Source organism: Pagrus major, chromosome 7, assembly GCF_040436345.1.
Source record: "Pagrus major chromosome 7, Pma_NU_1.0".
Classification (NCBI taxonomy): domain Eukaryota; kingdom Metazoa; phylum Chordata; class Actinopteri; order Spariformes; family Sparidae; genus Pagrus; species Pagrus major.
Genome location: NC_133221.1, coordinates 25,213,924 through 25,274,871, shown reverse-complemented (window position 1 = coordinate 25,274,871; position 60,948 = coordinate 25,213,924). Strand labels below are relative to the sequence as shown.

The 60,948-nt window shown below is 40.9% G+C and overlaps 1 protein-coding gene across 2 annotated transcripts; it reads left to right on the top strand.

Annotated features, from left to right (window-relative positions):
* Positions 1-5,829: 5,829 nt before the first annotated feature.
* mib2 (MIB E3 ubiquitin protein ligase 2) lies at positions 5,830-44,689 on the top strand. 2 transcript variants are annotated; one of them, XM_073470117.1, is made up of 20 exons: positions 5,839-5,942; positions 8,579-8,743; positions 12,857-13,255; positions 14,745-14,916; positions 22,494-22,600; positions 24,046-24,240; positions 24,470-24,612; positions 24,956-25,063; positions 25,192-25,296; positions 26,068-26,230; positions 26,849-26,982; positions 29,017-29,165; positions 29,746-29,902; positions 30,915-31,069; positions 37,040-37,166; positions 37,283-37,543; positions 40,177-40,355; positions 40,500-40,693; positions 40,799-40,864; positions 41,852-44,689. In XM_073470117.1, the coding sequence occupies exons 2-20, from the start codon at positions 8,740-8,742 to the stop codon at positions 42,091-42,093; spliced, it is 3,060 nt and encodes a 1,019-aa protein (XP_073326218.1). In that variant the 5' UTR covers positions 5,839-5,942; positions 8,579-8,739; the 3' UTR covers positions 42,094-44,689. The 2 variants fall into 2 exon arrangements, with proteins under 2 accessions (XP_073326217.1, XP_073326218.1); XM_073470116.1 differs by lacking the exon at positions 8,579-8,743 and having other exon boundaries at positions 5,830-5,942.
* Positions 44,690-60,948: the final 16,259 nt, after the last annotated feature.

Sequence of the window (60,948 nt, the reverse complement as noted above, 5' to 3'; positions counted from 1 at the left end):
AATATCGCTAACGTTATATTATGTTGGGCGATGGGAAGCAGCTTGAGCCGGTTATTAACGTTTGTTGGTAAAATTAGGAACTGACATCATCTATAACAAAAAATACTGGTGGTAATATGTTTGCCGATTGAACCGTTACGTTTCATGTAACAGTTTGTCAAAAGTCCCTCTTCTTTATATCGTGTAAGTGCCATTCGCAGTAAGCAATACAATTAAATCGGCAAATTATGAACGAGGTTTGGTGGTGACGCTGCGTGCACATGAGTGAACAGACAGCTGCTGGGTTTGTGCTTGAGTAGCAAGTAAGCTAACTTCCGTTAGCTGACTAGTGGGGTGTCATGGTTGTGTTACAGTATTAGTTACCTGTCAGCCAAGTTGTCAGCCTGTACTTCACATTGTGTTTTGTTCTTCACAACTGTCACCTAACTCAAGCTGAAAAAGACAGGATTATGGGAGTTTAAAGGACACACTTGAACCCCTTCATCTGGCACTGTTAAAGATATAATTGCATGCAGTTGTTTCCTGAGTCTGGCGGTAATGTGCTGAGCTGACATGTGTTAGGGACATTTCAGTATTCTGTATTAAGTGCTGTAGCTGGTAAACGAGACCTAACCCTTTACACCTGTCATGTTTCTGCTCATTTGGTGCTGGTGAAGCAGAGCCCAGCTGCAGCTGCCACATTGGAGCTGCAAGTGATCAGCCAGGATTGCTCTCAGCCACACCTACTCCAGAGCTCAGTCATCTGCTGATTCTTTGTCTTGTTGCTCCTTATTTGCTCAACAAATCTTAATCACAATAATCAAGCTTGAAATACTTACTGGCTTACAACACAGAAATTATTACTGCTCCAGTGAAACTGAAGTGATCAGTTAGTTCGCAGTTGAGAAGAAATGGGGGAAATATTATGTGGAAATTCTCAAGGTAAGACTTTTTTGTGTCTCTTCTGGTACTTGTGTGCTTGGTCTCTACATGGACCTCTTCCCAATTCTTCCGAGCATGTTTCTTTTAAGCAGTTAAAGACTGAAAGACAGAAATCTACATAATTTCTCCTGACTCTGTGTCTCTGTCTCTGTGTTAGGAGATTCTAACTTTCATACAGTTATGCACACCATAACTAGAGGCTCAAGTTAATAAGTAGCTAGTGGATAATGGCAAATGTTTGAATGAGGAATGCTAACATTGTTTACATGCCACTCGTCAAACATACCATGTGCTTATTAAGGAAATAATCGGACTAAATATTTACAGAAAAAGACATTCCTGGCTAACAGACTGGCTTGATATTCAGATATGGGTCTTGACACTAGCTGTCACCAGAGTACAGTAACAGTTTTCACAGTAACAAGTATGGTTAGCCACAGGCCAAAACCAATGTTTTTTGACTGGGATTGCAGAAAGCAGAGTAACCACTTTCTTCAGATTGTTCTGTTTTCCAGGTGAACCCAGATTTAAAAAAAGTTGTGACGCTGTCTAACACATTTAAAAGAGAATGCGATAATTTTCCAATTAACACTCAATTAAAAACAGTTTTTTCAAGCAAGGACGGATTGAGGTTCACATGATTGTCCACATTGGCTCAGGAACACTAATTATTTCATTTTTGTAAGCATTATTATTATTATTATTATTATTATTATTATTATTATTCGTTTTTAAAGCATTTTTATAATACCACATCACCTACTATTTTGGAATCGGGTTTGTAATTCCTTTTGGGGTGGAAAAGCCTCTTGAAATAGTTTCAAGGTCACTCAAGCACTCTTATGAAACAAAATGAAATATTGTTTTCGAACGAGTGGAGATTAAAATCTTAGTTGGCAACCAGTACTGTTACTTTATTATACAATAAGTATATCTACTTGATGACACTGATTGAGCAGTATTATGTTGTTAAATGAAACCAGTAGAAACAGAGATATCTCCTTGTTATTCCAAGCATTCTTCATCTTTTTCAAAACCTGGTGCTTTACCCACAATGCAACGAGCAACTGAGTCACATCACTCGCGGCAGTTTATCAGAATACATGTAGCTTCCTCTGGAGCCACAAAAACGGCTTTGTACTACTATCTCACATAAGTAGTAAAGTTGGTGGAGTTGCCCTTTAAAGCCTGCCTTCTACCAGCACAGTCAGTCTTACACTGTGGATGAATGAGCTAGTGATTTCTGCCTGTTTGTTAGGCAACATGATGATACAGGCTCCTATATACCCTGAGACAAGAACAGATGGTTTTGATTTATACCTAGATATCTAGCCTATCCATTTATTTGGCAGACTATGATGGAACAGAATGAGCTGGACTGCTGCATGACCAAAGTACGTTAGCAGTAATTTTAGATAAATATGATATGCATTGATTTGACAGGTATCTGATTCTGCTGAAATCAGACATTCCCATCCTGGAGTTTTGTCTATAATCAGTTGCCCAATTAAAATGTCCAGAAAAGGCACCGCATATTGACCAAAATAAAGAAAAAGCCCCAAGCTTTGCCTGCTTTCCATTTGACACCAGTTGAATAAGTGAGACTGCGATTTGTTTACAGTTTTCCTACCAGGATCTTCCCAGCTTGACTGTGGATTCAGACTAACAGACGTCTGGCTACAAGCCAGTCCTGTTAATAGTTACTAAGATGACAGTCTGAGTTGCAAATGTAGCGTGCTGTCCTGAGAGAGTCAGCACCGTCGAGTCATCGAGTTTGATTTAGATTTGATTTTGATCTTTGTTAGAATATTTGGTGCTAATGGCAGCAGTTTGTGAGTGGATCCAGTAAGAATACGTACAGTTGAAGCAGCAGGTCCAGAATAGGAAGCGTGGATTAGTGTTGTTGATAAGTGAGGTAAAGGGTGACATATCATGATAGTCAGGTGTGAAATCACTACGCATAGATTATGTGGGCTTTATCCTGTGCAGTAAGGATGGGTAGCTCATGTAGTCCAGGTCAGAGTACACAGGACAGGAATGGAGCTGAGTGTTTGAGGAGTTGCTACAATGATTGGCTGATCAGGTACACCTCACAGTTCTATCCCAGCATGCAACAAGCCCATATTTCAGCAGTCCTCTCAGTCTGATGACTGCCATATTCATGTGTCTAAGTGTGTGTGTGTGTGTGTGTGTGTGTGTGTCACTGTCTATTGAAAGAGGGGCTGTGTGAATGAAAGCTTCCTTTTATATGGACCAATAAGTCTATTACATGAACAGCAGCAGCTTTGTTTACAAGATGGGAGAGCAGTGTAATGAACTGCATTATAAGCCTGTGCCTCAACCACTTCCTAAGCTCCCATTAATTCATTGGTTATTCATGTCATGGCAACACCAGCTGTACGTTCACGTGTGTGTGCCAGCATAAACAGAATGGCATTTTGGCTGGTTTTTGGAACCATATTGTCGATGTCTCCCACAGCTGTGGTCACATTGAAGAGCATTGTTCAAGATAGACACAGAGACAGACAGACAGAGACACACACACACACACACACACATCTTCCTCTTCCCTTCTTTCTGTGCGAGCCTGGAGGAGACTGTGGTGTTGCCAGCTCACCAGCAGCGGTTGCACAAACCAGTTTGCGACTAAAAATGAGGATCATGGCAGGTGCCCATTCATCAAATTCTCCTCCAACCCCACCCCTTTTTTCTCCCCCTCCCAAAACACCCTACCAAAAAAAAAATAACAACACCCAGACCCTCCCCCCGAATCGTACCTCCCCTCCCCCCTCCCCTCTGTCCTGTGCCTGTCTGCTCATTGGCAGCAGAGCGAATAGTGTCCCCGCGGGCTATGAAAGAGAGGGCCGTGCATCCTTATGTGGAGCTTGGTGCGCATGTGTTCGTGCATATTGATCAGTAAACACAGTGTGTCAGCCTCACACGCGTGTTGCTGGTGCTCACATCCCCGCTGATGGAATATAGCATCAGAGGAGTCCTATGCGGAGCAAAGCCCATTGGCCTGTTTTCATGCAGGAGCAGGGGAACGTCAACCTGAATGCAGCGCTCGTCGCACAGCCGCTCTCCCTGGCCATCCTCCTCCCTCTCCTCCTCTCCTCTCCTCTCCTCCTCCACGGTGGTAATCCTTGCTGACACAACGCACAAAGGACTAAATACTTGCTGCATCCTCCAGCAGCAGGACTCTCTCTTCTGCCTCCTCCAGCTCTGATCCTCGTCAGCCTGGCTGTTCGCCTGTACAGCAGGATGCTGTTTCTGTAAGACTGCCTGCGACTGTATATCACATTTCTGGAATACCGGCCTGGCTGCCCTCCTCCTCCGCCCCCTGTATCCCCTCCTCCTCTACCTCTTCCTCGGCCGGTTCATTCAGGGAGCGCATCAGCACAGGGCTTCAGCCCTGAGGAGGCGTATTTTTTTTTTTTTTACCTCGTAGGAAGCTGGTAGGACCACTGGTAGCAGATTTTTTTATTTTCACCATCTAATGTGTTTATGTAGCAGGAGGTAGGAGCTGCTTCCTTTTTGTCGGTCTCTCTATTCACCCTGCTGCACATCAGTGTACCAACAGGTAAAGCAGCCAAACAGGATATGCTTTATTTATCAGCTGATGCTGTTTCAGTCCTGTCTGTTTGGGTAATGCTCGCGCGCCTTTCTTGTGAGAAATCCAGGTGATGATGCTGTTCATGTTTTAAGGTAGAGCAGTATTCTTCTTGTCAGTTTGAATAAGAAGACGAAATAAGAATAGCCCTACAGTATCTTCTTCTTCAAAACAAACATGGCTGCTTTTGTTTTCATCTGGCTGTCATAGTGGACAAATGTGCTGGAATACACTGTTGTTCACACATGTGCAAAGACAACACGCGTGCAGCCGGATTGCATCCATGGCCATGCTACTACAATTTGTGCCACATGTCATTGCAGTAGTAAAGCTAGTAGACGTGCTCAGCAGGCTGGCAGACATCTGGTTTGCCTGGTTGCTCTCATCACTGGTGATGATCAAAAAATTGTTGACCTGCAGAGGCTCTATTTTAATAATCTTGCATGTGTGTCAAAGTTGTGCAAGTAGTGTTGGGATTTATTGTGAGGATTCTTGACTGCAGATAGTCAAATCATAGCATGTTTAGTGCCTAGGTTAGATGTATATGAGTTAATTAGAAGTAGCTATTATAACACAGGGTACTTGTCACTCATAGATAGTGGCTACGGGGCTGTGAGGATCAGTAACAGAGGGATTTTAATCATATAGTTTAAGTGTAGGATTCATTCAAGGAGGGTGACTGTGTTTCTGAGAAAACTGTAGTGTTTTTCATGTCAAGCACTGATGAAATGATCCTATCCTGGCTGCCGAGATAAGATTGATTGATTTGTTTGTTTTAGATGAAGTTGGGACAAATTGGGGTTGAGGGCGTAGTGTGCATGTGGCAACATGTGACCCAATATTGAATTTGAAACATATGTATGACTTGAGGCATAGGCCTGGACTGATGGAGCCCATCAGCTTGATCTTTGACACTTGGGTGATTCTAGCCTGTTTTACCAGACAAAAGCCTTAGCAAACACCAGAAATGGTCAAAGCTTCCCCGCAGTACTGATCATGTGACGTTACAATGCCCCATTACACAAAGTAATGTATTTGACTGAACACAGTCCTCTGCTCTTGTGCAAGTTATATCTTTACACTACTCAGCTAGTATCCCTTTTTTCAGATAGGGCATTTAGCTTGTCCAGTCCTTGAGCAACATCTGTCAGAAAAAAAATCAAGCAAGCAGAGGAGAAAAGAACCACATGTTCCAAAACAAAGAGCAAAGTTCACACCAAACCAAATACTAAGAAAAGGCCAGGAGGGGTTTTACTCCCCTGTTAGTAGGATTACTGCATCATAGCACTCAGAATTCAGATGGTCCTGCTGGTTGACCTGGGATAATAGCAGAGCAGAGCTGGTGGTGTCACGGCAGACTGGAATCATACAGCTGCCGACATGTTCAAAAGTGGGCTGAAGATCATGGGGAGTGAGTATGATAATCCACTATAATTTGATGTGATAATCTCAGTACAGTGTCATCAGACGTACAGTAAGTGTTCTCAGGGAATATGGTTTGCTGTGGTAGAGTTTTTGTAAAAGGCTCCAGGGATGAAGTTTGCTGAGAGGAACAATCCTGCTGGTATCAAGTTGCTTTTTAGATCTGTTGTTGCAGCCATTTTTACACCCAGTGAAGCTTGATATGTAGTATGAATCCATTATTCAGTTTAGGGCTGTTATTTTTTTCATTATCAGTTAATCTGCTAATTATTTCCACGATTAAGCCATTGATCGAAACTGAGAAATGCTGATTGCACTTTCCAGAGCCCAAAGTAACATCTTTCAAATTTCTTCTTTTGTCAGAGCAACAGTCACCCAAAGGCTCTCAATTCACTGTCATAAATGACAAAGAAAAGCAGCAAATATTTTTATTTAAAAAGCTGGTGCAAGCGAATAAATGACATCTTTGCTTGAAGAATGACTGAATTGATAAACTGATCATCAAAATGGTTGGTGATAAGATTTCTTTTGATTGACTAATCGATCTATTGACTTATTGCCACAGCTCTAATTTAGACCAATTTTATCTCAGTCCCTCCAACATTTGGTCAAAATAGATTGACAGACAACGCTTCAACTCAAAAAACAATTGAACATTTCATTTTAGACATTTATTATACATTTATTAACTATTTTCTTACTATATTCCCTTGTTCTGGTGAGCCTAAAACTTTGGTTCAGGCAGAGGCCTGACATGGAAAATCTAGAGTCTTATTTTAGGCCTGTCGCCCACTCTAGAGAAATCTTTGTAAATGTGTTGTTTACTCAGGGTCCTTATTGATTTTCCCCCAAGTCCTCTGGCCACCAGATGTGTCCGACTTGAACCAGTTTCAGCAGGTTTTCACTCATTTCTGATATTAAAGCTGAGGAGGCTGAAGTCATAGGTCGCTGTGTGTAGATTTCACTTTGCTAAGCATTCGGGTCCAGTGGCAGTGATATGAAAAACCCAGCACAGGCAAACAGCCTCTTCTTATTAGACATAAGAACGAGGATATAAGCCGGTCAGAGCACGTGTCACAGGATATACAGGTCTTTGCTGCCTCTCACAGTAGCACATATCTGATGGCACTGGGTCTGCCAATAATAATACTCCTGACTCATTTTTCATTTTGAAGCTGTTCAGGGGTTATCATCAGTGTGCTGATCTAGTTCTGCCTGTATGTTGGGTAAGTAATTTAAAATGTGCTATTTCTGCTCAGTGAAACATCCATGTCTGTAGATAGTTTTACAGATGGTTCTGAAATATTTTGTTTGATCACGTCAACCAGATGTCACTCTCAGAGGAGACAAACAACATGCTGCCACAGATCCGCTGTCTCACTTCCTCCTGCCTCCTTTGAGGTTCTGATCACGTGGGATCCCAATCCAATTGTAACACTTCATTTGACAGCGCCTACCAGCGTTATGCTACATTTTACATCGTGTGGCCCTTGGTCACATTTGAGAGGAAATGTGCTGATGTGGCTTACATCGTAAAGGCAGTTTGCTGTAGATGAGGTGGTGCAGTACCTCAGTTGCACATGAGCCTTAAGATCTCACACTGTGTCTGCTGATTGCACACTATACACTCACTTTAGCTGTGTTTTTAATATATAGTGCATTCATAATAGAGCCCGACAGATACTTGATTTTTAGGGCAGATACCGATGCTGATATAAAGGAGTAAAATATTGCGATATCATTGTATCGGCCATGTACACACTTTTTGCAATGATTCCTAACATATTATTATCAAACACTTGTGACAAAGATATGTCATAGGATATTACACAGTTTATTGTCTAAAATGACAACAGTGCACTGAAACGGTAAAGATTAATGGGAATGTAGTAATTATAAATCACCCCAGGAGACTTCTTTCTGCATTGTTATCCCTAAAAAACGTTTTCATATCGGTGCACAACGGGCAACATGCATGCCGATACTGATATATCTATGATAGGCCAATATATCGGTCGGGCTCTAATTTATAGTTTTTAATGATTTCTTTTTTGTTTGCAAAAATGTAAAATGATATCACAGTTACATTGTCACTGTATATTGATGTTTTAAATGCCATGTGAGGTAGTTAAAAAAAGCTTTCAAGTTGAACCTTCAGTAGCATGATAAACCTACTTCATGGTCATTACATAATATTGCTGAGCAATTTTTGACTGTGTGCATTTGTGTATGGTGGTGTGTTTATTTGTGTTGTGGCCAAACGGCTGTCTGGTTGTTTATGTGAAGGAGGTTGACGTTGCCCTCCCAGATTGGCCCTCAGCAGTGTTGTATGACTGAAGCCAGCCCATCTGTTATTGCAGGCACCGAGCTGTAATCCTGCCTGTGTTAGGCCTCAGTCTATCTATAAACTATGGTTTTTCTAATCATTATGATTTCAACTTCCTGTATAGCTACAATATCTAAACCAGCTGACTGTGTCCAGGTCAAATAAGTCATTTTGCACACTTCTATTTGACATTTGGACACTGATGTAGTAAAAAGTGTGACTTAATGCCTTCTTTAAGACAACTGTTGATTATTATTTGGTATTATTATTGGTAATGGTTGTTGTTGTCTTCATTGCAGCATCTTGGTTATCGCAGAGATTTTAGGTTCAGCTTTTCCTGCGCTCCTGTCAGTGAACTAGTAAACAATCCGAACAAATTTCGCCATCAAGTCCATCGGCTCAGTCGTGGAGTTTGGCCTGCTGGTCCCTGCAGATAACATTACACACAAGAACACAAGATATGTGTAAGTAAACATTGAAGTGTAAATACGAAAACTGCAGTTGAAGTACACACTGTTCAGACCATACATGTGTTTTTTCAGTGTAGAACACACTGAATGTTTTTCACATCTGAAATCTTTCTAAATACTTCCTAAAGCTGTGCTTCTAAAACTTTATTAAAATCGCATTGACAGGTTTCGATCGGTATAACTTGCGTGTTCTTTCCATGATGGTTGCTGAGTTGTGATTTTTAAAGCTAGTGAGGCTGCTTTACTTCACACATTAGCGGTCCCAAATTTCAAGAAGAGGTAATAGCTTTGTCGGTACGTAGTAATCCCTCACTTCTGTTTTGGGATTCACTCTTTATTTTCTGGCAGTGGCCATCTGTCAACACCAAAAAATGTTGAGCATTGGGATTTAAGAAGATGAGAGTGTTTTTTACTAAATATTTGTGCCAAGTGCAGCTTGAAGTGTGTTTTCACACTTTTTCTGGAGTGTACATTTGTGAGTGGTGTTGCTCTTGTAGAGCCAGATGAAAAAGCCCACAGTAAGAAATGGTAGGAGCTGGTTATGTAGGTGGAGTCATCCCCTGAATCCCCCTATTGCCGCGTCTACTCGTCAGTACCAATCCTGGTCTATTTAATAATGATAAGATATCAGCGTGCTAAGCTTGAATTCTCTCTGGAACCGCACAATGTGGGGGCAGCAGGGTGTGAGGCGGTGGGTAGGAGAACAGTTTAAAATGTAGGTGGTAGGTTGAGTTTTTTTCTCTCTCTCTCTCTGTCTACAAAACAGTTCCTCGAACCAGAATACTAGATTGTAGGCCTGCTCTACTGCAATATTTGAAGTAATGCTCTTCCTCCTCCCCAGGTTTCAGTGTGAAGCAATTTAGGTCAGTTTGATGGATTAATCATTATTGTATTCTCAGTTATTGAAACATCTACTCTGCATTTTTTACATCCTTTCACACCCAGAATGCTGCAAGCTGCGTCAAAGCCGTCCACTGTCTGTGACAGCTCCTCTGTTTGCATGCTGAAATGTCAGATCATTGGCTGGGACATTATTTCAATACATAAAAGAGGCTAAGCTGTCACTTTGGACAGAAAATTGAGTGTAAGCAGCCTGCTTTCCCTCCTTTGATCCCTACATCCCATATGTTTTCGTGCTTAACCAGATGCCTTTTAATACCAAAATGACATTGTAATCTCGATAAGCGTGCAAGTGTAATCTCAGAGCCGCAGTACAGACATCTGTCTGCCCTATTATTGAAAGTTGTTTTTTTTTTAACCAAACCCTGTGACTGTACTATCAGGCTTTTAATGCTAAAAAACATACTGGGTGAAAATTCACAGATAAATGGAAGGTATTTGGTGAGTTTAAGACTATATTCACACAAATGTGGATAGACTTTAGAAGAGCGTTTGTTGTTTGCTGTCTACACTAGCATTTATAGATCATTGACTGAATATTTGCTGTCCTAAGAAAACACTCAAGTCTCTTCTTTGCCATTCCACTTTAGATTAATGTTGGGTGTAAACATGCAAATGATTGATTACCACCACCATCTGCTAAGGAATGTGGTCAGATGTATAGACTTGTTTGACAAACATGGCACTTGATTTCAGGGTTAGCGCTGTTCTGTGACTTTTGACTAAATCTACACATACAGCATAGGTTACAATCACATCATACATGTGTGTTACTGATTTGTCATTCTGCTTCTTTTAAGTATTTTTACTGTACAAGTAAAAAATAACGATTTGATTGAGGGTCATAAATGCTACCAACACTCATGGTAACTCCCGGGCTGTTGTCTTAATGTTGCTGGAAAGTGGACGTTGGTTTTTATGTTTGGAAAAGTTATCACAATCATGTGAGGCCTCCCTCGGTATTACTCCTCCTATGGGGTGTTAATACACAGCAGGACCTGTTGGTGTGAGTCTGTCTGTGCATTAGCCTTGTTTAACATTACTAAAATAAGTATTGAACTGCTGGAAAGATGGCCCTTGCATAAAACTGGGCTGTCAGAGAAAAAGGGCTGTGGTATTCATTTTTGCTTAAAAGGTAGAAAACCTACAACAATCAGAATGCACTGGACCACTAAAGAGGCTGATGGCTGATGTCCTGCAAGTTAGGCGGTGCTTGTGTTTCACTCGTCATCCATTTTTATACAGGAAACAGTATGGCGGCCAGCTGGTAACAAACAATATGGTATTACAACGAAAAAGAATACTAAAACATGTTTATGAAAACATTGCCCAGTGCCCAGTTTTACCCAGAGTTCTTTCAGCCTCTGTTTTCACTATACTGGAACAATACTGTGGCCACTTATGGTTCACAATCTTTCTCTGTTGCAAGTAAACCATCCACTTAAATGTTTCTAAAAGCATTTTAGATCAGAAATAGGCAGTGTAGTAAAAAAATATTGGTAAACTATTCATCAGCACTGCCTATTTTTTACATTTTGATTTGAGATTGGAGGTCTGACTCTGCTCTTTGTGTCCATGGATGCGTACAAGTACAATCTGCATCTGTGCAATGTGTACAACCCCCTAAAATCCGCCAGATGATGCGTTTTGAGTCAAGAGTTTAGGGCTCTGGGTGAACGCAAAAAAGAGAGAAGTTTACCAGCTCACAGTCAGCTCACACACACCTGAGCCACGACCGCTGACTGTGTTTTGTCGTGTTTTCAGCTTCCAGTGTGCTCCAACTTTATTGTGAATATAGGCAGAAATGTGTGGCATGGTGACGTAGTGTGATATCAAGAAGTCCCAGAATTAAATGCGGGACTACTGATGAGGCATTTCGGGCATTTCAGGAGCATTGTTTTCTGTGGGAGAGAGGAGCTGGTGCTGACTTTGGGATTTTTAACTTTCAAGATCTTTTACATGCACGAGAAACTACTCAATATCAAACACTGAAGGAAAGGGAACAAACAACAAAACATTATAGGTGTCCGTTAAACACTGTTTTAGGAAAGAAACATGAACACAGGCACACAACCACAGTGTGCATTCTGTGGGCTGTTATTCAAAGCTGTTGTACATATGGACAAGTGTTACACACTGTCCTTCAGTTTTACAAGACTGCAGTTTTCCTTTTCTGCAACCTCATAAAGATTCTTTTGTTGTCTGATTAGACAGAAATAGCACTGCAGTATCAACAAGGAGTGCTTTAAATGTATTTTGAATCTTGGATGTGATTGGATGTCTGCTGATGGTCATGCTACTCAGCAATAGTTCATATCTATATTGCTGACTCAAGCTGCCACATAAATGCTGCCTTCTTCCTTAGTTCTTGTTTCTAGCACCCAGTGGCATTCATTCAGAAACACTGGAGTCATCAGTCGAGGGTGTGAATGCGTGAGATCTTCTATGCCTGTCCTTGTGACGAGCGTTTAACTATTTCATGTCTTCTTGAGATAACTTCAGGATTTCAGCTGTGGGTTTTAGCATTAACAATGGACACCTGAGATGTGTTCATGTTACCTGCTACATGAGCACGTTTTACCCTTTGTTATTGGTAAATGGCTACCACTTGAGATGTTTGCTTCTTGATGAAGAATGGGAGTTTAAACTTTTTGTCCAGTAGTCCAAACTCTTGTAGTAAGACTGGATATGCAGTTTACATGTTTACAACCTTAAGATTACTAGCATTGGTGAGGTTTAAGTAGTTGAGGTTTAGGACATTAATGAAGCCAATAGACTGTCCTGCTAAGGATCTAAGTGTATGTGTGTTTGTGTGTGTCAGGTCAGGGCTTGATTAGCGCAGCAGGGCATAGCAGTTGTGCCCAGCTGCTCTCTCCAGAAGCATGCCATGATACACAGCAAGGCCTCCAGTGAATGATCCACCAGCAAAGAGCAAAACACTGCTCTGAAGTTAATGAGACATATGGTGTGTTGCTTTTAGAGTCCCTCAGCAGCCACTGACAGACATGTCATCAGACAACACGCTGGCTGTGTGATTTCCTTGTTTAAAAGCAGTGGGATGAATGCAAAAGTCTCTACAAGTTGGCAAGGATGAGCTGTTACTTATGTTTCGTATTGATTAGGTAACAGAAGATGCCAGTATTCTAACTTTGTTCCACTCTTAATTTTTCACTCTTCTCATTGAATTGTATGTTCTCTATCCTCCAGTCACCCCTGATCTGTTCCCGGAAACATCCCTGGTGCCGTCCCTGACTGCAATATCGTCGGCGCGAGCCACTTCCATCCCTCATAAGCCCCGGAGGCGCAGCAGCAGCGGAACTGACAGCGCTGCCAGGCCCCGGCCGTTGCGCTCAGCCCCCAGGCCAGGCCCCAGCAGAGGCAGCATGGAGGTGGGCATGCGCGTGGTGCGTGGCCTGGACTGGAAATGGGGTAACCAGGATGACGGCGAGGGCCACGTGGGCACCGTGGTGGAGATCGGGCGGCAGGGCAGCACCACCACACCAGACAAGACGGTGGTGGTGCAGTGGGACAGTGGGACACGAACCAACTACCGCACAGGCTACCAGGGTTCCTACGACCTGCTGCTTTATGATAATGCTCAGATTGGTAAGCACACATTCTAAACCATCTGGTCAACTAGAGCTAGTTCAATATGAGTGGCAATATTATTATGAGACCTAGGTTAAATATGATACCAAAACGATACTTTAAGAAAATATTTAAGTCCAAAACTAGCTAAATAATTATGCATATAAAAATGTGACCAAGAATTTAATAATTGAGTTGTTGGTAGCCCGTACGATCAAGTGTGTCTTTAACACCCAATACAGGTGTTTGTTGTTTCCTCAGAATTATTTTGTGTTTGATATGCTTTTAATTTAAAAAATGGATAAGTTTTAGGGATGCACAGATATTTGCCTTGTACTGAAAAATTCTTATCATTGACTCATTAGTTGTTTAGTGGGCTAAAATGGCTTTTGAAGCAGTCTTTTAAAAAAAAGTCTTAAATAAGATTATTTTTCATGTGAAAAAAGTTAGATTAAATTTGTTTTCAACATTTGTATGATTGAATTTGTGCTCTTAACAGAATGAAGGGCTGAATGACTTTAAAACAGTTCAGTTTTTTTTTAATAATGAAGATTTGATTGTTTTCCTGGCACAAAAGGGGGAATTAATAACAATAAAGATTAAAATAAACTGCAACAAAAAAAAGGTACCTGCATCAGCTATCAGCCATATTGTTATTTTAAACATCAGTATCTGTATTGGCCCAGGATTTCACAAAAGGAAAAAAGGCATACCTAATAAGTGTGATTCACATCAGTATTTCAATTAAATTAGTTTGCAGCTGCCCACATGCCCTTGATCAACCTTAAAATGTGGTCAGCAGTGAGAACATTTTCCCTGACCTGAACAGTCATCATCATTTTTGGTCTCAGAGTTTCACAGAAGTTCACTTTCTACACAAATTAAAGGCCTTAAACACACACTTGGCCGCTGCTGTGGCCACACATTTTTTTGAAAAGCCGTCTCCACGTGTTTATCTTTAATATTTGGGCCTGTTTGCCATTGTGGTGGCTCGCGCAGCTTTCACAAAGCTCATTTTGAATGAGCGTGATACAGTAAAGACTATCTCTCATCGTCAGCCATCCAGCTCTATTTTGGACTTGAATGACACACACATTAACGCAGGACTCATTAGCATTTTGCTCCATTTAAAGCGACATTTTTCTGCCTCAGAAGCTTGCCCTTCAATTAATGGAGCGAATGAAGAGGAGGAGAAGAGATGAGGAGCTAAGGGGGTGGGGATATTTTTGTCATGCTGTTTGTGCCTCAGTTCTTCTCCATCTCATGATATTAGCCTTTGTGATAAGTTACATTGGTAAGGACATGACATATGCCTTGTATGCTTCAGTGACTTGCATATAGGAGATACGTAGTAGAATAGTACTTGCATCCTGTGATACAAGACATGACAAGTCCCTCAGAATTTGTTTTTCTTTGCACCAACATACAATAGAAATAGCAACCTCAGGCATGTCAGGAATTTTTACCCCCACTCACTTTCCTTGAACTACCTGTCCTTCCCCTCCAGGTGTGCGCCATTCCAACATCATTTGCGACAGCTGCAAGAAGCATGGCATCATGGGAATGCGGTGGAAATGCAAAGTGTGCTTTGACTATGACCTGTGCACCCAGTGTTACATGAACAACAAGCACGACCTGAGCCACGCTTTCGAGCGATACGAGACGGCACACTCCCAGCCGTGAGTACAGCACTGCCACCTGCCCTGCAACAATTGATTGTCTGTTAAATTAATTATGGCGTCGTCCAGCACAATGTCTCTGTTTGACCAGCTTGCTCTGTTCAAATCCTGTTCCGCTCATAGGAAGTGAGACCTTATTAGTGTTGTTTCCTCCAATTAACTTTCATTAGTCTGGTGTCTGTCTTTACAAGCCTACAGGTCCAGGCAGGTCTTGGCTTTTTACAGCACTGTCATCATGTTTGACCCTTTTGTTCAAGTCTGTTTGCTTTGCTGAGTTTCTGCTGATATATTGCCTGGTTCAGTTACCTGGCCAGATATTATGAGGGTTTATTTTCAAAATAAAGGCTTTTCTTAAGTCATTGCCTTATTTTGAAGGGATTGCACAGAGCCAAAAGAAGAGCGGAGAGGTTGTCTTTGTTCTGTCTGCTTTTTGTTCTGCATTTTCCTTTTCAAAACTTTCAGCCAATAGCCATTGTTCTCTGTGGTTGAATTAGGTTTTATTGTATTTCATTCCAGCCAACAGAAAAATTACCAGCTATAGCTTGAGATTGTTGAAATATATCGTAAATAATGTTTGATAACACAAAAGCGGCTCTGGAAATTTGTGCCACATTTGTGCCGTGAAAGTTTCTGTATGTTGAGTCAGCTTAGGCAAACCACACTTGTCCTCGCTGTGGATAAATGTTTACTTAGCTGATTCCAAGTGTCCTATGTATCCATATTTACTGGAGTGACTTCTCCCTTCAGAATCCACTCTTCTGCATCAGTTCACAGTAAAGCTCCAAACCGCTTCAGGCACTGTCTGAATGTCAGCTGGATGGCCTGTTCTCATTTTAACGAGGTGATATGTATGACCCAGATTTCTTCTATAGTTTAGCCTGGTCCAGGTCCAACACTGTTCTGTTCATTTACCATTAACGAATGGATGAGATTCATGTCTTGTTACACTTAGCTTCGATTTGGTCACATCTTCAGGTTAAGGTTAGATAAGACAAGGTTCAAGAGTTCAGTTCTGATTGGTTTTAGTTTTGCAGCAGCGGAACAAAGTTATTATTACACACCTAGCTCCAAATGTTGACCTGGTCATATCTCTGCTGCTTTCATTTTCACTCCCTTTTATCCTTTTCTGTGATCACTTTCTAACTAGACATCTTAATTCAAGTCTGTTTTTGGATTTAGGTTGAGTCCTCTTGGTAATGGACCATTTTGACTCTGATGGTTGGGATTAGAATGGACCTGCATACCATTCACAGATTCAGACCACAGACCACAGATTTGGGCTTTCAGTGAAACCTGGCCTCTGCCAGTGAGTCAAAATAGTGCAGTAATCATTTAGTCTTCTGACAGTAACTGGAATCTCATTTCGTCTCCCACCTCAGTTTCTCTTCTGAGGTATTGATTTGTCATTGAGGCCTAATGTTGTTTGGCTCAGCAGTGCCCTTCATTAAGGTGTTTATGTGACCCTCGAAACAGGCCTCTGCCTCCCATCTGTGCACACTGAACAATGCATTTGTTCTCACTGACAGCTATTTTTTATATATATATATATATTTATTATACAACTTTCTAATCATTTATAAAATAGTATACAATTTGTGTTTTAGCATACCTAAAATGATGTTATAAACTCTATGAACTGAAATATTATGATGAGATGTGTTTGATCATTGTTGACATTGGTTAGAAATGGGCACTGTGAAATACAGCAACCTGCCTTTGTGGATAAATGTGTCAAATACTGCTATGAGACTATGAGCATCCACAACTTTAATCTGAGTTTATTTAAAGGTTGTTTGTGACACCAACATCTCAGTGAGACATGGCTGAACCCAGAAAACTAAAAATAAGTCAAAAGAAAGACTTTGGGTTGAGACACTTTTGTATTTAAACGTGTAATACTCAGTGTTACAGTAAGTTGCTGTTGTTCGGTAGTCTTATAGTGGAGGAATTTTATAGTTTTAAATGTATGACATTGGGGTCACATTTGAAGTAAAGGTAAAATGTGGATTAACTTGCAGTTACAGTTTTGGTAAGCACAAGATACTTTGTAATGAATCATTTAAAATGCCAATTAAAAACAACTAATCGCTATGAATGTTTCATATAAATAAAAACATCTATTTTATATAAAACTCATGAGATTAAGAATGAATAACAAGTGTAGGATACCTTGAGACTCACTGCTACATTTCTTAGAGTGGGGCGGCCAAGGGTGTCACTTGTGTGTTGAAAAGGGGGACATAAGGCCTCAGATGAAGAGTTATTTCTTCAAACATATGCGATTTTAGGCAATGTAATGTGGGGATCAGTAAGAGGTCAGAGTAGATGATTATGGCAGGAAAAAAACTGGGCATAGCCTAGGCTACTACAGAGATATGGGAAGATGTCCACAGCCACCCCAATGTACACGATGCCTATGGGGGCAGCTGTTGCTCAGGAGATGTAGCAGGTCGTCAACTAATCTCTGGATTGGTGGTTTGAGGTTTGATCCCCAGCTCCTCCATATGTTGAATTGTCCTTGCGTAAGAGACCGAACCCTCCTGGGCCAGCCCAGTGTGAATGGGCAAATGAGAGGCCAATGGTTGCGCACTTTGTCTCCTAAGGTAGAAAAACACTGCATAAGTGAAGTCCATTTACTATATAAATGGATGACTACAGCCTTTCAAAATGCTGGCATCCCTGTAATTAGTTTCACCACTCTGAATGATATTGAGAAAATGGAGCTCCATTCAAGACCATGGTCTGCAACACTTCTGAATGGATCAACGTCACTGATAACACACTGGGCCTGTCTCTATTATGCCTCTTAGGGAGATTATTTTAATGGAGTCTGAAACATGAATGGTATATTAATGTTCATAAGTAGCATGGAACACTTGAGACTCAGCTGAAGACTGTGTGAATGAAATCTTCATCACCAGTCCAACTTACATATAGAGTATATACGTATAGAAGCTTTTGCAGTTGGTTACGTGGTCATTATTGAGTACTATTGTGTACAAGTGTCCAAGGTCCATATTTGGTTAAACAGCAGTGTTATGAACTCATTTAGACAGACTTTGTTCCACTACGTTTTCCAATCATTCCTTTGATTTCCCAACACATGTCCTATTTGCAATTATACACAAGCCTGAGGTGAAATTGGAATGAAATTCCAGCTGTTAGCAAACATATTTTGCTCAAGTATTAAATATCAGAGAACAAATTTAGTTTTTGGAGTTTTACAATGTGGTTTTAAAGTAGATTGAAATTTAACCGACAGGTTCTACCTTTCTCGAAGCTGTAGACCGTGGATGAAATTGAATCTTAACTACAAATATTAAATACAGTTTGTAATTATTCTTTGTGTTTTTTTAAGCTATGTCCAAGTTTTTTTAAATTACTAATCAAAGATCTGTTTGTTTGCACGTTGGATCAAATATTAGTTTTTCATCAAAATGTTATGGTTAATCTACTCTATTTAAATTAGCTGTCACTTCATAGTGAATGTTGAGCTTGCCTGGTCGTGATGAAGAAACGAGAGAGTGTCTGCAGATTATATACTGTACATAATCAAAAGAGATTCTAAACAATCTATTTCACAGTTTGCTACTACTCATATGAACATTATATTTTCTGTTGAGTTGACAACATTCAGTCTCTGCCTGCTCTCTTAATCCATTTATCAAGGCCGTCTTCACATAATCTCAGTGAAAATGGATTGCGATTGTTTCTCAGCAGTGGGACAGAGTGTACATCAGGGAGAACATCACATGAAAGTCACTTCTTTTCTCATCAGATGAATGAAATAGAGAAGCACTCTAAACTATGTGCTGCCAAACACACAGTACTTCTTTATTTCCAGACAACACTGACCCATATTCCACTGACAGCATTTCAAAAGACTAATTTATTATCTGGCAGTCATGGGACACACTTGATATTTGCCTGGAAAAGGCAGTTTTAGCTTGGTTCCATTGTGAGTGGCAATGCTTGTTGTACTAGCAGTGATTTACGTAAAGAGACTTGGGTTTGAGCTCAGCATAGTTGAGCAGGGCTCCTTTCATGCAGACCAAACATGTGTGAGGGCTTAATGGCATCTCAAGCAGGGTAGATCTATTTGTAGTTTACAGACACACTTCAGGCAGAAACTTTATGAGTGTCCTGAGGGGACAATGGGAAGGTGTCAACACTATAAACTGCTGCAGCGTGCTGACACTCGAGCTGTACCATCATAAACATGGTGTGAGACCTGAGCCGGATGTACTGTACACGAGTGTTCCATTGTAATTACATCAGATTTAACTGGATTAGCATGGTAACATTGTCAGCTGTGCAGATTAGCATCTTTACATTTTCAACTTCCTGGAAGACATGTATTAAATAAAAGGTGTCAGATGTGGAGTGTATACAAGGTGCAATAATACATGTGGCTGTCAGTGCATTAAGTTGTGTACCAGTGTTGCATTATTTGACTGATGTGCGTTCCCTCAACACCTATTATGGCATTTTTTGTTACTGTGAATCTTTTAGGATGTGAGTTTGATTCAGTTATTGTTGCAATATAATCTTTCCAATCCAAATTCTGTAAGGCTTAACTGTACTATGTAACCATATTAGTGTTATTTAAATAAAAAAAAAATATATAATATATAATAATTAAAAAAATAATAATTATAGTGTATTTATTTTAGAACAAATCGAATTATAACATATTAGTTTTATGGAATTCTACGGTATAATTGTTGCCAAAAAAATAAATAAATTCAAGTGTTAAAGGACATAATTTTTTATGAAATTATGTCCTGCATTTGGTTAAGACCCGTATGTTGAATAGTGCATTGAGACATGTGTGTACGTGCTGACAGTGCTCAGGGCAGCATATGCGTGGACCATATGTTTACGAGGGGATGGGTGGTATGCAGCTGGTTAATCGGCTCTTCAACACATAAACAACACACATGCAGTCCTTGGGTCAACTCCATGCTTAATCCTTTCTTTGCACATCAAGCTACACTGCCCCACCTGACCTCCTCAATTCTCTACCCTGTAGTCATGTTTGAGGCACATCCAAAACAAACCCCACTGCTGGCCTGCAGAGTTTTCCAGTGCTTTCTCTTGGCCTAAAATTTTCACCTAATTTTGGTTCTAGTTTAGTAACTTTAATTACTCAGTAACTTTAATTACTGTAGTTTTTTGCACTTCATCTTAAATTCCACTCCCATCACAAACTGCTGTACTCACTAAGTTTGAAAATGATTTTGTTGCTGTGGTAGGTGAAATATGGACCAAAGCAATGTATTGATGTATGTTTTGAAAGATGTGTCTAATTAAGCATAGTGTGCTCTAGTCTGGATTTGTGTTTTTCGCAGTAGTAAAAGTACCACACGCACATTACAGTAAGAACTGTAAATGCAAGCAAGGCTGACCTTGTAAACCAGGACCATCTTACTTTGTGGTGAAAGCTGGGTGCCATCATGCCACCCACAGCTGGCATCATTTCACAATTTCATAGCCTCACTGTGTTCCTGACAGCTGCTATTTTATATGTAAATTGTTATCATCATCTTGGTGCTTTTGATTCCTGAAAACAAACGGCAATTCTGTGAATTCCACCTCCTTAATTTCAGACAGTAGAGCTAACCCTTGGCTGACTTTGACCCAGTCGCTGTGTCTGTAGGTGTAGGTCTCCTGTCCTCATCCTGTCTGGGAGCAGGATGACGTTTGGCCGAGCGGGATTAGAAATCTTGATCCCTTGAAAGAGCTGTTGTCTTTCTCAGAGTAACTGTATTTAGAAACAACACGTCAATAACACTGAGGTCATGCTTCTTTATCATGGAGTAGAGACATCTGTCAGTTTACATACTTCACCATTACTGAATAGTTGAGAATAGTCTTTTCTCTTAGTGAACTAACTCTCCTGTCATCAGCTGTAGTGCACTTGGTAGCGATTCAGACACTCCTTAAAGTCTTAAATGTGCTTTGTGTCATCAGGAAATCGACCCTGCTTGCTACATTCTCTCCACGGCCCTAATACTAGGAGTTCGGGAAGTCTGTACTCCACTATAAATACAGCATAGTTTGCACAGTTTGTACTGTATGTACTGCATGTTTTTCTTGTATCCATTATGGTATATTTCAACACAGACATTAGCACATGCAAGCACCTACATGCTGTATGCGTTGCCCTAAGGTGGCGTGCTTTCTGATAGCTCTGCTGTCCAGGGATTAGGCTCAAAGCTCTGTTGTCACACAGTTCTCAGAGCAGACCTGCCCAAGCTCAATCCCAAGCTGAGATTTAACGTCAGTTGGCTCCAAGTTGGCTGTTTCCTGCTTCAGATCCCAGGAACCTGAAAAATCTGGCAAATAATGGGGGATAACATTAGCCAAGGCTAACTTTAAGCAAAAGCCCAGCGCAAGAGACACGTGTGAGCAGCAAAGCCTCTACGAGACTCTCTAAGGATGACAACTCTCACAGGGCTCTTCTACTTTTGATCACACTGGATTTTTAATGACTTTGAGTCGATCCAGAAAGCTCTTGGTTTCATATGGAAGCTGGGGTTTGATCTCATCAAGAAAGTATGGGAATAGGCAGTTCCTTTGCACCAAGATCTGATCAAATCTTTACCATAAGGTAAGGATTGTCTCACCTGAGTATCCGAATTTGTAATTGCGGTTGTTGGTCACTGTGTTAAGTTGTAGAGTGTTCACACAGATGCTGGTGTAGGTTTTCTGTATGTGTTCTTTAAGTTTAACTGGTGACAATCCTGGAATCGTATCAGAAAGAAGACATTGTCTTAGATCTATTTACTGAAAAGTCACAGTGAGCAGAAATGTTTTAAGCCCTGATTTAAATCAAGAGTTTTTTAGTGGACCTCAGGTATTCAGGAAAGTGCTTCACCTTGCTTGGTTTTGATCCTTGAAACACTGAGTAAACCTGTCCCAGGTGACCCGAGGGGTCTCGATGCCTCATCATGTAAAAGTAAATTAAATAAGAGGAAAATAAGATAAGGTTATAGGTTTTCAGGTTTTTAAAGGGCAGAAAATGTCTTCAGCATGTTGCGATACACATGTACTACGAGGTACCTTTCAGTCAGTTGTCAGGAGATCACAGTGGACTTTATAAGTGTCCCGCATGTTGAGTCTCATCATATTTATTTTCTTTATGAAAGCTTTTAGTTACACATGATGAATCTGTTTGTTCTGTCCATCTGTCAATGGACTGTTTGTCCATCTGTTATTGGAAGTTTGCGTGACAGGCAGCATTTTGTATGGATTTGATTATTTAATTTATGTGGTTTGGGCAGCCCATTGTCCATTGGTTATCAAGGATGTTTTACCTTGATTTGTATTTTATAAACCGTGTAATGATTAACATTAACATGAATGACCAAGGACATCCATAATCATGACAAATATATTTTAGTAAATGTATTTGCCTTTTTCATGCATTGCTGGCTTTAATATAAGAAGTGATGTTTTGTTGGGGTTTTAATGCACACTTGAAAAAAGTTTTGTATGGAGGATTTCACAGCCACGTTGTCTCAGATGGTCTGTGGAGCCGTTTGCTCAGCTGTGTCTTCATGCTCTTATCACAGAGTGAGCTTGGCACCGAGGCAGAACCTCCCGCGGATCATCCTCAAAGGAATCTTCCAGGGGGTTAAAGTGGTTCGTGGACCTGACTGGGACTGGGGTAACCAAGACGGTGAGTGGTTGTGTGTTTGTGTGAGGTGTGTGAGGTGTGTGTGTGTGTGTGTGTGTGTGTGTGTGTGTGTGTGTGTGTGTGTGTGTGTGTGTGAGGGGGGGGGGGTCTGTTCCTGCTCACTAACTTGCCCCTGCCAACTCAGCAGGCCCCCTACCTTCTTGAGCCATGAAGCTGTACCTCTTCAAAGTGTTTCACCATCCACAACCCATAATAACATTCTAACCTCACGTCTCATTAACCCGCAAAATGTCGTCTTAGTATGTGTCTGCATGCACTTATATTGCCAGTGACTCATCTGAGTCTGTTCCACAGATGTGCCTGTCTGTGTGTGTCTCTGCAGCGTCCCTGTTCAGTAACATTCATGTTCTTTTGTTTTTCCAGCCCTGTGTGGTGGCACAAAATGAGAAGCAACTTCACCCAAAATGTAGTTGATGTTTACGGGTGTTGAGAAAGTAGATAATCATGTTGTAAATTGTGTTTTGGTGGCTTCCATGAGTGTTTTCAGTTTTATTTTATGTGGCAAAGGACGGGTCCACTCTGTTGCTGTTTTGAAAAATAAGCTCACTTTCACATGATGGTTGAAAATAGTTTAAGTAGTAATAGAAAGCAATCTTTCACATCAGCAGACCAAATGAAAGCCCTTGATTGTTCCCTTTAGGGAAAGCAGGAATGCTAATATGTCTCTATGTTTCCTGGTCTGGGGTCATGGTTGTCTCTGAGAATAGCAACGCTCCCTTATCTGGGCTAGAGCGAATGAGTCAAAATGTCCTTTTGGTGTCTTTGAAATCAACGCCCTGGGGTTTGGTTAAGTCACTCATCAGCCGTAAACGTTGTAAGTGCATATGGGATGCTCTGAGCATGCTCAGAAACCCCCAGCCCACCATGTAGTTTCACGGGCCACTGGTTTAGTTGGTGTGGTTCGGCAGTGAGGCAGCCTGATGACTTTAATGGCTCAACAAGGGCTTTCTTACATCATAAAGCCTGATGTAGAGGTCTGAAATCATCTTTTGATAAAACATATGGCTTAATAATGTGGGAGTGGACATGTTTTATTTAATGGTGGTTCCTCTTCTTTTTTAATTTGATGTTTTTTTGTATTTAAATCAAGAAGGGGATTGTGTTTCGTCAGGTGTTTGATTCATTAAGACTGAGCTGGTTCCAGAAAACAGAAGTGATTGACTTTGACACTTGTGACCCTGCAGAGAAAGTGTTTCTAACACACCTCTGTCTCTGTCATCTCATTTGTTTCATGTGTTCACATTGTGCTGATGATTGATTGATTGCATGTTTACTCCGTTCACACATTTTTCTCCTGATCAAACACACCTAAATCCACTTTCTTTAACTAACGACTTATCTTTGTTTAATGATTTATCTTTCACTGTCTTTGTCTCTCCCCCTTCTCCCACACACTGATGTATTATTGTTTTCTTGCATGTGTGTAGGCGGGGAGGGTAAGGTTGGGAAGGTAGTGGACATTCGTGGCTGGGACACAGAGTCTGGCCGCAGTGTGGCCAGTGTCACCTGGTCTAATGGCACCACCAATGTCTACCGAATGGGACACAAGGGCAAGGTAGACCTCAAATACGTGTCTGACGGCCAGGGAGGCTTCTATTACAAAGACCACCTACCAAAATTAGGTAAGAAAGACTGTTTCTAAAGCATGCATACATTGAAACGGGAATCAAAGTTATTTATTTCTCTGGAATATTTCATTATATCTTACTTGTTTGGTGGCATATTTGGTATTTTTAACATTTCAGTGATGTAAATATGATTGCCTGCAGAAAATGTAGACATGCTGTCTTAAAACCCAAACTATTGGTGGGGTTTCCGCTAATTTGTTGATGCTAACACCCTTCCATCCAGGAGAGCACGCAGAGCTGCAGCGCCAGGAGAGTGCTGACGGCCACTCCTTCCAGCAGGGCGACAAGGTTAAATGTCTCTTGGAGGTGGACATCCTGCGACAGATGCAGGAGGGCCATGGAGGTTGGAACCCCAAAATGGCTGAGGTATTAAAGAAAGACAGACAAATCACACAAACATATTAACAGTAGATAGCTTTACATAACTCCCTGTTGAGTTCTCCTATAAAGTAAAAGTACAAAGTGAACTTCCCTAGTTACAATGAACTCTTTGTACTTTGCACATTGTATGAACTCTTTATGTTGCACATGTGCCTCCTGAACATAGCATACAGAATATTTATGTAAGTGGCTCAGATGGTCATTGGCGTGCAACAGAGTGAAAGGAAACAGAGCATCCAACTCTCAAATCACAGCTGCTAAAGGGAACATTAAGGTCACAGCCATGCAGAGGGAGACCCAGGGTGAAACAGCCTATTTGTGTTCGCAGTACATTTGCCGGATCGGGACTGTTCATAGAATCACTGACCGAGGAGATGTCAGAGTCCAGTACAGCAACAACATCCGCTGGACTTTCCATCCTGGGGCCCTCACCAAGGTACTGAGTTACTGAGATAAGAGGATCTTAGTTCAGAGCTTTGATCAGTTGGATTATGAGTATGTTTTCAGCTGATTTTAATAGTGTAACACGTTTGTTAACAGTTTGTCCATCTTTCTTTCCACTAGGTGAACACTTTTGGAGTCAGCGAGCTAGTAAGAGTATTGGAGGACATGGAGAGTGTGAAGAGACTGCAGGCAGGCCATGGAGAGTGGACTGACAGCATGGCTCCCGTATGCTCATTTAGCCTGATAATAGATACTCTGATAATATGTACTATATGTATGGATTTGAGAAACTGATAATCTAAACATGGATCTTTAGACCAAGGTCATGATGACTTTATGATAAACTTCTTTGTTGATTTTCACACCAAGGACTCTTTTGCACATTAGCCAAGATTTATTATATAACATTATTTATATTGCACCTTTCAAAACATAGTTCCAAAGTGTTTACAAACAAGGTATACAGTTACACATTGCATTTATATAGCAATATAATAACACAAAAGGATCAAATAAAGTAGCAATAAAAAAATTAATCAAATGTTCACAACAATTAGGCTTTTATATAAAATTAGGTTTTCAGGCGAGATTTCTAAAAGGATCCTGATAAAGCATTAGCTGGATGTGGACATTATTTGGAAGCTAGACACGTTGAAAACGATAACTTTGTCTCACCTCTGCATTCTGGTACCTTCAGGTTACTCCCTGTCTGTGTATGTGATGTTAACTGTGTCACTTGCTAAAGTAAACCCTTTATTTGGCAGACACCCCTCTGAATTAAGTGACCTACTTCCTGAAAATTGGGCGTACATCAGGAACTAATCAAGTTTAGAGCCGTTTCCTCATTATTTACTTAAATTAGAGAGGCACAGAAATTGGCCTTGTAAATACCATGAATAGTTCCTGGTCAATCAGTTTTTCCACTCTTTATTCTTTATGTGTCAATGTCAACCTTCTCCCTTGTTTTTTTTTACCTTACTGTCTTCTGTTACCTAGGTGCTTGGCCAGGTCGGGAAGGTGTTGAAAGTGTATGCGGACGGTGACCTACGGGTGGCGTTTGGAGGCCAGACGTGGACGTTCAACCCAGCATGCCTCTCAGCCCAGCCTGTGGAGGTGGATGCCAACCTCATGACGGCCGAGAACCCCAACGAATCTGGAAGTAAGGCCTCTGCCGGGACGTGGGGGCTTCATCTCTAACGCTGCAGCTCCGACTTTACCTCCATCAAGCACTCATTCATCCTCCTCCCTGCCCTTATTCCAGCTCTGTCTCTGCCATGCATGCTTTCACATACAGGCTGCAACTGTGGCATTCATGATCACAGCCATTCCCTGTCTGTTTTTTTTTTTCCAGCTGTGTGTGTACCTGGTGTCCTTTTTTAAAATGTTCTTCTCTATAGCATGTCGCGATCCTGCATGTTGACAGCGAGAGCAAAGCAGACATTTGTCATCATGTCAGACGTTCTCATTCTCGTAATCATGACTAAATCTATTCTGTGCATGTGTTCACCTCTGCGGATGGGACAACGGAGCTGTGTGTGTGTGTCGCCAAATTTTACTGCATGGAGGGACATTTTGACTCATTCCTGAGCTCAGCTTTGACAAACCCATTAAACCAGTGTGTCTTTGTGTTGCCATTTTGGCCCTTTGGAAGGCTTTCCGACACCATTTCTAATCCTTTTTTTTTGTTTTGTTTTTTACATTTAACCGATTAAACTAAATTAATCCTTTTTGTCTCTCTTTTTGTCCCCCTTCCCCATCTACCTATGTATCTGTTCAGGTACAGTCATCTCAGTGCTGGAGAAGCTGCTGTCCCAATCCACAGAGCAGGACAATCCCAGCCGGCTGGTCATCGAGGCAGCACACGGCAGTGCCAACAAAGTGCGGGAGTTGGTGCAGAAGTATCCTGACAAGGTTAGTGCAGCACTCCTTCTCTTTGCTGCAGTCCACTGCTCGTTCCAAGAGCTCTTCCCACCAGGACACCAAGACTGGGGGTGGGGAATTTAAGGGCCAGAGAGTCTTAGTGAGCCAGATAAGGCAAGGGACATTTTATACACTGGCATTTGCCAGTCTGTCTGATTCACTATCCAAATTTCCTCACAACACACCACTCCAATATCACTCACAACCCTTAACTCATGCTGCATTCAGCTGTAAAACAGGGGCAGAGCGTTTTTTATTTCCACTCTTCCATATTAGAGTTACACACACAAAAGAGGCAACATCTTCTTTAAAATATATATAGCTGTAAATTTACAGCATTTACACAGATGATAGACAGAGAAAAATGTGGAAATGGCATTGACAGTAAAATGTGTGCCTGTTAATAAATTATGTAATTGCTTCTCATAATTTCATTGGCTTGTTTGATCAAGACACACTCAGACTGGTCGTTTTTAAATTAAAGCAGGGAGAGATGGAAGATAGTTTTCAGTGACTGAGCCAACTGAGGATATGAGGAAGAGAACTGAGATAATTAGGGAAAAAATATGACAAGACGTAAAAATAACATATTTTACTGTTTAAGAGATTTGTAAAGCAATTATCCCGGTTAAATTAGGCTCTATTTTATGTCTTACTATAAAACTGAGAGAACGTTACCCAAAACTGTCACTATTATGCTATTAAATGACATCAAACATGACACATATTGCAGTGGAAATAGACGTAAAATTGACATTAATTTTTACTGCTACAATATATGTTTTTACTTATATGATCATACACAAACTATTTGGATAAATGAAATGATGCAATTCACACAAAGAGGTTTTTATGAGGCATAAAACAGATTTTGGTCGATGTTGGATGGAATCAGTTTTGGATTCTGTTTTCTGTTTTTTGGCAGTGGCCTGCAACCAAGACATGCTTTTGAATTTGACTCTTATTTGGAAAGGGATCATGCAAAAAAAGTCTCTGTGTGTGTGTTTTTAGTTGTTGTCGTCCACAGTCAAACACACACACTAACAGCCATTTGGGTACTGTACTGTTATTGAAGAGAATATGAGGTGAGGAGGTCTGCCTTAGGGAGGAACAGTAATTTTTTCCTTTTCTTGTACCCGGCCTTTTTTGTCTGCTGCCCGATTTTATTTCGACTTGAGCAGCTTGCGCAACAGGAAGATATCGAGAGATCACAAACACAAATATTTGCTGCAATGATAATTGTTCAAGATAGATGAGAAGAACACAGATTAACCCTCACATCTGTAATCATCTGTAATCCAAACTGTATACTGACAAAGTCCAAAATAACAAGGTAATTTTTTGTCATTATACAACACATTGTTGCATAACAAAATAAAGTTTGTATTTCCTTCATGCTACGCAAACATAGAACATATATATAGTTTATATATGCATACACACCCAGGAAATAATTCTGTACTGTGCATTTTAAACTTCCGTCTACAGTAGGTGAATGTAAACAGCAGCAACAAGATGGTGATGATAATCTGGTCGGCATCTTCATATTAAAAGCGAAGCACTGGGAAAAACAAGCTTTCATTTTCTGGACTGAAGCACTCTTTTCAGTTCTTAATCTTTTGACCGGCACTATCTTTACAGACTTTTTTATCACTTTATTATTGTTTTGCATATTATGATCCCAACTGCGTTGTTTTGTTGTCCTAGTGGTTGTTACAAAGGAAATTATGCTTAAGCAGTTATGGGTGGTTTAAAATTTTAGGCTCGATCGATTAAAGGGGACTGTTGGGCCTTGGCAGAGGTATACACTCTACTGGCTGCCACTCTAATCTAGCCATGTTTCTGACCACAGTTGTACGTAGTGATGATGACTACACGACTAATTAGGATTATGTATCAAGTGTGTGACGAACGTATCTGTTGTACGTGCTCAGATTATTTCCAGCCAGTTTATCTTCAGCTCGGTTCATGTCCACACCATCACCGCCTCTAATGAATCTGCGACCGCGTTTGTGTTCCTGGCAGGTGGATATAAAGAACCAGGGCAAAACTGCGCTGCAGGTCGCTGCACACCAAGGCCACATGGAGGTGGTGAAGGCCCTGCTGCAGGCCAACGGCTCCATCGAGGTCAAGGATGAAGACGGTGACACTGCATTGCACTACACTGCCTTCGGGTGAGCACACACACTTGCACACACACAGTTTTCCTGCACACATACTCACAGTTGAGAGTAGAAAAAGTGCCAAGGTAACACACACACACACACACACACACACACACACACACACACACACACACACACACAACTTGAGTTTCGAACAGGATGCATCTCAGCTCCTTGTGGCTTTAGAGAAACCCGGAGGCTTTACAGTAGAGCTTCTGCTGTTCTCCTTCCCTCTAATGTGATAATCCATTCACAGAAGTGACGTCTAATACGCCAGGCACATCTCATCCTCTCACGATGTTAACACATGCTTGGAAAGTTTGACAAAATCTCTCCGGGAATTTATACTGGCCTGTAGCAGCGGCACACCATGCAGACGAGATAGCAGGGTTTGAAAAAGAATGATGATAGAGTAACTTAACATGCAAACCTTGTGCTTTGTGAAGCTCCCAGTAGGCTTTTAGAATAAGCTTTTGTGTTTTATACACTGGTTTGAATTAACTTAATTAAAAGCACTGCTTAGACAGGTTGAATCACTCAATAGAAACATGACAGTGAGGAATAATCTTTATGGTGTCTTTCTCTGTAGTAATCAGGCAGAGATCACACGGCTGCTGTTGAGCAAGGGGGCAAACATCAACCTCCTGAACAACTCGATGTGCACGGCGCTCCACATTGCCGTCAACAAGGGCTTCACGGACGTGGTGCGAGTGCTAACCGAACATTCGGCTGACGTCAATCTCCAGGTGAGAGGACCTAGAGTGTCTAATATTACAGACTAGCCTTTGATTAACCCCATTGAAGATTTAGTGTGTTTTTCCCATGTTTTCACTCCTTACATATTATTTAATTACTTTAAAGGAAAGGTTCACCATAAAAATGAAAGTCACCATCTACTAACCCCCATGCATGAGAAGCTTTGTAGTCAACAAAATATTTCTGGAGCTGAGCTTCTCTTGCAGTGTCGGTCATGTCATCAGCAACTCACACATTGCCCTTTCAAGCAGCTGTAAACACAAATTCAAACATTTATGGTATTTGACTGCTTCACTCCAGCCCTCAGACTCATTAATGCAATTTAGTGTCTGTTTCAAGGCATTTTCCAGTCTGTCTAACATGCCTGCAATCAGGCCTGGGATTCATTAACTGCATATTTTTATATTTTCTTCTGCTTGAGTAGAGTGGGCTGCTCGGCTAAAGCATGAAGTAGCAGCCCAGGGTTTGTTTTTTGTGTGTGCCACATACAATCAAAATGAAATGCAGCATCCATCACACGGCTGATAGAGACCCATAATTAGTGTGCATAGTCTAGATTTCAGGATTTCAAGCGAACAAAATCATGTCATTGTTACAGGTCGACACCTTTGCATTATTGCATTGATATTATAGCTATCATAAGTAATTTATGGATGACAGAAACTCTGTTATGAACCGGCCAATGTCGGGGCCATCAGTGAGCATCTGTGTCCCTAATTGTTGCGGTGTGAACCCATTCCATTGGTGCTAGTCAGCCCTTTTTATGACGGTAGCCGGTTGAACATGTAGAGTCTGTGGCGGACCCTGCCATTCTTAAGAAATCACTCTGACTGGCTTACAGCTGCCTGGTGGTGTGGATAGGTATTTCCTCTCACACGGGCAAAGAACGTACATGTCGTGTCTCAACATGCCTGAAGAGATAACTCAAAAACCTGTAAAACTAGTTTAATTTCAATATGTGCAACAGCCTCACTCACTGTACCGCTTTTCTCCCCCAATCAGGATTCATACGGGGACACACCACTCCATGACGCCATTGCTAAAGATTTCCGCAATATCATAGAGATCCTGGTCTTGGTGCCCAACATCGACTTCACCCAGCAGAACCACCGAGGCTTCAACCTGCTGCACCATGCTGCCCTCAAAGGAAACAAACTGTGAGTAGACATCATATACAAAACTTTCTGCAATTACTTTTTAAAACTTAGGTGTTGACCCAGAAACCGCACATATTATAAGAAGTGGAAATAGATATTGAAGGCCAAATTCTTGGTAATTTGTATTGACTTTTTCAAGTTTTCTTGAAGTCGAGAGGGATCATTAGTGTCATTTCAAATATGTTTTTACAGTAATAACACAAATCTGGAAGTCATCTATTATGTGAGCTTGTTAGCCACTTAATATGGACAAATAAGAGCCATATTTTTCACTGTGTACTCTCCCCAAATCTAGCATGTGTGCACCAGAAGAATCCCACTTCAAAGTAAAGAGAAAAAAAACCCCAGTGTCATGTGGGTTATTGTCAGGCTGCTCAGTTGTTCTCAATTCTTGGTAGTTTCTATCTGATGTGAGGAATGGAAATGATGGTTCTGGGTGTGTGTGTGTGTGTGTGTGTGTGTGGGGGAATCTCTGCTGTGGGTTCAAATGAGGACTCAAAGGTCAACTCTCAACACTATCCGTTACAGATAGAGCTCATCTCCCACACAGCTTCTGCTGCTGTCAGCAGGCTGGCAGTCAATATCAGGCAAAAATGCAACATTTACTTTTGCATCCTGTTTTCCTCCACATGGACTTGTCCTCCAGATTCCTCCCAAACTACGTTTAGTCTTGTCATTTTTCAGCAATGCAGAGCCTCGGTTTCATCAGTGGACAGAAATGTAAGAAATCCAAACAAACTGTGCACATTTTACCAGATAGTTTTCCCGAGGGAAGACCTACTCAGCACAGCTTTCATGACTTGGCTGTGGGTTGTGTCACAGCGCTTATTGAGAGAGATAAAGAGAACACATTTTATTTTAATGAGAGAATCAAAGATTTTGACTTTATTCCTCCCAAAATGGCTCCCTCTATTGTATACCACTCAGTGACACCAACAGGCAGCTGGTGAGAGATCAGCTCAGCCATTTCACTCTACACCGAGGTGCTCGAGGCCAAACATCAAGCCTGCCTGGCTGACACCTGTCACAAAGGCTCCATTGTCTCCTGACACTGTTGGTTTTAGGCTGGTTGACACTGGAGGTGCTCAATCACAAGCTGAGCCTGGATGGCGCACTGACCAGGCATAGCTGAATGTTCTCACAATGATAAGGTTTCATGCCTCAAACACAACTCTTTATTTTTGGTGTGCCAGTGTCCTCCTCTGTCCATGTTGCATCACACAAGCTCCCACACACCACAAATAGCCTGGAAAACGTAGAGAGAAAGCACCAAAAGTGAATGTTTCTCAGTAGTACTCTATTTTAAAATTATGTTATTGATTAATTTAAAATCTAAATGTTATGTATTAGTGCCCGTGACTCAGATCAACCTCTACACTTTGTCCTTAGTTCAGTTTTTGACGTCTTCGAATATCATATCTGAGTTATTTCTAGAGAAGTCTAGCTCTGCAGCACAACAGAGTCAGGATGATCAAGAAAGTATCAGTTTTTCCACCTGTATTATAAAATGAATAAGCTAGTTAGTTCCCTCACAGGTATGAGTGATGTCTTAGAGTTGATATTTTTCACAGCGCACTGACTGCCCTGACCATGGTGAGGTTCCTGCTTCTTTGCTCCAGGGCTTTTACGACCTCATATGAACTCTCCTTCCCAAATTATAACCAAAGCATGTAATGGAAAATCATCCCTGGCTCTTTTTAAAGAGGTGCCATGAAGGAAACAGAGCACGAATAAAAAACACCAGCTCCAACATAAATTTCCTCCCTGAAGCGATGCCACTTCATTCAAGGTTTCACTAAAATTTAATGGATAATATCTTCGAAATGTATATTCCAAACGGGTCGGAACCCTGTTATTGTCATCAGTAATGATTTCCAGGCTGTGAGTAGATCACCATAGATTGGTCCTCTGATTATTTGCCTACAAACTCTCTACCATCTACTCAGGCCAGTCTGTCAAGTACTAAACCAGTCAGAGAGCATAAGTCAAACCATTATTCTCATCAAGGGAAAGCTTTAAAGTGCTGAACTCAACAAAAATACAAACACTTTTCTATTTGCTCCCATTTTTTTTTTACAAGTTGGAATAAAATATTTCTTTTTATACACACACAAGGCTTTTTTCGCTCAGATTTTGAGCACAAATTTGTTAAATCTGTTTTAGTGAGCACTCCTGACAGGTGTGGCTTATCAAGATTAAACATCATGATTATGCACAGGTGTGCTTTGGACTTGTCACAATAAAAGGCCACTCTAAAAAGTGCTGTTTTGTCACACAACAGAGTATCCAGCAACTTCACCAAGCCATTGAAAAGGAGTGGACCAACATATCAAAACCCCTCACCCCACATTTCCTTATCACTCCAACAACCAGCCCCCTTACTCGCCTTTTGAAATTATAGCTATAATACCAGGACAGACGTGTACGTGAGTGCAATACACGCACTCATGTCGACTGAGCTGGAGAATAAAAATACAGTCTGCTAGCAATAAGCGAGAGAGGAAAAAGGAGGGGAGCAGAGGCCGCAGCAGACAGTCATTTAATAAAATGTCCGATCTGTTCTGGCAAGTGTCATATGTGCAGTGCTGGGAGTTTAGGCCACACTCCCCAGTATTCATTTAGCTTGACATCAGCCGCTGCGCCAGAAGTAGAGACGCAGGATTTACAGTGTTGAGGATTAGCTCGCTTCACCGGTTCATTCATATATCACCAGCAGACCTACACTACAATGATACAGCCCAGGTGTGTTTGTTCTGGCTTTAATACCAATTATAGTATGAAGTTTGAATGTGTGCCGGCAATGGATTGAGGGTAAACACATCTCATCACAGTTTATCTCCAATTCAAATGAGATTAATCATTGTGGAGTAAATTAAAAATTCATAGTATTTATTTGAGTTTATGGTTATAGATTTTCCTGACTCTTCTGCTCTTTGATATTCATCCACCTTTAATTTACACCTACCAAAGTATGATTTTTTCTTTTTTTAGTCGGTTTTGGCTGTCGTAAAGCTCCTCTGAGCAGCTGTGGCCCTCTGTTGTTTTTTGTGTGACAGAAAGATGAGAATGTTTTGTTTATTAGAGTATTTATTTATTGTGAGGAAATGGAAAAAGAGGGGCAAGAGGCCAAGTTCACAAACAGTCCTGGGAAAGAAAAGAAACAGGGCAAGCTGCCAGATTTCTTTCTGAGTTTTCAGCTTGACAGAAGAGGCAAATGGATGTGGAGGATGGTTACAGTCTGTTTACTGTATTTATTGAAAAGAAGGAATACTTGGCTGAATTTGTTCCTTCTTTCCTGTAATCCCACCTCCTCGAAGCTCCTTTGTTTGCGCCTCACTTTCACCAGATCCCTTTTGTTCCACAGCAGTTTCTTCTATTTTTCCAACTCATCCTCTCCCTATTTAATCCTGTCTTTCTGGAGTAACATTGAGCCTTTTGAGAGTAAGATGTAAACTGTCTGACACACACCGGATTTCGCAGTAGGTCACATAATTAGTACTCGTCATGGTACATTTCTCCTGCTCTTATCAAGCTTCGATCAAGAAGCAGGTCACAAACAAGCATGATGCAAACTCCCAAAAATAACCAAATGATGACTTCAGTCTCTAGAGAAGTCATGACCAGCGTGCCCTCTAGCTGTTGTGTGTGAAGGCATGTTTGTACAAAACTGCCCCAGAACGTCAGCCCAGGACTGAATATTCATGAACACACAGGAGTAACGATTATGGAAATAATGTAGAGAGGCGTAGTGGGCACAAAGGTGACACACTCACACAGCTGTGTCTGCCTCAGACCTGCGAGGGGGAGCTCTTTAGCTCACGACGGCGGCCTGGAGACGACTCTAAAGCAGGAGCGATATTTCTCTCTATCAATACTGTCACCACATACGCCTACACACACACACACACACACCCACAGAGCTGCATTGCAGGTATCGGTGACCTCCAGCACAATGTCTCTTCTTCATCCCTAATAAAACACCCAGGGGAGATCCCGACCATACTGTACTCTCAGCGGTCTGGACCTTTGCGATGAATTTAAAATGTATCAGCGATCTGCTGCTAATGAGCCTGTAAACGCTGTAATTTGTTAGTTATTATGATAAAAGCCGCATTAAAACTTTCCTGTTTTACACTGACAGAAAAATAATTGCATATGTGTTGTTCTCTCAGCAGCACATTGATACGATGTAACACAGGAATGACACCGTTTAGATTCAAGAGAGGCTATGATTATGCTGTTGTCAGGTTTTTATGGCTGTAGACTGACTTCAGAGAGGATCCTTTATGTCAAACATGAACTGTTTTGATTGTGCTGTTGTTTTGTGGGCCGTTGTTTTTGCGGGCCAATGTTAAAATTGCCTTAAAACTTAAAATTAAGGGATAGTAGATAGTACATATTGTAACCATATTTGTCAAATATGCAGGTGAGTCATGAAAACACAAAGTAATGTGCCGACACAGATACATATCATATACTGTACATAACATAAATGCATGGCAATTGTAGGTAAATAAGATGCAAAAAAATACAAGAAAGAAAAAGAAAAATCCTAAATACTTTCAGTTGCTGGTAGGATAGTTTGAAACTGGTGCTATGGAGGTGCTACTGTATGTAGAGAGACTGGTAACACTTTGTAGTGTCCTATATAGTAACTATCATTAATAAATGGTAGATTAATAGCTATTTCACTGTTAACAAGCAAGGAAATTCTTTATAAACCATTTATTAAGCAATTGTTTGTAAAGTTGCATAATAAATGTTTTCTTAATCATTTCATTATTTGATAACAGTGAAATAACTTTAAGTTAATTAACTATGTATTTACCATTTATTAGTGATGGTTATTATAAAGTCTTACCAAGAGACTTTTTTACAAATAACAAGGAAACTTCTAAGGAAACGTATGAGGTCAAATCCATTTTTAACATTTTTACATCCATCGTCTGTGTCCCAGTTTAAAGTTTGCTAAAGTCTGAATGCCTCATGTCCTCTGTGTGGACGCTCTTTTCTCCCTGTTGCATGAACAGTTTTTTATCAACAGTTTATAACAATAGGTTTTTTATTGCTGGATTTACTGAGCTTGGCTTGTACTTTAGATGCTATCACATCAAATTTTTGTCTTCATTAATGAGGGTGAATAAGAAGTGATTGAGATCGACACCAGCCTCATCTATCAACCTCATTAACGTCAAAAGTGGCCTAACATCCATAGAAAGGTTGGGTGACGCCGTACCCAAGCCTCCACACTGGCATGCCAGCTTCCTGGGTGCTCACTAAGGCTGTCGGCTTCAATTTCACACGTCATAAAGCAAGCTCAGCTACAGCGCAGAGGACGTCTCAACAGTGCAACCTGGCCTCACACTGCAGCATCGGCCCGCTGCACGAAACACACAAAAAGTTATAATAGTCTCACTTCACCGAATGTGATCTAATCCTTCAGACTAAATTGCTATCCCTCACTTTGAAGATAACACAAGTAGATGGATGACGAAGAGGATGGTGAACATTTTTGACCTTCAAAGATTTGACAGTTTAATGTCCTTGTTTTGGACATCGAGCTGTCAGGTGTTGATTGAAGTGTTTGTGATATTCTGTCTATGTTATAGCACACTGGTTGAATACTGAGTATAGTGGAAAGCTACAAGGCTGGCAGGCTTAGAACAGCAATTTACACTCTGGGTAGTGGCGTATTAAAGGAACATCAGGAGGTCAGTTGGCTGCATTTAGTGAGAAGTGGCTGCCTGTTGTGTCTCTGTTTTCTCGTTAGAACGGCTTGTTAGCAACTCCACAGCAGCTGCGTCTCTGTCCAAGCTCATGTAAAGTACACTGTGGCGCAGAATAAAATGAGCTTCATATTCTGAGAAGCACTGGGGCAGCTATTGCAGACTTAACTGTTCCTAATTTAAACCTTGAGCAGTGTTGTGCTCTCTGCCTAATGGAGTCTTGCGTTGTTTGTCCTGGCGGCAGGGCCACAGAGAAGATCCTGGCCCGGGCACGGCAGCTGGTGGACGTTAAGAAGGAGGATGGCTTCTCCGCGCTGCATCTGGCCTCCCTTAACAACCACCGTGACGTGGCGGAGATCCTCATCAAGGAGGTGAGCCGAAGATTTTAATTTGTCTTTTCTTTGCAGCACCGAATGAACATTTTTTTTTATACATTGAATAAAAAATTTTGACATTACAATTTTTTCCCCTGACTCCTTATCCACAGGGACGCTGCGACATCAACATCCGCAACAACCGGAACCAGACGCCGCTGCAGCTGGCGGTGACGCAGGGCCACACCGACCTGGTTCAGCTGCTGGTGGCCGAGGGCGCCGACGTCAACATGGAGGACGAGGACGGAGACACGGCCATGCACGTGGCCCTCCTCCGCCCGCAGCTGGCCAACGTAATGCTCAGCCCCGCCGTGGGAACCAGCAGCACGGAGGAGAGCAGCGAGGGTTGCTCCTCCACATCGCTCTACTGCAGGGTGAGAGCCGACAGGGAGGCAGCAGGGGAGGTGGCATGTTGTTGACTTACAGCTAAATAAAGACTGAAGAGCTGGTTACTAAAGAGACAATCCACAATAAATAGAGGACTAAAGGAAGAGTACGTGAAACATTCAAAGAGTAGTAAATATAGCTTGAATGAGGAGTAAATAGACACTAAAAGGAAGGTAAACAGACGGTGAGTAAAAAGGATTAATGCAGTCTTAAGGAGGTAAAAACAGACTCATAGTGGGGGTAAATAAGGACTAAGTCTGCTTAAGAGCAGACGATATTGAAGCAAGGACAGAATAGTAAACAAAATCCAAGTGAAGGCATTTAAACATGTTTGTTTATAGTCAGGGGGGGTTAATCTAGGATAAAGCAGATGGCTTTCTAGGTAAATGATGAGCAGGGAAAGGAAGTCTGGTGGACTTCAAGGACAGGGTGATCACCAAGTGAAAGGACTTTGCTTCATTGTGTAAACAAGGCAAGAGAGAGGGGTTAACTGAGGAGAAAGTGATCAGATGGGAGTGAACTAATGTGGTGCTAAAGCAGCCGTTACAACTACAGAGAAAAACATTTTAGTGCTCAACGTGTTGAATTTATTTTCTTAGAAATAAAGATTACCATACCTTGACTTTAATCTCATATCCTTCTCTTGCTCTAAGAGAAAGTGCTGGCAAGACTTTGAGAACGGTGGTCTAATGAAGAGAAAGAGGAAGTGTTGAATGCTTGAGAAATGAAGAGGGCCCACTTAGTGTGGCGATATAGATCTGGAGGGAGCTCAAATTAAAATGTCTGTGGTAAATTAGGAGTACGGTGTAAACACATCATGTCATCCTTCCCTAGAGGAGGAAGTCTTGAACTTGGATAGAAGCACACTCCATCAATCCAAAGAATCTAAAAGGAGCCATGTGGTATATTAATCCTCAGAGGAACTAAATTTACTGACCTCAGGCCTCCCTCGAGTGCATCTTATCTTACTGTGACGCTTTGACATTTTGAATTTTAGCCATTTTTTTCTCTGTGAATGATGTGGTAGGAAGATCCCGTGTATTGGCACTGCAGTCAACAATGACTACCTACAGCAATGTTTATATTCATAATGAACAGAAAGGATAATGCTACTGCTAACAGACAGTTATTTAAATTAAGTTTGAATGAATGTGAAGGATGTATATGATAATTTGCTGGAGCTCAGTATCATTAAACCAACTTTAATTTATTTTTTGGCCCTAAACACAACACTGACGTATTATCACCTGATAAAGTTGTTATGGTGAATGTGTCAGCAAGCAATATAAACAACTGTCTATCTGTCTGCAGTTGTTTACAGTTTTTAGAGCGCTTTCACTGAAAACCACTTCCTGCTGTGGCCAGAAACAATGCTGGGAGAGCAGTGAGAGTGAATCAAAACTGTAAAGCTGCAGCATGGTAGAGAAACATTGAGCTGAAATTGACTATAAAGCTGAGGGAAGCTGTAGATTCTGGTGCTAATTCTCTGTATCACTAAGTGACCCCTTTTCACATCGTCACATTGATCTCACATTGTCATATGATACATTGATTTTATCAAGAAATATCATGGGAAGACAGTTGATATGCTAACGTGTTAGCAAACATTTCCCTATTTACACATCCAGCTGGAACAGAACAACATTAGCATTCGGTCTGGTGACCTGTCAAATGGTAGTCCAATATTCACTCTCTGTAGCTCTGCTTTGGTCTTAACCGTCTCCTCTCCTGAGAGAAATATTTGGATCTTTAGCTGCTTAATGCTCCGTTACGGTCGCCAGCTAGTCGCTAACTTCGTCTGTCTGCTGTTGAATACTGAGTAGTAGCGTACAGTCAGCTAAGTCTTTCTCACTGAAAACATTGCTGAAGAGAGCAGTGAGACTGAATCAACGGTTCACAAGCCAAATCTGTCACATCATACATAACAAGCATTCCTATCGTTAATAAAAATATTCAACTTTAAACACCTGCTGAAGGATTTCTTGAGTAGATGTTAACATTGTTGCTATCCACCAGAGGTCAAAGCTCTTAAAAATCTCCATCATGCTTCCCAGAGAGCCCTTTACTCACAAGAACTAGTTAAATATTCCTCACTGAGAGGGCTTGACTCCACGCTGTGTGCAGCACTTTTTACATGAGCACTTAAACTCCTGTTACATCAGTCTGTGTTGATATCATTGCACCGGCAGAGAACGTCCTTTCCAGTCTACATGACCGCAAACGCTGCAGCTCCACTCAACATCCTGGGCACCTGCCAAGCCAGCACACACACAAATACACACAGAACACACAGAGGCATGAAGGTGGCTTGACTTGAGTGCTCAGTCCTGTTTTGGCCACTGTCAGCAGATGAGTTATTGGAGGAGTTCTTCAGTGCTGATTAGATTTGAGTTTATGTATCAGCCTCGTTTCATTTTAATTACCTTTTGTTGTTCACCATCACCTGCGTCCTTGACTTAAGTTTTAAATGCAATGTCTCAAGCCCCACTCTACCCACAAGGTCCGTTCTCAGCCTTATTATTCTTTTATAATATGAGTAGTGTTTGTTTTAACTCCAACTTCTTCTCCCTTCCTCTTTTTTCCCATCCTCTCTTCCTGTCATCATCATGTGTATCCACAGCTGAACGCTTCAGGTCTTCTGGGGAATACCGAGCTGAGTGTTGGTGCAGCCATCGCTTGTTTTCTAGCGCAGGAAGGAGCTGACATCAACTACGCCAACCACAAGGGCAAGAGCCCCCTGGACCTGGTGGCAGACAGTGGCATGCTGCAGCTCATCAAGAGCTTCTCTGAGAAACACAGGTGATCTGTAAAAGAGGCGCTAAAATTTATACTGCCTTTGGATGATATTCCTTAATCCGTTGAATTGATAAACCAAAGAGAAAAAGAGTTTGTGTGTGAGAAACAAGATGCACCTGTGCGTTATCGTTGTTTGTTGTCTGACAGGTTGCAGCGTCTGCAGGCCATCACATGCGGACAGGGCCTGAGCAGCGCCAGCCTGCGGCGGGTCCACACGACGCCCAACACCATGACCAACCTGGTTCTTCCCACACCGCCAGGGCCCAGCGAATGCCTCATCTGCTCCGAGCTGGCTCTGCTGGTTCTCTTCTGCCCCTGCCAGCACAGTGTGGCCTGTGAAGGTGGGTGGAGGCTCATCATGCATTTATCAGTTCATGTTCGGTCCAAATGTTTTCGTTTTGTATCTCTTCTCTACCTCCTCACTGACCTTGTCTTTGTGTAAACAGAGTGTGCTCATCGAATGAAGAAATGCATCAAATGCCAAGTCACAATCACCAAGAAAATTAGACAAGGTAAGAAGAATCCTCTTCTTTATTATTATTTGTGATGTGTTAATAGAACACGGATACAGTGACATGTTTTCCAGCAAAACAACACAGGTTTTCTTCTTCTTCACATTAATATTTGTAACAAACATATTTCCTTGTCCAACATGTATTGAATCATCTAATGATGAGCTTAACAGTGACCTTTTTTTTAATGGGTTTGATTTATTTTTGAAAATACAGAAACTATTGTCGTCATCTTTTGTCTGCATTTTCTCTATTTATAATTTGTTAAACCAAAATGTACTTTCAGTGTTGTCACTGATTCCAGAGCTCAAAAGAATATTAATTGCCTACTATTTTGATAATTGATTAATCGATTTCAGTCATTTTTCAAGCAAAATTGTCAAACATTTGCTAGTTCAAGCTTCTGTAATGTGACGATTTGCTGCCTTTCTTTGTCTTTTATGACAGTAAATGAAGAGTCTTTGGGTTTTGGACTGTTTGTTGGACAAAAGAAGGAATTTTTCACTTTTGACTGTGGAAAATTGTGATGATCATTTTCCCCAATCTTTTGTACATTTTATAGACTAAAAGATTAACCAATTAATCATGAAAATAATGGGCAGATTAATCCACAGTAAAAATTATAAAGAAAATTGCTATTAGTGGCAGCCGTAGTTAATTCATGAGTTTCTTTAATGAATTTAAAGTCTCCTCCGTGCAGACTGTAAAATATCTCTCTGTATTAGCAGTGATCACTATTCCTGAGACGTCGGATTAAAGCACCTCTGTGTCGAGGACAAGCCTCCAATGAAATTGTCAGATATTTTGAGTCATGCTGTATACATGGTCATGGTTGCTTTAGTATTCAGCCTTATTATCTTTCAACCAGTAGCACAAGCTTTTATAAATGTGACTTGTATTAACACCAGAAAACAATAACCTACAGTTACCATCTGTGGATTCAGTTCTTTATTGCTTTGACATCTTTCCTCGTTCTCCCCCCCGCAGACCAAACAGAAGTGGACTGCAGCCCCGGCACCGAGAACTCGGAGCAGCACAACCTGCTGGAGCAGCTGCAGTCTCGCTACCGCCAGATGGAGGAGCGGATCACCTGCCCCATCTGCATCGACAACCACATCAAGCTGGTCTTTCAGTGCGGACACGCCTCCTGCATCGACTGCAGTGCCGCGCTCAAGACCTGCCCCATCTGTCGGCAGACCATCCGCGAGCGGATCCAGCTATTCGTCTGAGCATCTCTGTCCTCTCTGCTGTTACCGACCCAAATAGGATGTCGGAGGGGGCTGGAGAGAAGCGAGGGTGGAAGGGGGCAGCAGTTATGTCTTTGAAGACTCAGAGACGTACATCTGCCTGTCGCACCCTCCTGCTCACCCCCCCACACCCAGTGATCGAACACTCACTCAGCCCATAGTTTGCTTTACTATAAGACGCTGTGTTACATCGCTGAGAGTCCACTGTTTGTTACATTTCGAGTATTTTCCCACCTGAGCAGGAACATAACTTAATGTTCAGCAGAACTGATGCTCCGCCGAGCTTGACGAGAAGCAGGCGAGGCGGCGTTGCGAGGTGATGCTTCCGCTTTGAATAGTCTGATTGGTAATCTGAAAGAAAACGGTCCCCCGCCTCTTCTTTTTCCTCGGTCCCACTCAGCCTCCACCTCCTGTAATCTGTCCTATCTTTGCTGCTTTAAGTGGATGTCTGTTACCCATCATTCTCTCTGGCTGTCTGGCCTCCTCTGTTTACAAGGCTGCGCAGAATCAGTCCCCCGTCTTCTCCCCCCTCGGCCTGTCCCGTGAATTATGTTTGCTCTCATTTGTACTGATCTCTTAATAATCAGTGTTAGTCTCTGCAGAGAGAGTTGGTATAACTAAAGGCTCTCTATATAGTCCCCAACCACTCGCCTGTATGCAAGGGGAAATACACACTATATATGCATGAATATATGCATATTGTAAAGCTGAAAATGACTGTGTTGTCATGGGTGATCTGTCGTTGTTGTTGTTTTATTTCTCTCTGGTTACATTTGTGGTTTCTAATGTACCAATAAGTATGGTTTTTATGTATGTGTGAAAGGTGGTATTACTTAGTAATCATGTTTTTCAGTTGGCGTTTGCTTGGCAAAAATGTTTTTGTTTCTACTGAAATTCACCCCAAGCCTATGTCCTCTACTCAGGGTATCAAATCATTGATAGCACTTGTGATATCCATATAAGGTTAAAGAGCCCCCACACACACACCCCCACACACACAACATTACAGAGCTACAGTGTGTCGGGTCATTTTAGTGGTGGGTCACTGGAAGAAAAGGTCATTAATAACCTGGTCATAAAGTCGTGCATAGTGACTACAAAATTGCGAAGAAATACTCAATTTACTTTATTTACCTTCAAACTGTCATTCTCATTAGTGAAATGAATGTTTGTGGAAGAGTTTCTGCAACAAAACTCACATTTTCCTCCAAAATACGCAAAAAAACAAAGGTCCATAAAGCATCCCAGACGCAATTGTCACTATGTTTGATCAGAAAGCTTTGTGTCGTTCTGCCTGGTTGTGTCTGAAGACCACAGTCTGTTTGTCATTCGACTGGTGTAGAGACCCCAACCAGCAGCGGCTTCACACTTTAAAGGAGGATACTCGTGTTTTGTTAGTTATCCACCACATGTATTGTAAGATATAGAATCAGAAGGGCAAAAACAAGACATTGTCGTGTTGCACCTCTCGTTCCACGTCTACCTTCTTAGTCATGTCGTGTCAGAAGAAAACAAACCCTCTTTCTCCTCTGGAGTTCTGGATTGTACATCGTCTTCATCCTCTAATGTTTTGGTGTGTTTTCTTGAAGGGCTTATGCATATGAGAAAAAAAAATCGTATCTATTTTAATCTTAATTTAATTTTTATTTTCTATAATGAACTTCCGGAGACAGGAGGGTTTTTTTTGTCTTTATTAGATCCCAAATTTTGGGAGAGCCAATGTTAAAGATGTACATTTGAATGTCGGGGAAAAAAAATGTATCCTGTCTCACTCTGCCTTTTTTTTATGTGTAAAGAAAAAAAGACGTAAGAGAAGGAGCTGGAGAGACCGAGACGTGTTTACCACACGGTTTACTTTGAGGAAAGAACTTTTACATCAGTGCCAAATCGCATGAGGATGTGCATGGGCATGCACGCCCGAATTTATGTAGACGCACTACGCTAAACCCCTCCAAGCTCAGGCGAGGGTTCAATTATTCCAGCAGTGTGAGTAAACTAAAAGCAAAACGTTGATATTTTATTTAGTTCAAAATCCGAAGTATTATCTCAGCACACTCAGTTACTGGTGTCAGAAGTTGAGCTAATGGTGTTAGCCTCCTAACTTTAGCTGTAACGCGCTGAGCCTCCTCATGTTCTCAATGACAAGTGATGCAACACTCACTTTGAAAAACGTAACAGTCCCATATTGTTTGGAGCTTTTTACAAGTATATATATTTATATTTTGTGAGACATTATCAATCAAGGGACAAGTTTCTTACAGAAGTTTCAACATTTTAAGGATTGTCCGTTGGTGATCTAGGTTGGTTTACAGGCAAAGGCAATAATGTTTTAGAAAAATGGGAAAGATGTTTGAGTTCTTTCTTTTTCTCCCCCTGAAGGAGGTGGCTGTGAGGGCGGGAAACAATTTATGTATAAAAAACACTATTAAAGCAGCAAATGTTATTATTGGTGTTTGTACAGTTCAGCTCTTGGAGTTCTGATGTTGGCCTTACTGTCCATTCCTCCTCTGTTGATGTTTTTTCAGTTGTATTCTGTACAAAAATATTTTGCAATAAATATGGAACTGTTTTCTAAGGACCTGGAGCAGAGGGGCTTTTTTTGTTATTCTTCTTTTCCAGGATATTGAGATGAGAAATTTTGAAATTTTCTCACACATGTAGCCCGACTACTTTAAACAAATTACACTATGGTGAAGATGTTAAGCCGTTTCTTTTTATTAACATTCCCTGTGTCACACCCAGCATGAAGAGGATAAACATATTGGTATCTTATACTTCTTCTACCAAGTCTCCCAAGAAGAGCCTCCTGTCGTGTCCTGTAACATTAACAAGCTGATTTCTGTCCTTGAGGCACAGAGCTGGAAGATGCAGCGAAGCCAAAATCCAAAATCAAAGTGGTCACTACTCACCTTAGACTTTAATTCACCTAAAGTTTCTATAAAGTGAACGATGTTATCTTCCCTGACTCCAGTTTGGATGAAAATCTAAACACATTTTCTGAACAGAAGCATCAAAATTAATGTTAAAAGATTTTTCTTAATTTTTAAAATATTTCTAACATTTCCCGACCTATTTCATATTCACACCCCCCACTTAAGTTCAGGTAAACAGCTGGCGAGCAGGTTGTGTTTGCTCTAACACACTTAGTCTGCTTGGTATCTGTGCAGCGTCTCCAGTTAAATGCTGCTGTGTGCCACTTCTTAGCCCTAATTGTCTTACGGCTCAGATGGCTTTGGCATATGACTCAGCGCTTTAGCCGTGACGTCTTCTCTGAGAACAGGATGACAGCTCTGAACACTGGGAGAAGCTACAACGCCACAACAATCTGCAACAAATGTCTGTTTTTCTCTCATATATTTATAAGAAAATGGTGAAAAAAGAAACCTGAATGCACCCTTGTGTGTTTTTCATTTGAGCTTTTGAAAATATGAAATGAAATAAAATCCATGCAAAACTTAGTACAAGAAGTGTTGGTGAAATGTGAAATACGAAATGCAACAGGGTCACTTTCCAGATGAAAACATTAAGATGTGACCGTTTAAAGGCAGACAGACCTGATGAAAGAAGAAATATAGACAGTTTTATACATCTATATAAGGGTATTCATTTTCCTGTCATTATAAGGATTTTTCTGTATTTCTAGTCAACAAAGTGGCATTAATCAGTAGATTTTTAATATTCAGATAAAACATCTGCCGAGCGTCCTCTTGTTATTATTTTTTTTTTTTAAATTGTACATCCTTTGTATTAATTTACTGTTTTTCTTTTTCTCCTTGTGATGAAATTTGTCTAAGTGCTCTACTGTATTTAATATTTATATCAGGAGGATGTCATAACACATCCAAATACAATCTGAAACAGCAGCACAATAAACTGATTCAGTCCCTCTTTAGCAACATATATTTTTATAACAGTAGTGTTTGCAGGTAACATGGTCCTATTATTTTGTCCACCCCGTGTGTCTTAAGAGTAGCAGAGCTTGTGTGGACAGGATGTGATGAGAGCGCCATCTAGTGGTGCATATCAAACTAAATATATATATATATTATAATAATGTTTCCTTGTTGTGTAACCTCACTGATTATAATCTAACCGACAAACAAATGAAAACAAATGAGCACAATCTGTAAGCAAATGCAGATATTCTTTGAGGTCACCACCTTTAATGAGTCTGTCATGCTTAAAGGGGCACTATGTAGGTTTTGAGAAGAAATTCAGTATTTTAATATTGTACAATATTATTGAAGTAATAATACTAACTCAGAAATATTTATTTTTTCCATATCTGAAAAAACAAGCTGTTTGAAGCTATAAAGGTGGCAGGGTCCGCCAAATATAAGCAAAGTAAAACAGTATGAAATTGTGTCATCCTTTAAGGTCAGTTTGTTTATTCAGTTGATTCAGTTCAGAGTTTGTTTATTTAATTTGTTTACACATAAAAATATCAGTCAATAAAGATCCTCATATCTACATAGTGCACCTTTAATATATACTGACTGACAGTTTTATCAATTTGTTGAATAATTGTGACCATCAAACACACAAAATATGATTTATGTCAAAGTTTTTTTTCTATAGAGGACTGAACGTGGAGCTGGAGACAGCTGAAGAGAGGAGAGGAACATCAGCCCATCACTCTCTGGGTCCTACAGGGGGCGCACCTGCTCACAGAACCGCTTTCTGAGCCCCATGTGTGCTGAGGCTGCTTTCCCAGTAACCCACTGGCTCCTTTTTCCTCAGTATTTTCCTGGTACCCTGGTATCTGCATCTATTTCTACACTGTGCATTCAACTCAACACTGCGTCACACAGATTTTCCTGAGAATTATCCCATCGTGTCCCTCTCAGAATGAATTTGTCCCTCTCAGACTGACATTTTTCCACCCCAAAGTGTTGAAGATAAGGCGGTCTTCACCAGAATATTAGGGTTAAGGTGAATAAGGTGACACTTCAGGTCATTAGTGTGTGCTGGCTTTTGTTGATTAAACTCTAACTTAAACAGAATGTATTTAATTAAAAAAAAGAAAAGGTGACACTTTGTATTGAGGCCCATGTATTAAATAACAGATAGGCCTAATAAGGCCCTTGTAGTTTCTATCAGATGACTATTTGTATTTAAAGGTCAATACTTGTTGATTAAATGCTTGTTAACAGTTTATAGACTGCTTCAGAACGTTGATAAAGACTTTTGATTTTCCTATAATTGTTTATTAAAGCATGACAAAACACATTTATTAACTTATGCATTAGCCTTTATCACTGTTAAACCATTGCTAAGATTCATACATAGCCTACTTTATTATGCATTTATTCGCAGTCACCTATGTTTTTTTTGCAGCGACTGGATCTAAAGCGAGTCAACACCTTGTTTGGGTTAATAAACCCTTATGGGCCTAATAGCTGAATATAACACCTTACCAGAGGTGGCAGCCAGATTAGGAAGATGTAACTTATTGAAGGCTAAATGGTTCACAAGTTATGGCATATTTAATTTTTTTTTTTTTGACAATTTCTTGCCGACAGTTAGCCGACAGTATAACAACTCTAGTGTCTGTATGAAGCTACAACAAGCAGTTCGTCAGCTTAACTTAACCTGAAACCCCTAATACCACAATCTGACACTTTTTTAGTTTTGTGTAACAATGTGTTGGATGGATTTCGTGACCTTTGGACAGAGCAGTGCTAGCTTTTTCTTTGTGTTATTCACTCTCTTTCAGCCTAGTCAGCCAAATTAAAACCAGGAGGTGTTTAGCTTAGCTTAGCATAAAGCTAACTTGTGCCTAACTTGTTCCCCACTTCAGTTTTACACTGTTGGTATGATGTTATATAACCTATGTAAGATCTAAGATACTCAGTTGTGAGCTATAAAACACCTAACTTGTTTAACAGAGCCAGGCTAGCAGTTTCCCTCTGCTCACAGTCTCTCAGCTAAGCTAAGCTAAGCTAAGCTAACAGGCTGTAGCTTCATATTTACTGTACAGACATAAGAGATGTGACAGTGAACAAGGACATATTGAGCGCTTCTCATCCTGGAAGGTATTTGGTGAAAAGAGGTTTTCTCCCTGGTCATAAATTAGCATGTATGTAAAGTATTTCCTCCAGAGGAACACAGCATTATTGTAACACTTGTTTATGTTCCTGTAATTTAACAGGATCCATCGGTTCCTGACTCAACAAGGAAGAGGTGACTTCTCTACAGGATGTTCAGTGTTGAAACATTTTTACACATGATCTATTGATCTATTTAAAGTTTCTCTGGGCAGGTTAATTTAACTGTTAACTGGTGTTCAGTCTGTTTTTCCTGTTTTCTGTCTAAAGATAACGAGGGGGAATCATTTTGTTCAGAGGTTTTAGGCTACACATCTCACCAAAATGATGAAAATTAGTTTGATATATTATTAACAGAACACAGAAACCTGGTCCATCTACCTCAGAGGATTGTTAGAGGTTTGTCTCGTTTGCACTCGGCCAACTGTCGCTTCACAACAACATCTTATCAGGACAGCTGAACTGAAAAACTCCTGCTGCAAAAAAAAAAAAAAAAAAAACAGGTTTCGGGAACCATTGGCTTGAGTCTGCTTATGATCGTTAGCAGCTCTCTTGGCTCTGGCTGTGGGCCTGAATATTTGAACCACTCTGCCTTCTTTCTAAAAGAAATCAAACTTTGACCCACAACTTCACAGTTAGCACTGAGCTGCTGGTGTTAAAACTGCTGGATGTGAATGCTGCCTTTGGCTTTTTGTGATATATGTATATTTTTTTCTCAAGAAAACACCAAAAACCAACAATGAATCCCACAAACAAGAATTGTCTGATATATATTATTCCTTGGTGCCACAGAGCTCCATTGTTTACCTCAACCTATTAAAAGCCAACAATGAGCTACAGTATTGTTGGTCGACGTGTCCCTTCATTACCATGAGGTTGTTCATGTAAAGTCAATCCCACATAGACGGCCCTGCTGCAGTAAATACTTGTTAATGCATATTAATCCGCACAAGAAAATTGTCCCCAACAAATACATCATTAATACTGTTTAAATCATGTTTGCTCAAAATAGTAGGGCCCAGCTGTTTTTAGAAAATGAATTGGCTCATTCATTCAACGTTTACACAATTGCTCAGTTACGGTGACTGACGGGTCCAGTTGGTTTGCATGTTGTATTCATAGTTGACCAGTGAGTGAACCCTGAGTTTTGAATGTTTTATCACAGGTAGGTGATAAAAAGCCAAAGGTGTAAATCAGAGGTGGGCCACCCCCCATCCAGGAAAAACTATGATCCCACCCCCAATACATCACTTTAAATGCAACCATGTCACTTTAAGAATTATTCAATATAATTAATAATAATGTCAATAATAATGTCACATGATGCAGGTTCAGTATGTGAGTAGGAATCTGACAATGTTGTCGGTGGCTGCCCTCCAATAAGTAAAGTCACTTCTTTACCTCTACCTCTCAATGCAACAAGAACACATTTATAATCGTCACCAGTCTTCATTTTCTCTGCACTGAATTACAGGCTGCTCTTTATTTTAGCTAGTGGTAAGCTGATGTTTACTAGCTAGTGATAGTTACCTCAACCAGTGTTTGCAGGCGGCAATGCAATGACGTAGTGTTTGTTAGCAGTTACAGCAGTACTTCTGGACTGACCCTCACAAGTTGCTCTTCATTCAAAATTCAAATTTCATGTCGTTGCCCCTCTGAAGTTAATATTAAAGCTGCAATATGTAAGAATCGAATACTTGTCGAATTCATTCTAAAAACAAATAGGGGGCAGCATATCTCCAAAAATAACTGCTAACTGTAGCTTCAATTAGCTAGTTAGCTCAGTTAGCCAAGCAGCTAGCTGTCTGGACTGGGAACTCAGAGCACCCGGAGAGAAAAGGTACTGCTTTCATTTAAACGTTTGCATGGCAGTAATTCATGTCACACATAACACGACTTTTCGTGATTCGTTGTAGGATTGGGTTCATGTTTGAACAAAATAAGAGAAAGAAATATGATTTATGTTTCACAGCAGCAGTTTGAGGTGACTTGATCTACAGAAGACAAATGAAGAATTTGCCTCCTTTTGCACTTTCTGCACATTATGAGCAGAGCGAAGGATTAATAAATATTTCAGAGATATTTCTGCTGATTCCTGACTCCAGACAAAAATCCAACAAAAACCGAGAGAGCATTTATGATTAAGGCAAAACTAATTTATTATTAATCTGGTGAACACATGTAAATGTGCTGAATGCTGGAGACTCACTGCGCAAAGCTGCTGTCATGATCCCCTGAGACTCTGCTGTTTGTTACAAGGTGTGGCCCCCTGACCGAGTCACATTTACTCCTGCAGTTTAACCACTATAGTATAAAACAAACATCCAGCAGAATTTAATGGAACACTTTGGATCTATATGTCAAAAAACATTAACATTCAGGATGAATATTTTCTCTAAGATCTTATCTGCTGAAATCATATCTTTGCCCTCTTTGTCTATGAACTTTATACAGGTTTAGATGTTTTGGTGGAAAATAACATAAGATGCCAGGGCTTTTCCGTAGCGTTGGGTTTAGTGAATCAACTTCCCTGCAGCAGGAAGAAACCAGCAATTCAAGATGAGGTGGCTTTGTTTACACTGTCACTAAACACCTGTTGTTCCATCAACAGGTTGCGTGGCATCGGTTGCTTTTCATTCCCAATATGAACAAAAAATCAGCAGATTCACTGATGTGGTTGGCGGTGTGGTCTGTGTGGAGGGAGATGTTGTGTTGTTGCTACTGTTTTGTGAATGCAGCAGCTGAGTGTTCCTCGCGGGGGGGCCGAGTTTCACCTTACAGCAACTCAACTGAGGGGAAAAGAGCAGACGATGATAAGAAAGGATGGCAGTTTTTCTCTTTTTGAGCAAAGTAAAAAAAGTCAGAGCAGCCAGATACAATCACTGACATCCAACAAGAGAAAGGAAAGAGGGAGAACCACACAAACAGCTTTGAGACAAACTGTTGGAGAATTATGAGCACTAGTTGTTTACGTCAAGATGATGATTAATTGAAGGTTAGTACTTAAATCAGGCTTTCACTGAGGTTAGATACTGAGATTTATGGGATTATTAAAGCTCGTTATAGACGGAAGGCTCTCCTCTTTTAGGTCAGAGTCCTACTTAATGTTTAGTTTTTAATACATCAGGTCACTTAAAGGGGCACTCGACCAACTTGACGCATGAAGCTCAGTCTATGAAATCAGCTGTATAATGTCTTCTGTGGGTGGAGAGTTTCTAAAATCTGAAAAATAAAAAAAAATAACCCTGATGATGTCATTAAGGTTATCGTGGATGAGGCTTTGAGAGTACAAGTTAATAACTGAAAATGCTGGAGTGGTGTTATTGTTGGCAGTGTTTTCCTCAGAGTAGCAACCACAAACAGCCAACAAGTCAAAGCGTGAGTTTATTCATTCATTGAGTCTTTAATGGAGATGTAGAGGCGGGCAGAAGCAGTGCCGGGCCGCCAGCCTGACTGGATCTCTGGTAAACTTTCTCGAGATCTCGTCAGAACGGCACAATGACAGCGAGGCTTATCGGGACGCAGTCTAAACACTGTTGTGTCGATTACTCGGTAGCCATTAGTTGTGCAATCAACACTTACTCCATATCTCCTCAGCCATCAACACCCAAGGGTGACATTACATTACATTAATTTGGAAAACCTTTTCCCCCACAACAACCTACATTTCGCCTCTATTAGGGATTTAATGTCTTGCTCGGGGGCCATGTGGACATGAGGATACAACCATCAGTCCTACAGTTAATAGATCTACAGCCAAACCTTCAGCTTAAACACGAGAGCAGGGACGTGTACTCTCTACAATAAAGGTACAAGTCATATACTTTACGTTTATGCTTAACTAACGATGATTAAATGCATGAATTAACAAAAGATGACGTCTTTGACTTTATGGGATTTGTTCGCATAAAGTCATGCACCAGTTAAGCATTACATGATTTGTGCCCTTATAATAAACTGTTACCCTGCAGGGATATTATTACTTTATCACATGACTGTCCTACACACGGCTATCGGACAAACTAGAAGCTCTGCTGTTGAGGGATCATAACAGCGTACAGCGAGGGGGAAACATGTTTGACACTGACAAAAGCTGCATGAATGTGCCACCAGACGCGAGCACTGTTTATGACTTTGAGTTAATCTTAACCTTTCTAGACTCGTGTTCCTGCTTTGACTGACTATTGGCAGCCAATTCTTTGTCCTCAGCTTAATGATTAATGATCCTCAGGTTCAGGGTGATTTGATTCTTTGTTGTTGAATCCAAATCAGAGCACCGCTACTACAACAGAACCTAAACGTACATTCGTTTAATGATAATTAAAGAGTTTTTGTACATTTGAAATGATGAAGCTGTCGTCATACACTGTAAGCACCTTGTTTTTCTCTCCATCGTCCCCGGCTGGCTGCAGGCACCTGGTTGCTATGATGGGATTCCCACTGATGCAATATCAGCCAAGCTCAGCTCAACTCTCTGGGTACATGGGCATCGTCTAATTTTGGTCTGAGGTGTTTTTGCTTATGATATACCGGTGCTTGTTTCTCTGTGAGTATTCGAGCATCTATGAAGAACAAATCAGACTTTTCTTCCACTTAAACTGCTTCTTATGTGACATAAGTCATCTGGACAGCCATGTTTCCATGCATAGCCTTCTTTAACTCCCTGCAGACCAACCCCACCTTTGTTTTGCTGTTTAACACTTCAATAGATCACCCATGCCACAACTTGCGACCCCACCCTCCTCCTCCTTCTCCTCCATCCTGCCCTCATTGTAGTCAACCTGCTGTCGCCTCGGCCCAGAGTGCCTGTGTTACTGCGGATTTGTTAAGAAGGTGGTCATTACATCTCCTATAGGAGAATACAGCCCATATGTAGAGGGACGCACCACAGCAGATGGGTAAAGTGGATGGGAAGAATGGTAATTAAGGCCTGATGACACCCAGATTACATGTGTTGCCCTTTCTTCTGAGATTATCAGACCTAAATGGAAATATGCTGTGGTGATTTAAAGTCCAATCTGTTAAATTGTTTAATAACCATAAATAATACCAGATAATGTCTCATCAAGATTTCCTTTGCAGGGACATTTGGTTCACGTTCATTTCTTAAGAAATACATCACATTTAAGAAATACCTTCGGGCCGTCGTTACAGAAGCTTCTGAAGTCTGGACTCCTATCTTATCTCAGTTTAAGATGATGTTTAGGTTATTGGGAACATGTTTCCTAACAGCTTTTACGAAGAAATCCTATCTTATCGTAGGATGGGAAATTAGCTATTAGGCCTACAGCACAGTCATAACTGAAGAATTTCCTTAGGATTTTATAAAGTGACTATTACTGTCAAAAATGGCAGCACCACTGTTGTTAGGTCAGTATAGTGATGATAAGACGATAAGGAAACAGCATGAAAAGCAAAATATTGTGATTGAAAGGCTACTCAAACTGTAATTGTTGGAGAAACTAACACTAGTGTTAGCCTATTGGAGAAGCTAACACAGATGATGTAAACCCACTGGAGAACTTAACACTAACGTTAGTCTGTTGGAAAAACTAACACTGAAAATAGCCTGTTTGGGAAGCTAACACTAATGTTAACCTGTTAAAGAAGCTTACACTGACATTAGCCTGTTAGCTTTAAGTTTTCTAGACCATGTATTAAGAGCTATATGCCATTTCCTCCACTGACACACATTAAAGCAAAAACTGAACGCCTGTCTGTCTTTGACACTTAAACTAGGACACACAGGACATTATTCTGTGATGAGGCTCCTCATGCTATTACTTTTTTGTGTGAAACCTTAAAAAAGGCGATCTTTGTTTTCACTGATCAGTTCGGTTCAGTTCACTGTTGGTGTGACTTGTCACTTTCTTTGTACAAACTGTAGTAGACAAAAGTTGAATTAGCTACACCTGCTGCTAAACCCGGTTTTGCATCATGGTTTGATTTGAACAAAAGAGGTCAGGAAGAGACGTGAGCACGACAGAGCGGCCTTGTCTCCTGCTGGTTCTGCATCCGCTCACTGAATGCAAAGTTATTTGCATAGGAAAATACGAGTGAAATCTTTGGGAGTCGGGGAGTTTGAGTGTGAACCTTCACAGGATGATTCACTTTCAAACTGAATTTCAGCAACACGACGTTCAGTGATAATCTTTCTGTATCAAAAGTCTTATTACATATTGTTTTACAGCTGTTTGGCAGACAACATCTACTAGTTTGACCCGAGCCATTCTTGTAGAGAACAACTCTGCTCTGAGGAGTTTGATAGATACAAGCTGTGATGTACAGGTGCATCACAGCTAAATACTCATTGTTAGTACTGAATTACACTAACACACATTGGGAAAACAAGTTCAGGCAGACATCTGTATCGCTACTGACATCATGGTTTAGAAAGTACAGCTCTGGACACGCCATCACTCCCACTAATAGACGCTGGCTGATTTGCCTTGAATGCAAATATCAACTGAAGACTAGTGGAGTGATGGATGACGCCGCTCAGACAGCAGAACAAAGTTTCTTCAGGCAGAGTAGAGACAGATTTGACTTCCTGTATCAGACAGGGATTTTTTTTCTCACTTCTTTTTCATATTTCTGTGTCATTTTTCAACCATAGTTAACTAAACTATCTCAAATATGTCCTAAATAGGAGATAAAGTCAAAGTTTATCTATTTTCTGACATAGTGCTAACCATTCACTTCTATTATATCCCAGACATCATGTGTCCCTTACAAAAAGAAGTATCCTTCAAGTTCATTTTATCAAGTAAACTCAAGTCTCCTTACTCTAACTTACTCTAACTTTAAGTAGGTATACTAATATCAATGTACTTGTAGTCTACTTGTAAATATGCTACTTCAAAGCTTCTTGGGACTAAATTTGGCCACTTTTTAGTTTATGTATACTGTGTAAGTATAAATGTAATGTGATTAGTAAACTTTGAGTACACAACTAGTTTACATCTAAGTTTTATTTTGTCCTGCTACGACCCTGTGAACTATATAAAGGTGAACTTGGTAATGGTTATGTACTTTGAGCCCACTTTTTAGTTTATGAAAGTATACTTTAAGTATTCTTTTGGTGTAAGAGTAAGCTAGTTATGTACTACCACACTACAGCATGAGTCAACATATAGATACTGGTTATATATTGTTTCATTGCAATCAGGAGGACAAAGACACGAATGATGATGTGATGGGGGAATGAGGTCCAGAGGCAGCGGGTGAAGCAGGATGATGGTTTGGGTCGAGAGTGTGGAAGAGATGGGGGAACAGTGTCAGTTTGCTTATCTGTGAACAAGAACTTTACATTATTATGACTCTAAGTCAACAAAAGGCAGTTGTCTTTTTAAATGAACAGCACTGGAAAAGGGGTATTTTTGACAGTGTTGGTACTGGAGGGACAGTCAGTCCCACTTTGTGCAGCGAGTTGTTCTGGTGAGAAAGTTCGAAGGATGTGAAATTCTCTCAAGCTTCTTTTCATTGTTCTCTCAACTGCTTCCTTCACTTGAATACCTTTGAGAAAAGACTGTCAAAAAGAGTGTGTTAAACACGTTAGTTCACCTCACTGTGTGGACCCCACCCCTCTCTGTAACAAAGGGCTTTTTGCGTTGCCTTTGAGCGTCACTCCTGTACACATGGTCTGATGTCACTTCGTACGAACTGGTTCGTTTGGAGCATACCTCAGTCTTGGGGGCTGCTGACAAGTGCTTGACAAATAAATGGTTTAAGTAAGAGCATTTAGACCTTAATCCCTCATTTTTACATGTTATTTCCATGTGTGATGGATGAACAAGATGTAGCATGTAAGTAAGACAGTAATTGAGTGCTTCCAGTTTTTTGCGCTAAGCTCAGCCAGCATGTTCTCTGTACTGGACACAGAGATGAAAGTTTTTACGGAGAGCAAGACAACAAACAGGGGTATTTCCCCTAAATGTCGGACTGTTCCTTTAAAGTGCAGGACCTGTCTGAGTACTGGAAGTAAGCTACAACACCCAGCAACACTGTGGATGTTACACGCTCTCTGTATAAATAATACATGGATGAAATTACGGCTATGTGAACAGATATGCAGCTCTGATTACTTGAATAAAGAAATAGTGATAATAACAGTGGGAGAAGTTCTGAGTTACACACACACACTCGTGCACACACATCCTCCTTTGAAGTGTGTGTGTGTATGTTGGCGTGGTCTCTGTCTGCGGTCCCCCCACATGAATAGAGCCGGGCCTTGTGCAGTCGACAGCTGTCTCCTTTGAACACCCAAAAACAAAAAAAGCCTTAAATCCAGCGACCTCCCCTCTTTCATGTGTTCATCTGATACGGCTCTTCCTCACCTTACTGTCACTCCATTCAGCTCCGTGGCCCCGGGGCTGCAGCTTGTTACCACGCCGAGTTCACCCTCTGCAGCTCACGGACTCATTCGCTCCCTCTGAATGTTGCAGCTGCTTTAGGAAATGAAAAATAATAGTAATATATAGTAGTGTCTTATTTTCAGTTTTAATATGTCAGCATGAGTGGTTACATGTATGTGTGTATACGACCTAATACACAGTGGTGATGCCTCAGTGCATCAATGACTGTGTGCAGTGGCAGAGGAGGAAAATCTGCCACATGCAGCCATTTTGGCTCATTGTTTTGGTAGTTTGAGTCTGGCAGTATTGTAAGATTCAGTTTGGGTAATCTTATGATCTATGATCTGTAGAAAACAGATATTGCACTCCACTTGTTCTGAAAAGATGGATTCGAAGTATTTCTTTACTTTGGGTTTGTAAAAAGTTGGCATAATTGGTTGAGAACATACAACAGTCTTCAAACACAGGTGTTAAAAATCTAACTGGCTAACTGGGTTAGCACGGTTCCAGCAGATAGTTTCTCAGAAAACTGTGACAGATTTTGGAAAGAACTTACAGAAAATATTGTGTTTTCAATTTAGGGCATTCGATCCTTGTCTGGTACCTGGTGAGCTCGGCTGGATTAATATTCCTGCTGGTTCACTGGGATTCGAACAGCGGCCAACAGCAAATTACAGCCCTGCTGCCTTCAAATGTGGCTGGTGACACAAAATGCACCAGAAAAAAGGTTAAATGTCTTAAAGCAACATTATGTCACTGTTTTACAGCTTCCAAATCATTTTGATGGTACAGTGTCTCCGCCCATCACTTGTCTCTGCACTGTGTAACTTCAGTGAGAGGGTAGGATCACAGCGTTACATACATGTTTACTTTAACATACAAGTTTTCAACACATAACATTGTTATGACGTGATGAGTTTTGTTTGTAGTCAGCACCTACATTACATCTGACACATTGTTACAGACCTGGGATTTGTATTTACAAAAATTTGACAGTGGTGTTGCACTCAGAAACTGTGGGGGAGCACCAATGCCAATTTCTACATAATGTTGCTTTAGGAAATAGTCATATATGTGTCATGTATTATGGTCTAAATGAAGTTTGTAGCCACATAATCAATATCTGACTCAATGGCGATCATCTGACAACGTTTTATCCTCTGGAGGCAACAGCAAATGTTTCAGGGCTTCTGGTGCAGCCAGGGAATATCTGACAACGAAAAACAGATATCAGGACCAAGACTTCCTCTTACGACTTTGGACATCAGTCTGATTAGCAACTTAAGACACGAGAACCAACATTTCGGCTAAACAACTTCTTTTGCGCTCCAAACAAACTGATTGCTGCATGCAACCAAATCATGCTCAAGCAGAAATTGGAAAGCTTGTGATACCGAAATGTTGCCGCTCGCCTACAGATTCTGTCCAGAACAGTTTACTCAGCATCCAACCAATATAGAGACAATTTACAGTTTTCGGGTGACCTCATAATCATGGGTACATGGCTCCATGTATTTCCTAAATAACTTGATATTTTTCTTCTGAGACATCTACTGATGAATGTGAGGGAGAAGCAGCTGGCAGTAAAAGCTTTAAAGAAAAGTTTTTATTTTGGCTCGGGCTGCAAAGTTACACCCAAGTCTTCTCCTCACTATGCCTCCCATACACCTCATGCCCTCTGAGGAAAAAAAAAGCCATAGATGAAAGCTAAAAATAGTATGTTCAGAAGAAGGACTGGGAGTCTTGGTGGTATGTGTGATAACCCAGGTGGTTGGCCCTCCTTGTGTCTGACTGCCTCCCATTCACTGAGGGTAATTAGAAAATCTTCAGGGCATGATCTGCTTGGCTCTTTGTGTGTGTTTGTGTGTGTGTGTGTGTGTGTGTGTGTGTGTACCAGCATGCCGTTGAGTGTGTGTTTAGCCTGTGCATAAGGAGGCTGAGGCCCAGCACTGTACCAGGCAAAGGTTTCCACCGAACCACTCTTGCATAACTCAGTGAGTGATAACAACGGTGCATTCCTCTCAACACACATCACAGCTGCCAACATCTTTGCCTTGGTTTTCTCCCAGTTCACATCTCAAATACAGTGTGCCTCACGGCCCTGGATGAGCTGGATTCCCACTCTGACCCATTTAGGAGGAGATAGGAGTTAAGGCGACATGTTTGAAGATTCCCTCTCAGCCTGCTTTTGTCTTGAGGAGATGGAGTGATTGGTTGATCCTCTGGGGGCAGAGGTCACATTCATCAAGAGGTAGGTCAGCTGGGGTTAAAGCTGGAGGAGTTCCCACATCTATTGAGTGTCTGTCTATCTATACCGTCCTAGCTGATGGGAAACAGCGTGGAAATAGAGCAGGGATGTTTGACTGATGGGAAATGCACAGACAGGAGCTTTGTTAACAAACTCTGCTCATATTTTATCTATAAGAAACGGGGATGAAGTGCAGTTGGAGGCAGATTTGAGCGTTTTTTATGGAACACTGGATGTGTTTTGGGCTCTTTTCTCTGCTAATTTCCAGGATATTGATTCAAAGCCTCTTTCACACCAGCCTCTTCCTGATATTACACTCTATAAACACACTGCTATGTACAGTGCATTGGCCATAAAACACCTGCATCACACCAGGTCAGTGGAGCAATACCACCTCTACCTGCACCCTCACTACCTCGTTACCCATCAGTGTTGCATGAGCAGCTGGTCTCCATGGCACCTGCTCTCCCATAGGCTCTCATGGGACCGTGTCACTTCCTTTTGAACATGCTAGCCCAGTGTCTGGAGACTGCAGTGTTGACAGAGTGGCGCCCAAATCCAAAGGGTGTGTGTGGAGGGTTGTAAAACTGTGGCCGAGCTCTGAGAGAGCTGAATGTGTTAATGTGTAGCTCTCTTACAGAAACAGGGCTGTGCATCAGAGAGACCCGTGGACTTTGATACTCATTTCTTCCTGATTCATACAAAAGAATGAAATCTGCCAATCATTTACTCGCACACTAACCCGTATAAGTTCAGGACAGAATCAGAGTCATTCTGGGTTGCTGACATGGGGATTTTCCAGACTGGGATGCCTTTATTCACCAGTGATCAATATTAACCTCTTCCACTTTCCCCTTTGTAGAAACTAAATATTTTATCTGTAGTTCATGAAATAGAAGTTAATAGTAAATAGAGATGTGAACTCGAGTCAGTGTGACTTCGACTCAAATCCACTTGAGTCACTGTTTTGATGACTTGACAGGAAATAAATGACATGACACTCAACTTGGACTTGTAAGTTAAAGACACGTGACTTGACTTTAGACATGATGAGATCGTTTTTTTGTCTGGCTGACAGTATTTCACTGTTTAAAGGTTCAGTATGTAAGAAGTCGAAAACACTGAAAAGTGAGCTAAAATCATTAACAGAATGTGAAGAAATATCAGTTATGACATTATGGACACTGTATAATGTGTTGCAGAGATATCTAACTAGATATCTAACTAGATATCTAGTTAGATATCTAGTTAGCATGCTAACCAGCTAGCCTGGTCTCCAGCTCCTGTGCTGGTGATGTTAACACTTTCCAAGCTCCCACTATGGACTGTTAGCTGCAAGGCTAACTGAGCTAACGGCCGCTACAGTTAGCAGCAGTTAGCCAGTTAGCAGTTACTCTGGTGATATGCTGCCCTCTATATGTTTTAAGTATGAATTCAACAGGTGGCCAACCTTTACATATTGCCCCTTTAAGAGGGATGGGGAGGAAATATTTTTTGATTGAGAAACTAAGAAATAAATGAGCTTTTGTAATGTTATTTATTTTTGTGTTTGATTACATTTATTTCACTGAATATCAACAAATAGAATACAAATTTACAACAATAATGAAATCATTATTATATATGTTCTATCACCTGGTCCTTTCTCTACAATGAGATACGGATATATAAGAGATATAGCAGGTACGACTGCAGTGACTTGACCATGAGACTTGGACCAAATGACCTTAGTCACATGTCTGGTAAATATATTAGCAAATAATACAAAGACTGTCACCAGTCGGTGCAACAAGGCAGTTGTGCACATTTCATCCTCCATATATAATTAAAAATGTACATTTTCTTGACTTCCTCTTCACATTGAGCTCAGGCCTCGTGGTCACCTGAGCGTTGTCTGCATGGAGAACAAAACCACAGATGTAACCGAAGTCATTGACTTTATCTGCATAGATAAGATACGGAGCACTTTCACTTCAGCTGCTACAGAGGTGACACTTTCATTTTAGAAGAAATCAGTGCTGGTTGCTGTTATAATAATCAACATAATCAGTAAGAATCTCTGCTCTGCCTTCTTTCTCAGCTCTCTTTACAGATTTTCTCTACCCTTGAATAATGTTGTCAGATTTGTAGGTTGAAGGTCTTGAAGGTATCTCCCTCTCCTACTCGTTGCTGAGGTCAGATGTATATT

Excerpts from the sequence above, each read along its gene's own strand:
- mib2 (XM_073470116.1), top strand. The coding sequence starts at position 5,912 with ATGTTCAAAAGTGGGCTGAAGATCATGGGGA. Across the intron at positions 13,256-14,744 it reads TTATGATAATGCTCAGATTG|GTGTGCGCCATTCCAACATC; the intron begins GTAAGCACACAT and ends CTTCCCCTCCAG. Across the intron at positions 24,613-24,955 it reads GGAACCCCAAAATGGCTGAG|TACATTTGCCGGATCGGGAC; the intron begins GTATTAAAGAAA and ends TTGTGTTCGCAG.